At 45.8% G+C, this 72,089-nt stretch overlaps 1 protein-coding gene across 1 annotated transcript; it reads left to right on the forward strand.

Annotated features, from left to right (window-relative positions):
* Positions 1-27,516: 27,516 nt before the first annotated feature.
* On the forward strand, positions 27,517-28,734 carry LOC123065728 (peroxidase 2-like). Its single transcript, XM_044488955.1, has 2 exons — positions 27,517-27,882; positions 27,991-28,734. The coding sequence occupies exons 1-2, from the start codon at positions 27,541-27,543 to the stop codon at positions 28,732-28,734; spliced, it is 1,086 nt and encodes a 361-aa protein (XP_044344890.1). The 5' UTR covers positions 27,517-27,540.
* Positions 28,735-72,089: the final 43,355 nt, after the last annotated feature.

Here is a 72,089-nt window from a genome sequence, read left to right on the forward strand (position 1 = left end):
GGAGTTTTCATTTTATTGGCATGGAAAATTCATTTTCGATTTTTCGAGTGCCCGAAATGAGGTTTTTTTGTGAAGGACCTACCATATATTTGTTGCAAAATTGTACCAAATAAATTCTCTAAAATACTAGGACATATTTGATGCACAATTGACCAAATGGTTGGGTGTAAAAAGTTTTGATCCACCTCTCATGAAAAAGACAAATTTTCGTCGATTCAGTTGGAAGCGGGTCAAATTTGAACTATAGCTACCTCATAGTTTGCTCTTTATTTTTTTCAAAAAATCATTTCTAGGTACATAACTATCTATTTAATCAGATAAATACCAAAAAAATTCCAAGATTCAACCACTAGCTAGGAACGGTCATTCCCACCGTTTTGACCGCATTTTGAAACGGGCATAAAAAAGTCAAAAAAATTTAAAAAGTGGAAAACCTCCGCATTGTGTCATTATATGTGACCAAGTTTCCAGAAAAAATAATAAACTTGTAATACAGTAATTATTTTAAAAAGTGTTCTCAGAAATGAGCTATCATGTGTGAAGATTCATGGCTTTCAAGCCAAATGATCAATCTTATGGCCACATTAATGGCATAGTTTGTTTAAATGACCTCATATCGTGCACAAGGGTGCATCTTGGAATGACAAACAATGTTGCCAAGGAAGTTTTAATTTTCTTTGGACGAAAAATTCATTTTCCATTTTTTTTGAGTGCCCCAAATGAGTTTTTTTGTGAAGGACCTACCATATATTTGTTGGAAATTTGGACCTAATCAATTTTATAAAATACTAGGCCATATATAATGCACAATTGACAAAATGGTTGGGTGTCAAAAGTTTTGATCCACCTCTGGTGAAAAAGACAAATTCCCGCCGATTCAGTAGGAAGCGGGTCAAATTTAAACTGCAGTTGCCTCATAGTTTGCTCTTTATTTTTTTCAAAAATCATTTCTAGGTACATAAGTACCTATTTAATCAAAAATACATGGTTTGGTGGCGATACATCGAGGTTTCGACGGTGGCCAAGGGCCTCGACTGTAGAGTGCGTAAGCTCGCATGCCCGTCGTGTGTTCACCGCATGACCGTGGTGTTGCCATGCATTCTAGGTGGACTAGGAATGTCTAATGGGTTGGGAACTCCCCAGGTAGGTGCTAGGAAGAAAATTATAACATAAGATTCTCATGAGGAGACCGAACTATGCTCAAACATGAATTAGCAGCCAAGTGTTTGATTAGCGGTACGGTAAATGCACATGGCCAATGGGCGTGAGTTTTGGCCGAGGATGATCATATACTAAGAAGAATGTCTTCACAAATTTTTAGGGAAATCAAGAATATATAAATAACACTTCCTTCACAAAGTGCTGCTCTGAACAGAATAGGAAAATGAATATTGTTGAATTATTTTTGAACTAGGCAAGGAAGTTTTTTGACATATTTGATGAAGATATGATCCAAATAATTTATGAGAATTTTTTGGGAAATTTTGGAATAACAAAAATATAGGTTGCTTCACAACCTAGGGCAAAAATTGACACATGGACATGACACATAGGCAAAACTGATGAGATGGCGCCTAGTGTGACACTCCAAAATTTTGTGGTTTTTTTGTTTTCAGGAAGAGCCTTGCTTGGTTTGAAGAAGGTCATTTAAACCCTTCTTAAAAACCCTCTTCTAAGTTTTCCCTCTAAAAATCTTTTCTTGGATTTAGTTTCTTCTAAAAAGAAACCCTTTTGGTTTTGGGCTTTTATTTTGGTTTTGATCCCTCTTGATTTTACCATGCCTCCCATGGTAAAATTTCCCAAAACCCCTCCTTCCACTTTGGTTCAACCCAAACATTCTGTCCAAACTAATAAAATCCATTTTTGGATTTTATTCCAATTATTTCTCTTCCCAAAATAATTCTGTCTTTTCTTCTGAGCCTAGGTGATTTGCAAAGCAAGTACCTTAATGCATTTGATTTTTGACCTCAACTCAACTCCCTGGATAGTCCTTAGTACCCACAACCTAGAACCATCTTGATCCACTCTTCTTCTTTTCAAATATTTCAAAATTCACCCTCTGCAAGTTTGGACCAGATTTGCCAAATTTGGTGAAATTCATATCTACACTTCTCCAAAAATTCCACCAAAATTCAGGCAACCCTAGTTGCAATGAGAGACCACTCCACCAAAAATCAGCTCAAGGAAAAATCCCTACATGCCAGAATCATTCTGTCGAACACTTGGCATGCACTGTTTCTGTTCATATTCAGTAAATTCAGAGTTTCAGTGTCGTTTCTCCGTCAGTAACTTCAGTCACATGTCCACTGTGCTTTTGGCTCGTTGCTCGCAGCCCCTCCCTCTTGTCCGGAGCACCACACGCGTGCTTGGCACCTTCCTGGCGTCGGTGGCGCCCTGGCCCGCCTGCGCTGGCGTGCTTTGCGGCGGCAGAACCACCGTAACGGCCGACAGGGGGGCAGCACTGCGGCATAACGCCATTCGGCGCCGCCCAATCCTCCTGAGAGCTCTGCGTGGCCACCTCCTTGCTACCGCACGCATGCAGCACCGTCGCCGTGGCCTGGCACGCGCAGAGCGCGTTCTCTGCCGCCGACGGGCCGTGCTGCCGTTCCGTCGAGGGCAGGCCGTAATCCTCCCTCCCTTGCTGAGTTGGACACTGGGATGGCACCAGTGCTTCACCTAGATGATTCTCAAGCCCCTAAGCCGACCGTTCACCCACAGCACCGCCGTAATCGCCCGCCGGACTTATTCGTTCACGGCAACCGCCTCGGGCCGGCTATATATAGCCCCCCCCCCCGAGCTTGCTCTCACCCGCGCACCACTCCACCACCTCACCAGACCCAGCTTAGCCACTGGAAGAGCCTCGAGGGGCCCTTCTTCCTCAACTTCGGCCACCTCCGTCCGCCTCGGGCTCCGGCAACGTTCTCTTCGGTGAGAACTCCTCCGCCGTCCTACTCTCGCCCGTAGCCTCGTACCACCTCCAGAAGGCTAACCCCCACTTCAATTTGACCCCCGCAGCTCCCTCCGGTGAGATCCACGACTGCCCGAACCGCCGTCTACCGGAGCAAGGGCTGCCGTAGACACAGTGCTCACCGGCAACCTCTACCACCACCCACAGACGCGGAAAGGTGCACTGATCACGAAGGTAACCCCCGATCACCTTGCCTCGCCGTGGATCGCCGCCGGCGACCACCGCACCTCTCGGGCACCGTCACGCATTGTTTCCCTCGTTTGAAAAATTCAAACCTGATGGGTGGAGCCTGCCTGTCAGTCTCTCAGCCGTTTCTTTTAAACGAAACGTTTTCTGAACTTTTCCGCAGAACCCCCTGGAAGTTTTCTGTTTCATTACAGATGGGTCCTTGAACCAAAACTCTTATAACTTTTAGACCGAAAATGTTTTTTGATTGATTCTTTTTCTGTCATCTTTATTTTTCTGTCTAGTTTTTTGTCATATTTATTTGAAAAATATTTGGAACACTTTTATGTACACTCACGGTATTTACGTTACGTATGTATTTTTCTTATACCGTAGATACCGGAGGAGGTGATGGAGCTGCAAACTTCACACAGTTAAACTCCGACTACTCCAAACCAGGCAAGCATGTTTGAACTCTTGATATGATGAGTGGTTGTTGCATGTTTGCATTTTTGTATAGTCATGGCATGTTTATGAACATTTCTTTGAATGTTATATTTCATGCACATAAGTGGAAAGTAAGTTTCGGAAAGCATTATGTTGTTGGATACATATTTGCATGGCCATGTGATGGCATGAGGATGGGTAAGATGGCAGTGTTGTGACATGCCAGTCTTATGCCAGATTATTTGACTTCCGTGTCATCATAAAACAAATCACATTTCCATTCATTCCTTCCTGTACTATCACATGTTTACCGAAAGGAATATGGCTTAGTAAGTTGCAAATCGTTTTCCTGGTACACACCAAATAGAGAGGCCGGGATGAGGGTTCCATGGCCCTGGATTAAAGCCCGTCATCCGGTCAGGGGGCATGGGTGTTTCCAGTTGGGACCGAGACGGGGGCACCCCTTAGAGCGCGCGTATAGAAATTTGATCCCATGCTATTCGAGGTTGTGACCTCCCCGTCTCAAAGTTTTTCTTGGACGTTGTCGAGGGTGATTCCTGGCATCGTGAGGTGGAATGAGTGTGTACTAGTTAAATGTGTTTCTACTGAAATACCGTAAATGGAACTAGTCCTTCGTGACTATGGAAATCCGTTGGCTGTGGTCAATTCATACAAACTCTGCAGAGTCTCAAATTCTTTAAATCATCTTGTACTTGTCCAAGTACTGTATTCATCTTATCTTGTCAGATATCAGCCTCAGTGAAAAATCTCCAGTGGACTACATGTGTGATAAATCCGGTTAAAAGATTATTCTTGTGGATGGACTAATCTTGTTAATCACATCTGTTACAAGCCCTGTCTGTGATGTCGCTCAGACGTCCGACGGTGGCATACTTGTATTTACATTTATTGTAAGCCCTGTCTGTGATGTCGCTCAGACGTCCGACGGTGGCATACTTGTATTTACTTTTATTGCAAGCCATGTCTGCGATGTCACTCCGACGTCCGACTGTGGCATACTTGTTATTTACTTTTGTCATCAAGCCCTGTCTGTGACGTCGCTCAGATGTCCGACTGTGGCATTCTTTTTATAAGCCCTGTCTGTGATGTCGCTCAGATGTCCGACGGTGGCATTTCTTTTATAAGCCCTGTCTGTGATGTTGCTCAGATGTCCGACTATGGTATTTCTTTTAAAGCCCTTTATGTGGTGTCGCTAAGACGCCCGACTGTGGTATTTCTTTTAAATCCCTTTATGTGGTGTCGCTACGACGCCCGACTGCGGCATTTCTTTTAAGCCCTTTATGTGGTGTCGCTAAGACGCCCGACTGCGGCATGCATTTTATTTGTTTACCTTTCAAGGCGTCGCTCTAGACGCCCGATCGGTTTTCAGTTATTTATTTTATTTATCAAGTCATGCAATAATATTATTGTTGAGATGAGCATCATTATTCTTATTCATGACGCATTCACGCATTCATTGATTATATCTTTTATCCGAACTATCTTGCGAGTACTTCAAAGTACTCACCTGGCTTGTTGATTTGGCCAGATGTTGATGAAGGCGATCTCATGGATGAAGAGTTCGATAGCGAGTCCGACGCCTAGAGGAGTCCCAGTCAGTCCCGTGTGATCCTGTTTTGGTCACTGTATTATCCGCTTCCGCAACCCCAGAAATAAATTCATCGAGCCTCACCTCGATGTTCGATGAGCTGCCAGTTAGGAGTCAAGTTATCCACCACCACTTTTTACCTCGAGCTAGTAGCATGCCACCACACCCCTGTGTCATAACCGCCCTTATGTAAGATATTGGCGAGTTTGTAATAAATTTTTGAGCAGCCTCAGCACAACCCTGTAATATATTTAATGCTACTGGTCCTCTGTTCATCAAGTATTTGTCTACCAGTGAGGATGACTTTTCCTATACTGGGATCTAAAGATCGATTTTCTCAATAATTATTTTATTGAAAAACCGGTCGTGACAGACTTGGTAACCAGAGCCAGGCTGACTGTAGGAAGCCACTAGGTGCGATCGCTAATTGGTTATTAGCATGATAGAGTTTATTCATGTTTTTACAAATGTAGTCATTTTTCTGACAGTCGGCATAAAATTTATGATCTGATCACTCAGAAGTTTTGCCTACTTTTGTAGATGGCCGGCAATGACTGCAAGTCTCAAATGTTCGCCAATGTGCCTGAGGGGTTCGTCAAGCTCCTCTCCTTCATCGTTCAGGTCGCGATGGGGCCATCCGTGCGCCCAGTCTTCACACTTTATCCGCACAAGATCAACGACAGTCTGACCATGCACCAGGCCGCGGTGCAATTCAGGGGAGGGCGTGTTGAGATGCGCCGCTTCCGTTTCTTGGGGAGAGCCATGCCTACAGAGAGGCATGCTATGCAGATGGCTGCCCGCGAGGCGATAGCTCGTCTTCGGGATGTCCTTCCTGCAATGAAGACCCGTCGCTACCGCTACCTTCCATGCCACGTGCCATACACCTGTCACTACTCATTCTCTTGCCCCAGAGGAGAGCGAGACGAGGCCTTTGAGATGCTTGTCGAGTACCTCCGAGCCCTGGAGGCAGCCTTCGACAGCATGGTGGACGACCTCGTAGCTGCCCGCATGGACTCAGTTCATGGCTGTGCTGCTAACAGGAGGGAACTCCTACACACCGCTCCACCGCTGACTTTTATCTCGTCCTCAGCTTCTCATTCGCCTACCATTCTCGCCACTGCTCGTCGTTTGCCTACCACTGAGGAGTTTAACCAAGCTATTGCACCCACTCCCGTTCGCGCTGCACCACTTTTTGCACCCACTCCCATACGTGCTACTCCACCTATCCCGCCCACTCTTATTCAGGTTACTCCGCCTACGGCACCTGCTCCATCAGCTCAGCGCAGCGTTCCTCGTTTGGAACCTATTAGCGAGGAGGAAGTTGATTCCCCAGCGTCACTGCAGGCCAAGGGAGATCCTCACCATCTCCGACTGAGTACGCGTAGACGCCATGCGATGTACCGACTTGTGTAATATGTTTATATGTACATAGGTTGTGAGAAGTAGCCTGTTTGCGCATCATGTAGGATCTGGAGAAGTGCACTAGTTTAAATAACATGTCAGGATTATGTACGCATATCCTGAGTGATGTAATGTATAATTATGCTTGCGTGTAAGATATGTAATAGTCCTTCTCCGCGCGCAATCGTGTATTTTCAAAAATATCCTGGAGTTTTAAAATTTTCTTTGTGTGTGATTTTATTGACTTTTGCGACTCCCTTTCTTGTCTTACGAGTTTCACAAAATATATCCCCAGAGTGAAAGATGTCTCGTCCTTGGACGCGCTCCATGCCAAATCAGCCAGAGGAAAATTATGGCACACCGCAAAACCACAATTTCACTCAGGGACAGACAAGTCAACCGGACAGTGAAACAGCTTTCACACAAGTGTGTCGTCTGTATGAACAGAGTCAGCAACAACACCAGGAAATGATGAGCCAATTCATCAATATGGGAAGTAACCGTGGTCAGTATCAACCGCAATCCAAATTATCTGAGTTACAGAAGACGCGTCCTCCAACATTTTCTCATACTGACAAGCCTCTTGAGGCCGACGACTGGCTTCGAGACATGGAGAGAAAATTAATTATTGCACAGTGTTCAGACCGTGAAAAAGTATTGTATGCACCACATTACCTCACGGGAGCAGCCGCATCATGGTGGGAAAACTTCCTGCACATGCACCCCAACGAAAATGAAATAACCTGGGAGGATTTCAAAGAAGGTTTTCGTGGGGCACACATTCCTAAGAGTGTTATGAAAATCAAGAAGAGAGAATTTGATGACCTCAAGCAAAGGACCATGACAGTGTCAGAATACAACAGCCAATTTACTCTGCTGTCTCGCTACGCCAATGAAGAGCGCATGACCGAGACCAAGAAGATGGAAAAATTCTTGGAAGGCCTGGCACCCGCCCTTAAGTGCCAGCTGGTTGTGCATACCTTTCCAGACTTTAAAACACTGGTGGATAAGGCCATTACTCTAGAAAATGAGCGACGTAGCCTGCAAGATTTCCGCAAACGCAAAAGGGACCAGACTACTTTTGCTCGCAACCCCAGAAGCAAGACAGGAATTTCAGAAGGGTGGGAACACACAAAACCCCGACGGATAATTCACGCCCAATCAAGAATTTCCATGCAAGAGACAAGGAGTTCACCTATCGCCCAGGCGTTACTTGTTACGCTTGTGGAGAAGAAGGGCACTATGCCAAGCAGTGCCCCAAGCCAAGGAACTCAACCCCGAAGCCCAATAATGGTGGCAATAATTCAGCGCCAAAGCGAAACAATTTCAACCCCAATAACAACCACCGGAAAGGTCACCTGAACCACGTGACCCGAGAGGAAGCACAGAACGCCCCAGATATCGTACTCGGTACGTACCCCGTCAACACAATACCTGCCATGGTTTTGTTTGATTCTGGAGCTTCTCACTCATTCATTTCGAAGAGTTTTGCTTTGCAAAATAATTTTTCGATGCTTCCCTTGGAAAATCAATGATCATCAAGTCCCCTGGAATTAAGCAAGTGACCCAGAGTTACTGTCAAGGTGTGGTTATTGAATTTGAAGGATTGAAGTTTTACGCCAACCTTATTGTATTGGAAAGCAAAGGACTGGATGTCATCCTAGGGATGGATTGGTTAACCACCAACAAAGGTTTTATTGACTGCTTCAACCGGACCGTGATTCTCACACACCATCATGGGAAGAAAATAAAAGTTTCAGCCAAAGAGAGACAAATACCTCGGCAACCGAGATTAAATAAGGTGGATGTTTCTGAGCTGAACAAGGTTCCAGTAGTATGTGAATTCCCAGACGTATTTCCAGAAGAACTACCAGGCATGCCACCAGACCGAGAGATAGAATTCAGCATTGAGCTAGCACCCGGAACCGCTCCCATTTACAAGAAACCATACAGAATGGCACCATCCGAATTGGTGGAATTAAAGAAGCAAATAAAAGAATTATTGGAGAAAGGATACATTCGAGCCAGTTCCTCACCTTGGGGTTCTCCAATTATATTTGCCTAGAAAAAGGATGGAACATTGAGGTTGTGTATTGACTATCGGGCTCTTAACATGGTCACAATCAAGAACAAATACCCAATCCCCGAATAAATGATTTATTTGATCAGCTCGCACAGGCCAAAGTCTTCTCAAAAATTGACTTGAGATCAGGATACCATCAATTAAAGGTGCGAACAGAAGATATTCCCAAGACCGCCTTCACTTCCAGATATGGGCTGTATGAGTTCACAGTGATGCCATTCGGGCTAACCAACGCCCCCGCATATTTTGTTCACCTCATGAACAAAGTATTTATGAAGTATATGGACAAGTTTGTTGTGGTATTCATCGATGATATTTTGATATACTCCAAAACACCAGAAGAGCACGCCGAACATCTCAGGATTGTACTCGGAGAACTCAGGAAACATCAACTGTACGCCAAATTCAGCAAATGTGAATTTTGGCTAAGACAGGTGGGTTTCCTGGGCCACGTGCTAACCCAAGAAGGTATTGCAGTAGACCCGGAAAAAGTCAAGGCCGTACTTGGCTGGAAACCACCAGCTAACGTAACGGACGTACGGAGTTTCTTGGGAATGGCAGGCTATTATCGGAGATTTATTGAAGGATTCTCCACTATAGCAAAGCCCATGACACAATTGCTCAAGAAAGGCAAGAAGTTTGAATGGACAGAAGCATGTGAGAAAAGCTTCCAAGAGCTAAAAAGCAAATTAACAACGGCACCAGTATTAATTGTGCCAGATATACACAAGAATTTTGAGGTATATTGTGACGCATCCCGGAAAGGCCTCGGATGCGTATTGATGCAAGAAGGCAAGGTAGTTGCGTATGTCTCCAGACAACTTCGCAAGCATGAGGAGAATTATCCCACTCATGACTTGGAATTGGCAGCGGTCATCCATGCACTCAAGGAATGGAGACACTTCCTACTTGGAAATCGTTGTGAGATATACACAGACCATAAGAGTCTTAAGTTTATTTTCACACAGCCGGAACTAAATTTACGGCAATGACGCTGGTTAGAGTTGGTGAAGGATTATGATGTTGGAATCCACTATCATCCCGGAATAGCAAATGTTGTGGCACATGCCCTTAGTCGGAATCCCAGCACGGACGACGACAATATACCAAAGTTGAGGCCAGAATTTCAACAGGAATTTGCCAGACTCAATTTAATAATGGTTACCGAAGGCAGTGTGTCGAATCTGGAAATACAGCCTACCCTGATGGAAAAGATCAAGAAAGCCCAGCACGGACACCCCAGCATTGAGGGCATAAAAAGGAAATTGAGTTTGGGCAAGGCCTCAGAATTCAACATAGATGAGCAAGGAATATTGTGGTACTGAGAGAGACTATGCGTACCAAATATCAAGGACCTCAAACAGCAGATATTTGCTGAAAGTCACATAGCTCCGTATTCAATCCATCCTGGAGGGACAAAAATGTACAAAGACCTTCAGGAAAATTTTTGGTGGCACGGTATGAAGAGAGATATAGCCACGTTCATTGCATGATGTGACTCTTGTCAACGTATCAAGGCTGAGCACCAGAAACTAGCCGGGCTGTTACAGCCAAACAAGATACCCGAGTGGAAGTGGGACGAGATTGGAATGGATTTTATTGTTGGACTGCCACGGTCACGACACGGAAACGATGCCATATGGGTCATAACCGACAGATTAACCAAAGTGGCACATTTTATTCCGGTGAAGACAATTCACACCACTCAGAGGCTGGCCAGACTTTATCTTGCCTGTATCGTCTGCCTGCATGGAGTCCCAAAGACTATCATGTCTGACAGAGGCACACAGTTCGTCCCTAGATTTTGGGATCACCTGCAACAGGCACTGGGAACCCAACTAGCATTCAGTACCACATACCATCCCCAGACTGATGGGCAGACTGAACGTGTAAACCAAATCCTAGAAGACATGCTGAGAGCCTGCGTCCTCACCTACGGAACCAGTTGGGAAGAAAGTTTGCCATATGCAGAGTTCGCATACAACAACAGCTATCAAGCCAGCTTGCAAATGGCACCCTTTGAAGCTCTATATGGGAGAAGATTTCGTACCCCGCTAAATTGGTCAGAGACCGGAGACAGCCATATCTTCGGCCCAGATATGCTCAAGGAGGCCGACGAGAAAGTTAAAACAATTAGAGATCGACTCAAAACAGCTCAAAGTCGGCAAAAGAGTTATTACGATCGAAAGCATCGGGAAGTCAGTTTTGAACCCGGAGAATTGGTATACCTAAGAGTTTCTCCTATGAAGGGTCTGCAGCGATTCAGGATTGAGGGAAAGCTAGCACCAAGATTCATCGAACAATTTCACATAGTGGCCCTAAGAGGCACGGTAGCCTACCAGCTAGACCTACCCGGAGATTTATCCGGTATCCACAACGTGTTCCACATCTCGCAGTTGAGAAAGTACGTGAGCAACCCAGAGAAGCAAGTATCACATGAAAATATTGACGTGCAACCAGACCTCACCTACCGGGAGCACCCAATAAAAATATTAGAAGAGTCTGAGAGGAGGACCCGACAGAAAACCATCAAGTTTTTCAGAGTTCAGTGGAGCAATCACACCGAGAACGAAGCAACTTGGGAGAGCGAGGATTTTCTCCGAACAGAGCACCCACACCTGTTTAAGGATCAGCTCAAATCTCGGGGACGAGATTTTTCCTAAGGGGGTAGGTGCTGTGACACTCCAAAATTTTGTGGTTTTTTTGTTTTCAGGGAGAGCCTTGCTTGGTTTGAAGAAGGTCATTTAAACCCTTCTTAAAAACCCTCTTCTAAGTTTGCCCTCTAAAAATCTTTTCTTGGATTTAGTTTCTTCTAAAAAGAAACCCTTTTGGTTTTGGGCTTTTATTTTAGGTTTTGACCCCTCTTGATTTTTACCATGCCTCCCATGGTAAAATTTTCCCAAAACCCCCTCCTTCCACTTTGGTTCAGCCCAAACATTCTGTTCAAACTAATAAAATCCATTTTTTGGATTTTATTCCAATTATTTCTCTTCCCAAAATAATTCTGTCTTTTCTTCTGAGCCTAGGTGATTTGCAAAGCAAGTACCTTAATGCATTTGATTTTTGACCTCAACTCAACTCCCCTGGATAGTCCTTAGTACCCACAACCTAGAACCATCTTGATCCACTCTTCTTCTTTTCAAATATTTCAAAATTCACCCTCTGCAAGTTTGGACCAGATTTGCCAAATTTGGTGAAATTCATATCTTCACTTCTCCAAAAATTCCACCAAAATTCAGGCAACCCCTAGCTGCAATGAGTGACCACTCCACCAAAAATCAGCTCAAGGAAAAATCCCTACATGCCAGAATCATTCTGTCTAACACCTGGCATGCACTGTTACTGTTCATATTCAGTAAATTCAGAGTTTCAGTGTCGTTTCTCCGTCAGTAATTTCAGTCACATGTCCACTGTGCTTTTGGCTCGTTGCTCGCAGCCCCTCCCTCTTGTCTGGAGCACCACACGCGCGCTTGGCGCCTTCCTGGCGTCGGTGGCGCCCTGGCCCGCCTGCGCCGGCGTGCTTTGCGGCGGCAGAACCACCGTAACGGCCGACAGGGGGGCAACACTGCGGCATAACGCCGTTCGGCGCCGCCCAATCCTCCTAAGAGCTCCGCGTGGCCACCTCCTTGCCAGCACACGCATGCAGCACCGTCGTCATGGCCTGGCACGTGCAGAGCGCGTTCTCTGCCGCCGACGGGCCGTGCTGCCGTTCCATCGAGGGCAGGCCGTAATCCTCCCTCCCTTGCTGAGTTGGACACTGGGATGGCACCAGTGCTTCACCTAGATGTTGCTCAAGCCCCTAAGCCGACCGTTCACCCACAGCGCCACCGTAATCGCCCGCCGAACTTATCCGTTCACGGCAACCGCCTCAGGCCGGCTATATATAGCCCCCCCCCCGAGCTTGCTCTCGCCCGCGCACCACTCCACCACCTCACCAGACCCCGCCTAGCCACTGGAAGAGCCTCGAGGGGCCCTTCTTCCTCAACTTCGGCCACCTCCATCCGCCTCGGGCTCCGGCAACGTTCTCTTCGGTGAGAACTCCTCCGCCGCCCTACTCTCGCCCGTAGCCTCGTACCACCTCCAGAAGGCTAACGCTCACTTCAAATTGACCCCCGCAGCTCCCTCCGGCGAGATCCATGACTGCCCGAACCGCCGTCCGCCGGAGCAAGGGCCGCCGTCGACACAGTGCTCACCGACGACCTCTACCACCACCCATAGACGCGGAAAGGTGCACTGATCACGAAGGTAACCCCCGATCACCTTGCCTCGCCGTGGATCGCCGCCGGCGACCACCTCACCTCTCGGGCACTGTCGCGCCCTGTTTCCCTCATTCGAAAAATTCAAACCTGACGGGTGGAGCCCGCCTGTCAGTCTCTCAGCCGTTTCTTTTAAACAAAACGTTTTCTGAACTTTTCCGCAGAACCCCCTGGAAGTTTTCTGTTTCATTACAGATGGGTGCTTGGACCAAAACTCTTATAACTTTTAAACAGAAAATGGTTTTTGATTGATTCTTTTTCTATCATCTTTATTTTTCTGTCTAGCTTTTTTTCATGTTTATTTGAAAAATATTTGGAACATTTTTCTGTACACTCACGGTATTTACGTTACGTACGTATTTTTCTTATACCGTAGATACCAGAGGAGGTGACGGAGCTGCAAACTTCAGACAGTTAAACTCCGACTACTCCGAACCAGGCAAGCATGTTTGAACTCTTGATATGATGAGTGGTTGTTGCATGTTTGCATTTTTGTATAGTCATGGCATGTTTATGAACATTTCTTTGAATGTTATATTTCATGCACATAAGTGGAAAGTAAGTTTCGGAAAGCATTATGTTGTTGGATACATATTTGCATGGCCATGTGATGGCATGAGGATGGGTAAGATGGCAGTATTGTGACATGCCAGTCTTATACCAGATTATTTGACTTCCGTGTCATCATGAAACAAATCGCATTTCCATTCATTCCTTCCTGTACTGTCACATGTTTTCCGAAAGGAATATGGCTTAGTAAGTTGCAAATCGTTTTCCTGGTACACACCAAATAGAGAGGCCGGGATGAGGGTTCCATGGCCCTGTATTAAAGCCCGTCATCCGGTCAGGGGGCATGGGTGATTCCGGTTGGGACCGAGAGGGGGGCACCCCTTAGAGCGCGCGTATAGAAATTTGATCCCATGCTATTCGAGGTTGTGACCTCCCCATCTCAAAGTTTTTCTTGGATGTTGTCCAGGGTGATTCCTGGCACGTGAGGTGGAATGGGTGTGTACTAGTTAAATGTGTTTCTACTGAAATACCATAAACGGAACTAGTCCTTCATGACTACGGAAATCGTTGGCTGTCCTCAGTTCATACAAACTCTGCAGAGTCCCAAATTCTTTAAATCATCTTGTACTTGTCCAAGTACTGTATTCATCTTATCTTGTCAGATATCAGCCTCAGTGACAAATCTCCGGTGGACTACATGTGTGATAAATCCGATTAAAAGATTATTCTTGTGGATGGACTAATCTTGTTAATCACATCTGTTACAAGCCCTGTCTGTGATGTCGCTCAGACGTCCGGCGGTGGCATACTTGTATTTACATTTATTGTAAGCCATGTCTGTGATGTCGCTCAGACGTCCGACGGTGGCATACTTGTATTTACTTTTATTGCAAGCCCTGTCTTCGATGTCGCTCCGACGTCCGACTATGGCATACTTGTTATTTACTTTTGTTATCAAGCCCTGTCTGTGACGTCGCTCAGATGTCCGACTGTGGCATTCTTTTTATAAGCCCTGTCTGTGACGTCGCTCAGATGTCCGATGATGGCATTTCTTTTATAAGCACTGTCTGTGACGTCGCTCAGATGTCCGACTGTGGTATTTCTTTTAAAGCCCTTTATGTGGTGTCGCTAAGACGCCCGACTATGGTATTTATTTTAAAGCCCTTTATGTGGTGTCGCTACGATGCCCGACTGCGGCATTTCTTTTAAGCCCTTTATGTGGTGTCGCTAAGACGCCCGACTGCGGCATGAATTTTATTTGTTTACCTTTCGAGGCGTCGCTCCAGACACCCGATCGGTTTTCAGGTATTTATTTTATTTATCAAGTCATGCAATAATATTATTGTTGAGATGAGCATCATTATTCTTATTCATGACGCATTCATGCATTCATTGATTATATCTTTTGTCCGAACTGTCTTGCGAGTACTTCAAAGTACTCACCTGGCTTGTTGATTTGGCCAGATGTTGATGAAGGCAATCTCATGGATGAAGAGTTCGATAGTTAGTCCGACGCCTAGAGGAGTCCCAGTCAGCCCCGTGCGATCCTGTTTTGGTCATTGTATTATCCGCTTCCGCAACCCTGGAAATAAGTTCATCGAGCCTCACCTCGACGCTCGATGAGATGCCAGTTAGGAGTCAAGTTATCCACCACCACTTTTTACCTCGAGCTAGTAGCATGCCACCACACCCCTGTGTCATAACCGCCCTTATGTAAGATATTGGCGAGTTTGTAATAAATTGTTGAGCAGCCTTAGCACAACCCTGCAATATATTTAATGCTACTGGTCCTCTGTTCATCAAGTATTTGTCTACCAGTGAGGATGACTTTTCCTATACTGGGATCTAAAGATCGATTTTCTCAATAATTATTTTTATTGAAAAACCGGTCGTGACACCTAGTCATCACAACCCACCACAATTTACAAGGCGATGACCATCTATATTGGTCGTTAACAACTAGAAATAAGGCTGCGGACCAGCGTTGTTTGCTTTATGACCATTTCATGTAAGGAAATTACGACCTTTCTGACCAAAATGGTCGCAATGGTTTAGGGTTTGGATCCCCCCGAACAACTTTTGACCAATTGGTATCAAATGGTCATAGATCTATGACCAATTCTTCTAGGGTCACTGACAGAAGGTCACTAGTTGACATATTTGTTGTAGTGAATGTGAGGAGTAGGGATTGCCATGCAATGGATGCACTAAGAGCTATAAGTGTATGAAAGCTCAAACTGAAACTAAGTGGGTGTGCATCCAACTTGCTTGCTCATGAAGACCTAGGGCATTTGAGGAAGCCCATCATCGAAATATACAAGCCAAGTTCTATAATGAAAATTCCCACTAGTATATGAAAGTGATAACTCAAGAGACTCTCTATATGAAGAACATGGTGCTATTCTGAAGCACAAGTGTGGTAAAAAGGATAGTAACATTGCCCCTTCTCTCTTTTTCTCTCATTTTTTGTTCTTTTTTTTATTTTTTGGTGGGCTTCTTTGGCCTCTTTTTTTATTTGGGCTTCTTTGGCCTATTTTATTTTTCATAAAGTCCGGAGTCTCATCCCGACTTGTGGGGGAATCATAGTCTCCATCATCCTTTCCTCACTGGGGCAATGCTCTAATAATGATGATCATCACACTTTTATTTACTTACAACTCAATATTACAACTCGATACTAGAGCAAAGATATGACTCTATATGAATGCCTCCGGTGGTGTACCTGGATGTGCAATGATCTAGCGCAGCAATGACATCAAAAAACGGACAAGCCATGAAAACATCATGCTAGCTATCTTACGGTCATGCAAAGCAATATGACAATGAATGCTCAAGTCATGTATATGATGATGATGGAAGTTGCATGGCAATATATCTCGGAATGGCTATGGAAATGCCATGATACGTAGGTATGGTGGCTATTTTGAGGAAGGTATATGGTGGGTGTATGGTACCGGCGAAAGTTGTGCGGCACAAGAGTGGCTAGCAATGGTGGAAGGGTGAGAGTGCGTATAATCCATGGACTCAACATTAGACATAAAGAACTCATATACTTATTGCAAAAATCTACAAGCCATTGAAAACAAAGTACTACGCGCATGCTCCTAGGGGGATAGATTGGTAGGAAAAGACCATTGCTGATCCCCGACCGCCACTCATAAGGAAGACAATCAATAAATGAAATTGTGCTCCAACTTGATCACAAAGCGGTTCACCATACGTGCATGCTTCGGGAATCACAAACCTCAAAACAAGTATTTCTACTAATCCACAGTCGCCCACTAGCATGACTCTAGTATCACCACCTTTATATCGCAAAACTATTGTAAGGAATCAAACATATCATATTCAGCGATCTACAAGTTTATGTAGGATTTTATGAGTAACCATGTGAATGACCAATTCCTGTCATCTCTCTAAATGGATATAAGTGAAGCAAGTGAGTTTGATTATTTCTACAAAAGATATGCGCATGCTCTAACAAATATAAGTGAAGCAAAAGAGCATTCTACAAATGGCAGTTTTCTATGTGAGGAGAAACAGGCAATCCAAACTTCAAATGATATAAGTGAAGCACATGAAGCATTCTATAAAGCCACACTCAAAAGATTTAAGTGAAGTGCAATGAGAATTCTATAAATCAAACAAGGACTATCTCATACCAGAATGGTGCATAAAAGTAAAGTGAAAACTAAATGCAAAATATGCTCCAAGACTTGCACATATCGCATGAACGAAACGAATCCGAAAACATACCGATACTTGTTGAAGAAAGAGGGGATGCCTTCCGGGGCATCCCCAAGCTTAGGCGCTCGAGTCTCCCTGAATATTAACTTGGGGTTCCTTGGGCATCCCCAAGCTTGAGCTCTTGCCTCTCTTCCTTTTCCTCATATCGAGACCTCCTCGATCAAACACTTCATCCACACAAAACTTCAACAGAAAAACTCGGTAAGATCCGTTAGTATAATAAAGCAAATCACTACTCTAAGTACTGTAGAAAACCAATTAATATTTTGTTTTTGCATTGTGTCTACTGTAATATAGCTTTTTCATGGCTTAGTCTACTGATAGAAATTGATAGATTCATCGAAACAAGCAAACTACGCATCAAAAACAGAATCTGTGAATATTCAAAAAAAATCTGTCAAAAACAGAACAGTCTGTAGCAATCCGGACATTCACCATATTCTGGTACTCCAAAAATTCTACCAAAATTAGGAAAAATAAAAAAAATTGTACATCAAGACAGTGCAAAAATAATCAGAACTGTTTGACGTTCCAGTTAAAAATGTAAAATCACGCACTACAGCCAAACTTTATGTCCTGCACCGTACAAACCAACAAGCATTGTAAACATCCTAAAGGCAAACCTTAGAACATTATTTTTATAATACAATGGAATTGTACAAGGGGATAATTAATTTTGATGAAAATTTTCTGTAATCAAGATTCACAAAGTTTCCGTGAGCATGAACAAAGTTCAAGGAGCTCTCCCACTTCAACAATGCTTGTCTCTCTCACTTTCACTTTGCTTTTTGAAAAGTTTTGGGTTCCCCTCTTTATTTTTTGTTTTTAAACTATATAAAAGCACTCAACAGAAATAAATGACTCTCTAAAACTTCCGGGTTGTCTCCTTGGCAGTGCTTTCTTTAAAGCCATTAAGCTAGGCATTTAGTGCTCAAGTAATGAATCCACCCGGACCCAAGGTATATCAAAGCCAATTTTAATTAACAATGATTTGTAATTTAGTAGTGAGCACAAAGTAACATATATCATGCAACAACAAAGTCTAACTCTCTTCCTATGCATCGGCATGTCATAAAAGAACAATTCATGCACACCAAGTAAAGGCCAATGCATAGTATAAGCAGTTTCTTGCAATTTTATCATATTGGAAACATAGAGAGGTGGAGATATAGTTCCTCCCTCGTAATAATTGCAAGTAGGAGCAGCAAGCACATGCATATTACATTCATAAAAATTATCATGTGCAACGGTAAAAGGAAACCCATCAATATAATCCTTAATAAGCACAAACTTCTTCGATATAGTGTAGTTTGGAGAATTCAAACAGATAATAGGACTATCATGCGTGGGTGAAATAGCAACAATTTCATGTTTAACATAAGGAACTATAGCAAGTTCATCTCCATAAGCATCATTCATATTGGCATCTTGGTCACAAGCATAGCAAGCATCATCAAAAAGGGATATTTCAAATGAATTAAAGGGATCATAGCAATCATCATAGGAATCATCCTTCGGTAAGCATGAAGGGGAATTAAAAAATGTATGAGTTGGAAGGTTACTCTCATTAGAAGGTGATCACGGGTAGCTAATCCGCTCTTCCTCCTTTTGTTCTTCGCTTTCCTCATCATTCTTTTCATCCAATGAGGTCACAATTTCATCAATTTCTTCTTCCATAGACTCCTGCGAAATATTAGTCTCTTCTTGGACAGCGGAGAATTCCTCAATATATGGTTTAACATAGGCATTAGAAGCATAATTATCATAACAATATTCAAGTATGGCAAAATTTTCAGATTTGTAAAGAGTGGCATCATACTTTTCAATCAAAGAAGCAATTTCATAAGCACCCTTAAAAGCAACAAATTCTTCAATTTGTTGAACATCATGGTAATTATAAACACCCTTAGCATACGAAGATACGATTCCATTATCAACATATTCACATTGGTAGGGAAGGTGTTTCTTAGGGTTTTCAGAACAACAAGTAATATCATATATTTCACATAAATTCCAAGCATAGCATTGCAAACGATGAATTTGATCCAGTAAAAGTTTCCCTTTTTCAGATATACGGTGTCGCACATAACAAGCATGCTCATCTAAATATTTGCCCTCAACTAAGCTAGTTGGGGTTTCAGCACAAGCACAAAGGGATCGAAGATAATCCAAGTAAAAAGCTTCAGGAGTGTGATAGATTTTGAGTGGTTCTTCAACCATTGGTTCAGTAGGTACAACTATTTTTTTTGGTATTTTGCGTTTCCTACCCATAACTAAAGACAGAAAACAACTAAGAACAACAAATAAAAATTACTTAGTGATAAAGAAAATAAGCACACACAAGAATATTCACCCCACGCTATGACTCCTCGGCAACGGCGCCAGAAAAAGGTCTTGATAACCCACAAGTTTAGGGGATAATTGTAGCCTCTTTCGATCAGTAAGAGTGTCAAACCCAACGAGGAGCTAAAGGTAGAACAAATATTCTCTCAAGTCCTATCTGCCACTGATACGACTCTACGCATGCTTAGTGTTTGCTTTACCTAGAACAAGTATGAAACTAGAAGTACTTTGTAGGTGTTGTTGGATAAGTTTGCAAGATAATAAAGAGCAAGTAAATATAAACTAGGGGCTGTTTAGATAAATAAGCAATAAAGTAAATATAGCGAGTGTGGAAAAGTGGTGGTAGGAGTTGTCAAACTGTCCCTAAGCAATTGACTACGTTACTAGACCGATAATCACTATTGCAATTCTATTTGAGGGAGAGGCATAAGCTAACATACTTTCTCTTCTTGGATCATATGCACTTATGATTGGAACTCTAGCAAGCATTCGCAACTACTAAAGATCATTAAGGTAAAACCCAACCATAGCATTAAAGTATCAAGTCCCCTTTATCCCATACGCAAACAACCTACTTACTCGGGTCTCCGCTTCTGTCACTCACGCCACCCACCATAAGAAAATCATGACCATATTGCAAACCCTACAGTGGGGATCCCTCACGCTTGCGCGACACAGAGAGCACTATAGGACAACACCAATAATAAAACATGCAACTCAAACCAATCATAGCAATTCATCAATCACCAGTAGGACAACGAAAATCTACTCAGACATCATAGGATGGCAACACATCATTGGATAATAATATGAAGCATAAAGCACAATGTTCAAGTAGAGGGTACATCGGGTTGCGGGAGAGTGGACCACTGAATATAGAAGGGGGAAGGTGATGGAGATGTTGGTGAAGATGGCGGAGGTGTTGGTGAAGATCACGGTGATGATGATGGCCCCCTGGCGGCCTTCCAGCGCCACTGGAAGTAAGGGGGGGAGATCCCCTTTCTTCTTCTTCTTCTTCCTTGACCTTCTCCCTAGATGGGAGAAGGGTTTCCCCTCTGGTCCTTGGCTCCCATGGCGTGGGAGGGGCGAGAGCCCCTCCAAGATTGGATCTATCTCTCTGTCTCTCTCTGTTTCTGTGTTCCCAGATTCTGCCCTGGCACCGTTTCTTTTATATCCAGAGATACGTAACTCCGATTGGATTGAAATCTTCGCCCAGATATTTTTCCAAAAATTAGCTTTCTTGCGGCAAAAGAAGAGTGTCAACCGCCTTATAGGGTGCCCACGAGGGTCCAGGGCGCACCTGCCTCGCTGGGGCGCGCCCCCTGTCTCGTTGGCCCCTCGGGCACCGTCTCGCGTTGATTCTTCCTCCCAAAAATCATAAGTATTCCAAAATAATTCTCCGTCCGTTTTTATCCCGTTTGTACTCCATTTGATATTGGGTTTCTGCAAAACATAAAACATGCAACAAACAAGAACTGTCACTAGGCACTGGATCATTATGTTAGTCCCAAAAATAGTATAAAAAGTTGCCAAAAGTATATGAAAGTTGAATAATATTGGCATGGACCAATCAAAAATTATAGATACGACGGAGATGTATCAGGAGACTTAATCATAGGAGACATGTCGAACAACGAAGAAACCGGGCCTTCTGACCAAGATGCAGATGAGATGGATTATGAGGGTTAACAAGAGTACCTCAAATTTTTGTCTGCTAAGCAGAGTCAAGGTTTGCAGGTCGGCCTCGATGATGGTACTGACACCGACATCAACACCGACGGCACCGGCATTGATGGCGGCACCGAGACCGGAGGGGAAGGTACCGGCAGGGAAGATACTGGCGCTGATGCCACTACCAGTGAGAAGAAGAAGCAGAGGAAGCAGAGGATATGAAAACCTAACAAACTCGGCATCCGACGACTGGTGATCACAAAGATGGCACCTGGCAAGTTTGAGCCATTAGAGTCAGAAGAACCTCACAAGTGCTATGGGAACCAAGTAGGATGCATCCTACGGTAACGCGTGAGCATCAACGACGATGTCTTAAGGAGTAAAGAACATTTGAGGTAGTTGCTCCTGACGAAGTTGCACAAGAGATTCAAGTTCCCCGACCGGGATGATAGCATAGAGCAACCGTGGGATGATCCAAAGATGAAAAAGATTAACAATCATGCATGTGCATGTTCAGAATGATTTCGCCTCTTGGAAAGGGAGGGTGAAACGAGCTATTGAGACTGAGGAACCCCTGTCCAAGATTCTGGAGGAAAATCTGACACTTACGGAAGAGGAGTTCAAAAAGTTCAAGGACACTTGCGCTACCGAGGTAGCCAAGGTTAAGGCTGCGAATTTCAAGAGCCTTCAGCAAAGGAACACGGGGAAGCATCACCTCGAAAGCCGTGGCTACCTTGGCAAAAGGCCCATATGGGATAAGGAGGACGCGGAACGTGAAGCCGCGGGTCTCCCAGACCCCTCCGCGAAGTTCACCAACCCCTTGGAGCGTGACTTCATCAGGGCCTGCTACAAGTGGGACAAGAAAAAAAAGGTTTTTACACAGACAAAATCACAATGAGATTGATTAGATTACTGGTAATTATTCTTTTACCACCTTACATTTAGCTCCTGATCAAGTCGACTACACATTCGTAAACGGTTCACGTTCCTTCTACAGGAGAAGCAACACCAGCTTGCAGCCGAAAGCCCTACTTTGCCGATGAGGCCCAAGCGGGACACCCCTCTCAACCGGACCTTGAACGAACTTAAGGGACTCTGTTTGGGCCAGCGGCCGCAATATGGATGTGTGCACGGCGCCGAAGACGGCGCCACATGGAAGGTGTTTTACAACGAGGGCCCGGAGGCCAAGAAGAAGAAATAGAAGTTTAGTCAGGCAGACATCAACGAGAAGGTGAAGCTTGCGGTCGAGAAAAAAGCAGCCAAGGACGCGCAAAAAGCAGACGAGTGAAACATGATTTGCTATAGCAGGCAATAGATGCAGCTGTCAATGCCTGCAGAAATGATTTCGCTACTAACTTGGTCCCGGCTATCATCAACTGGATGAAGGAAAATCCAGACAAGACGATACATGATTTCCCCATGCCCAGTTTCGTCAGGAGCAACTCGATGAACAACACCACCGCACCATCACCTTCTCATGCAACCGGGCCTGCTCTCGCACCTGCACCCGCTCATAGAAGCCCGTCCTCAGTCTCTCGCACGCTAGGCGGGCCTTCGTCTTTGGCTGAGCTCGACGCCCTCACGGTAATTACATGTCGCACCAACATATATATATCTAGAATATTCCATTTTCATTGCCTTTCAGATGTTTTACGCCGCAGACATGTGTTTGCAGGCCGATGAAACCCCGTGGACCATACTCTACTTGATCAAAGGCCAGAAGGTGGACATGGGAAAGGGGGTGATTATGAAGCCATTGCAACTCACGTTCCACAACCAGCCAATGCCCGCTGGGCACTTCAGGGTTAACTTGTCGAGTGTGAGATCGGGGCACGATGATTTGCCTCCTCCATTACAGCTAGGGGAGAGGACGATGAGACCCCACTGCGAATTGGAAGCTATAAGGTTGGGTGCTGCTATGGTCGAAGAATCTTCTTCGTCTAGAGCCGGCCGAGAGCACACCAATAACCACACATCAACAAGCATGTATGGAGACCACCACCCCGCCTACGCTTACCAACTCTTGTAGTGCCGGGTGAGAGCGGCGGATGACGTGATGAAGGGGGTCCAATAGTGGCTGATGTAATCAGCCCCGTAGAACAAAGAACGGATGATGAGATGGAGGAGAAGGAGGACCCAATGGGTTTCCTCAATACAGGCGCCTATGACTATGACTTAGATATGATGAGTCAACCATATGACGAATCGGGCTATCACCATGCTGATGAGGATATGGATGATCTGCCCGGGCAGGAATGTCCTAGCAGGGATTGCAAGAAGTCTCTCTTCATGAAATTCTCATAGGACATGCCTGAAGATGCCGCCTCAACACAAGGTCAACTAGCTGGGGGTCGTACAGTGCTTAGCCCGGCAACACTGGGGCAGGGGTTAAGGAATGGTCTGGAAGGTGTGCCCAAGAAAAAGGAGAGGAAGACCCCCCCAGGAAGATAGGCTCAACTACCTGCAAATAAGCTAGAGCACATAGCAACCAGACGGTGGACTCTGAAGAGATACCCGTTAAAGGTGCGGCCATGTTCCATGTCACAGGCGAGCTGATGCTACCGCTAAAACCGCTGGAGGCACTATCAGGGGATCTCAGGAGACTGCACTACCATGTGATGTCGATTGAGAAAAGCCTACTAGCCTCAAAGGATCCAAGATATCTGACATACGCGGCTTTTGTGCCTGAGGGGAAGTGCTACATCGACACACGGCCCGCGAAGGAGTTCTTCCTGCGGTTTGACCATATCTTTGATATGTTCGGCTCGATTTTACAATCGTCCATCTTTTTGCGCTACATATGAGCTCTGTCATGAAGAGAGAAGAAGTCTCGCAAATCTGTGTGGTGGATCCATACTACATGCACGAGTCCTTCTTGAGTCTCAGCAACTTTGAGCGTGAAACTGTTAGGGAGTACGTCCAAAACTTCATGGTACAGAATAAGGACCAGGAAATTGTCCTCCTGCCTTATCATCCAAAGTAAGTCAGTTCTGGACAACCCTTTCACACATTTTAATCATTCCTTCTCGCTCATATGGAGAATAATTTGAGGTGTCTTTTTCCCCACAGCAACGGGCGCGCCGTCCTTATAGTTCTTTACATGCGAGTCTCCCACGCCGTGTATTTGGACCCTACCAGAAACTACGAGAAGAAGAACTACACCCACATAATGAATATTCTAGATGATGCTCTCTAAGGCTTCAACATTAGGGGTGGCCACCTGCAGATCAGGAAACAAAGAAACAAGAACACGGGTTTCACGCATAAAACTAACTTCTGCTGCATCCATGTCCCAAAACCAAGCAAGAAAGATGGATTCTACATCCTCCATCTCATGATTGAGTTCAACACGGATCACCAAAAGCTTCGCATGACAAACAAAAACGATGATCATATCCGCAAGTGGGTAGAATCTCATGGAGAAGCGGATTATAAACTTAGAGATGACTTCTTTCGCATCCAAAGGGACATTGCGATGATCATCATGAAAGAAGTTGTCGATGAGAAGGGGATGTTCCACCACAGCCCTATATCGCGAGCTGACGTCCGAACTCGCATAGGCATGCAACGTCATGACCTCACGCCATTCAAGAAGCTAGGGTCCATCCTCGATGATATGGAAGGATAGAACTTTTAGTGATTTACGATGTCGATGATGATGATATGTATGAGTTGAACTTGTATAGTTTCTGTAGCGATGAAACTTTGTGATGTCCATGGTCCCTGCTGAACTTGCCTAATGCTACTTTGTTAGTTTGGGTACGATGACCTGCGTACCTCTAGTTAATTAGTTTGCGTACTATATGTTGCATCTAGTTGCTAACCCTTTCTTTTTCGTGTAGCTCTAGTATAATTTGTTGCATATGATTGTACTTTCTCTTGATGAAGATGCATTTCAAACAGGTACCTAGCTTCTTGATGGCGAGGAAGCAATGCTATGTCGTGTACAAAGGGAAGGTTCTGCGCGTGTATGACAAGTGGCCTGAGTGTCAGGCGCAAGTGAATGGGGTCTCGGCGCCAGCCATAAAGGCTTCAAAAGCAGACAAGAAGCAGAAGTTAGTTACTTGAGGTTCACGCTAGCGCGAGAGAGGACTCGTAACCGCCGCCTCATGTACTACATAGTTCCGCTCTCACTCATAGTGATAGCTCTTCCCGCGTATATCATTGTTTAGATGGATGACGATGTAGTTGCAAGTATTCGAGACTTGTGTTGCTATTTTTGAAATGATGACGAGAGACCACTTTCTGTTGGATGATGATTATGATGATGACCATCTTGTATCGCTATGTATATGCTATGATTACATTTGTATGTGTATGATATACTAGAGATTGTTGTATAAAGCCCAAAACAAAATTCAGGAGCACAAAATGTGGAGCAGAAAAAAAAACTAATAACAGTAGCATGGGGTATGGCATTAGCAGCAGCGAGCTCTTAGCAGTAGCGCTCTTTGCACAAGGGCGCTGCAGCTATTATCAATAGCGCGTGTTGCAGACAAACGCTGTAGCTATCCCTAGTTAGCAGTAGCGCTGGTCAGGCCGCGCTACTGATAAGCATTAGCTATAGCGCCATATCAGTAGCGCGGCCACGTACGCTGCTGATAAGCATATAACCCATGCTACTGCTAGACTTTCCCCTAGTAGTCCTCCCTTGCCGCTAAGGATCATGTAAGAACAATCCTTAATGAAATCTATGAAGAAATAGCAGAAGTTATGCTTGATTTTTCGCAGTATCCTTAGGCTAGTAGGAGCGCTGGTATGACCTAGCCAGGTCGTACCAGGTGTCGTCTTCTCTCATACTTTTTCAGAGCATTGCATTTTTATAAATTTGTGTGTCATGCCTTTTTTTATACAAAGGATGGTAGATTCATCAAAGTATTACGGTAATTTTCCTTTTTTTAGGGCATGGCATTTTTACAATTTTGTGTGTATTTTTTGTTCATGTCATTTTCATATAGAGGATGAAATTTTTAAAGGTTACGTGAAGAAAACTAATTCTAGATCACTCAACCTTTTGTTTTTATTTTAAAGTCGCGACAATTTAAAAGGGCATTTTTAGGTCTCTGGGGTTCGCCTGGTTTGCCCTCCTGGTGAACAACCAAGAACGGTCGCCAGGAGCACAACCCCTAGCGAACAAATTGGCAGATGGGAGATCTCCCCTAGCGGTCGATCGTTGGATATTATAGCATCTCCAACAGGCGCCCAAAAACTGCTTCGCACGCTGAAATTCGTGTTTTTGGGCGCCGAACGGCTCCAGCAGAAGCTATAAAATAGTGTGCGCGCAAAAAAGGATTAGGGTCGCGCTGAAAAACGCTATCACATGCTGTAAATTTGAGGTACCAGATTGCGCGCGCTTTACAATTTACACTACGTGTTTTTTGAGGCCCGCATTTTGGGCATTTGGTAAACCAATGTTAGGTCCGGCATGCTACAAGTGCTACAGTGAAGCGTTAAAACTATTTTAGGGCGCGGAAATTTTTGTGCGCCTGGTAGAGTTGCTCTTAGTGTACTATTTGTACAGATGAAAAACTACCAAAAAATGTCAATGTGTGTAAATTATTATCGGCTGGATATTAGTGTCCTAGTGATAGCCACTCCTTGGCGCGTGGCAAACTCGTCTTGAAAAATGCATGAAACATGGACCAGGCAAGAGCAGGGCCGAGAAACTTGACTCTTTAGGTCACTAAGGTCATCGCCAATCACGCGGTATCCGAGCTTTTTATGCTTGGTTCGCCTAACTCAAGTTGCAAGAGACATGCACTCTGCAAGCGCAGGTTGGCACGTGATCCATTCCATGCGATTGTCAAAGGAAACCTGCATGCAGTTAATGCAACCGGTAAGCATGCATGCAGCTGTATACCAGAGCAGCACTTTCTCAGCGCATCATGCCTGCATGGAATGGTTGTTGTCTTGTTGACGTTTTCCACTCAATATTGAACAAGTCCGACCGGCGAGGAGAGCAAGGCGGAGGCACTGATCCCTTGCAGCATTCAACGGTCAGCCTCCCCACCCCGCGCGCACCGGCACCGCGAGATCTCGAGGCCGATCAGACGGCCGACGCGCAATCAGTGAGCAACTTGATCCCTCGACGACAGGAGGAGACATGACATCCAACGTCGCCGGTCAGCCGCTTGAGCTGACTGTACGCGCGCCCGCTCGGGTGGAAATTCGCGTCCATCTCAACGTGCGTCGCCCACGAAACGCGGCCGTGCCTATTGCATGCCTTCGTCGTCGTCGGTCCGGGACGACCCTATAAATATGTCATCCGTAACCCAGCCAGAGCAAACAACACACGACACGAAACGACCATCATCTCTCTAGTGGCTAGTGCGAAAGGAAGATGGCGACTAAGCTCGCAGCGCTCGTCGTCTTGGCCGCGTTCCTCGCCGGGCCGGCGGCGTGCGAGGGCGCCAGCATTTGCTTCAACGGCTGGCTGAGGCTACCCACCTACAACCCGTGGCTCTGTTCTCGCGGCTCCAGGACGAGAGGCCTTCCGTGGCAGCGGGGGCGTTCTCCCTCTGGGTTAGGGCTCGGCCATGGCTACTACGACAACAGGTGGTCGAGGTCGTACTGCCCCAGAGCGGAAGTGATTGTGAGGGGTGCCGTGAGGGATGCCGTGGCCGCGTACCCTGGCATTGGTGTGGGGCTCATCTGTCTCTTCTTCCACGACTGCTTTGTTCGGGTACCAACACAGCTCGTCGATTATTCTAGCTTATTTGCTAGCTGCATTGCCGTTCAAGAAGATCAACATGTTCTTTACGAGGTCTTTATGTCATAATGTTATATTCAGGGGTGCGATGCTTCCGTCCTCCTGATGACGACCAACTCCAATAACAGCGACACAGAGAGGGAAGGCCTTCCGAACAAGAACAGCCTGCGAGGGTTCGAGGTGATCGACGCGGCCAAGGCGGCGATCGAGGCCGCCTGCCCCGGCAAGGTTTCATGCGCCGACATCGTTGCCTTCGCCTCCCGCGACGCGTCCTACTTCCTCAGCAACCGCAGGATCAACATCCGGATCCCAGGCGGCCGCTACAACGGGCGTGAGTCCTTCGCCAACGAGACCGACCAGCTGCCCGGGCCCTTCTCCAATGTCACGGAGCTCCAGGCGAGTTTCGCGGCCAAGGGGCTCACCTCAGATGAGATGGTCACGCTCTCCGGCGCGCACACAATCGGCCATGCCCGCTGCATGTTCTTCTCCAGCCGCTTCTCTGAAATGGACCCGGCATTTGCCGCCAAGCTCAGGACCCAGTGCAACGGCAACGACGACACCAATGTGAACCAAGACGATGTAACCCCCTATGTCCTGGATAAGCAGTACTACCAGAACGTGATCGACAGGAAAGTGTTGTTCACCTCGGACACCATGCTCAACTCGACGGAAACGATGACACAGGTGAGAGAAAACGCAAACAGGGCAGGAGCGTGGGAGAGGAAGTTTGAAAGAGCCATGGAGAATATGGGAAAAACCGGGATCAAGAACAGAGCCGACCAAGGCGCAGAGATCAGGAAAGTATGCTCAAGAGTCAACAACTAAAGTTGGCGAGTAGTAATGCGGGGTGGCTGGCCGGCTCCATGGCGGGATCGCGTGATGGACGAGATGTAACTTCGTCTAGCTACTGTCATTGTTGGTTTTCTCACACTAAAACTCGGTGTGTGTGTGTGTGTGTGTGTTCTGCGATTCAACCTTGCTGCCTTTTATTATCTAAGTGGCCTCAGCTACGACAATTTCACAAATATAATCCGGTGGAATATCGAACCAAGTCTTCCATGACTTATTCAGGCAGCCATTTCTAGCTAGTTTATCTGCCGCAGAATTTGCGGTTCGATTAGCTCAAACCACAGTAAATTCATCATGTGAGGAGAGAAGCTCTTTGATCTCTTTGATGAGGAGGGCATACCGGGATCTAGCCAGTGCCAAACTTGACAAAGCCTGCATGACACCCCGGTTGTCTGTCTCGACCACAATCTTCCGGGCACCCACCGCGATGGCCAGCTGGACCCCTCTCCTGCATGCCAACAATCTGCATGTTCCGGGTCAGCAACCTATGAAAAAAAAACGACAAGAGCCTCCCACAGACATGCTATGATGGTCACGCACGACCGCTCCACCGCTTCCCGAACCGTCCACCTTCGACGTTGCTCCATCAACGCTTACCTTTAGCCATCCTTGGACTGGAGGTTGCCAAGGCTCCGTTGGCTTTCCTCCTTGTGTGGTTATCGGTGAGGCAGGAACACTAGCCCATTCCTCTAGCAGTCTCCAAACACGATCGACCAAGGATCTGTTGTTGCCGTCTAGCCCTAGCCCTAGCTCTTCTCTATCTCTCACTTGGCTCTCTCTCGCTCTACGATGTTGCTCGATCAACAGAGGAGGAAGAAAATCAGAGAGAAGGGAAGCACAATGACACGGCGAGGATTTTTCCCGGCGCACGAACGCCTCTTTGAGCACAAACTCAAAACCCCACACCATTACAACGATCACCGCAGCATGCTTCATACCTGGGCAACGCTGGGCCACAACCCACTCGCTCCTGCCCACTCCGCGCTCCGATCGGCCCGCTCTGGACGCCCCCGTGACGCGCTCTACACGCGCGCACCGCGCCGAGCCCGCAACGACCTCGCGCTCCCGCTGCACCCGGATCGCCTCCTGACCTAGTCTACACGCACACACGCACGGTGTCTAACCCACATGGCCACCCTGTGCAACAGACGCACGCACGCACACACACACACACACACACACACACACACACACACACACACACACACACACACACACACACACACGCCCGCGTTCCTGACGCACCCGACGTGTCCGGTGCGCACCCATAACACGCACGGGTCGCGCCCGGCTCACCGCCGCGGCTTATTGCCCAACAGGATCGAGCGTCCTCTATGAGCTTCCCTTGTTTTGTCGCATTCCTCACAAGCCACATGTGATATAAGACCATCAACATGACGCCCTTATCCGCGTCTGTGGCCTTGCCTAACCAATCTAACATCCATAACCTGAGAGTTTGTTGTGTATTAATCATCTCTGGCAAGTCGAACACACATCGTCTCCCCTGTCCGCATTAATAATAGACCACACATCATGAGCATGCGGACACCTTCAAAATCTGTGAATGGCAGTCTCCTCTCTTCCACAAACTGGGCAAAGCACACCCGACTTTATGGTTCTTCGCTGAAGTTCTGCACCAAGAGCTAAGCCGTCCCGAGCTAACCGCGAGGTGTAGATTTTGACCTTCGCGGGTACGTTCGTGTCCCAGAGCTCGATCCAGCCCTTGTGTTAATAAAGACATAAATACACATTGTACATTGTAATTAGTTGTGTATGTTCTATTTTCTGGTTGTTTCTGCCCATTAAAAACCGATACTGTTTTGACCCGCTAGCTGTCAATCGATGCCCTGAGGAAACCACCAAAGTCTCCACCGAGAACCAACTATCAGCGCATTACTGAACAGACATATCTCCAAGCCCAGCAGTCGGGAACTACTGTCAGTGATAAAAGGTTAAAAGAACAAGCAAAGGGGAAAAAATTGCCCATCTCGGCGAACAAGCACAACAATCGTGCCCCCCGCTCAATGTGTCTAATGCTCCGGGGACGGTGGCCGGTTATGGCAATCTTGCAGATTACCTGCATGACGATCAACTTCCTGATTTCTTGGAGGTGGATGAACACAGATACGAGTACGGGAAGCCTCTCGTCAAAGATAAAAAATCTCTGACAACAATGATGCGAAGATTCCATAATTGGTACATGGAAACCTGCAGAGAGTCTGAGGGGACGAATGCTTTGTATCTGAATATTAAAAAGGAGCACGACCTCGTTGCAACTGATCTGTTGACTGTTCCATTTGATGAGTTCTTCGCGTTCTTCAATCAAAAGGCCCTCGATAAACTAATGGTCTTTTGCTACTGTCTGTAAGTACTATTTCTATCATTAAGTCTCTATATATAGCTCGGCTCTTTCATTTCATGTATTTATAATTAATTATCCTCAATATATTATGCAGATTGAAGATCGTCGAGTGCAAAAAACAAGAAATTTATAATATTGGGTTCATTAACACAAATATCATAGATGAATTTCTGTTTGAAAAGGACGTCGAAGAGGCCGAGGACAACTTGCTACGATCGTTGATCAAAAATCAAAACAAAGATACCATACTCTTTCCTTACAACGGCAAGTGAGTGTTACTGTCGTGTGCATATTCCGTTTCCCTTATTACTCGAGCGAGGTTATAGTAATGTAATTGATGAGTTATGCATGCGTGCGCGGGTACCACTATATTCTTCTGGAGATTAAGCTTGAGCGGGGACTAGTAACCGTCTTAGACTCGAGACGGAAAGATCCCAAAACCTATGCGGACATGACTGAATTTCTCAACAAGTAAGTTCAATCGATCATTATCGCACCATATCGGGAAGTTTTTGTTCATTTCCTGATATCTCAAGTAATAATAATTATTTTCTTTGTCTTGCAGGGTTTGGAAACAGTTCACCGCAGAAGCTCCGGGACTGCCGAAGGAGCTGCGATATACATACCCGAAAGTAAGTACTACTGGCTAGCTAGTTGCGCGCATCTCCCGTTGATTCTATAGCTATACTTTCATCAATGCCATTTATAATGCTTCATTATCAGTTTGATTGACCTCTATTTTTTGTAAAGTGCTTGTGGCAGGAACAAGGAAATGATTTCTGTGGATACTACGTGTGCGAGTTCATCCACAACGCGACTTTGAAAAACAAGTGGGGCTACTCTCAAAGACAATATGAAGTGCGTAAGCAATAATATTCACAAATTCATTTTATTACACCATCATTTCTGTTGAGTTTCATTCATATATATGTAATAATTAACCCCCTTCTTCAAATTAGACGTGGCAGATGCGGAATGAACTCCTAGAACCAGATCGCATGAAAGCAATTCAAGAGGAATTGGCGGGATTCTTTCTTGACCACGTCATTAATAAAGCCGGAGAATACCATGTGGAAGTTGATTTCAATTGCTAGGGGATTGTAATTAAGAGATCTTACATATTGTACATGTATATAGCCAGTAGCGTCGGATACATGATACGAAAACTTGTTGTTCGACCAATCTCTCCGAGAAGGAGAGGTCGATCAATCACTTCTCTCGGTATGCATGACGAACTTCTGTACTCAATGGTTCTCTCGATCACTTATGTATATAGTACGTAGCGTCGACCAAGCACGGACATAAGAGAGAACACTTCTCTTTATTAATTATCTAGCTAACACAATATATGAAACACCTAAATTAACCCCCCAAAACCCCCAACCCCCTTCCTTTCAAAAAAAGAAATAAAAACCCCAGCCACTCGAATGCTGACGCGTGGATGCCTTTTGGTCCCGGTTGGTGCCACCAACCGTGACCAAAGGCCCCCCTGACTGGGTCGGCGCACAGGCCACGTGTAGGCACATTGGTCCCCTTCGTGTTTGAACCGGAACAAATGGGTGGAGGTGTTAGTAACGACCCATTAGTCCCGGTTCATGAATCGGGACTAAATGCCCTTACGAACCGGGACTTAGGTGTTTTTCTACTAGTGGGCAGGAACACTAGCCCATTCCTCTAGCAGTCTCCAAACACGATCGACCAAGGATCTTTTGTTGCCGTCTAGCCCTAGCCCTAGCTCTTCTCTATCTCTCACTTGGCTCTGTCTCACTCTAGATGTTGCTCGATCAACAGAGGAGGCAAAAGATCATAGAGGAGGGAAGAACAGTGACACGGCGAGGATTTTTCCCGGTGCACGAACACCTCCTTGAGCACAAACTCAAAACCCCACACCATTACAACGATTACCGCAGCATGCTTTATACCCGAGCAACGCTGGGCCACAACCCACTCGCTCCTGCCCACTCCGCGCTCCGATCGGCCCACTCTCGACGCCCCCGTGACGTGCTCTGCGCGCACGCACCGCGCCGAGCCCGCAACAACCTCGCGCTCCCGCTGCACCCGGATCGCCTCCTGACCTAGTCTACACGCACACACGCACGATGTCTAACCCACATGGCCACCCTGTGCAACAGACGCACGCACACACACACACACACGCCCACGGTCCTGACGCACCCGACGCGTCCGGTGCGCACCCATAACACGCATGGGTCACGCCCGGCTCGCCACCGCGGCTTATTGCCCAACAGGATCGAGCGTCCTCTATGAGCTTCCCTTGTTTTGTCGCATTCCTCGCAGGCCACATGTGATATAATACCATCAACATGACGCCCTTATCCGCGTCTGTGGCCTTGCCTAACCAATCTAACATCCATAACCTGAGAGTTTGTTGTGTATTAATCATCTCTGGCAAGTCGAACACACATCGTCTCCCCTGTCCGCATTAATAATAGACCACACATCATGAGCATGCGGACACCTTCAAAATCTGTGAATGGCAGTCTCCTCTCTTCCACAAACTGGGCAAAGCACACCCGACTTTATGGTTCTTCGCTGAAGTTCTGCACCAAGAGCTAAGCCGTCCCGAGCTAACCCCGAGGTGTAGATTTTGACCTTCGCGGGTACGTTCGTGTCCCAGAGCTCGATCCAGCCCTTGTGTTAATAAAGACATAAATACACATGGTAATTAGTTGTGTATGTTCTATTTTCTGGTTGTTTCTGCCGATTTAAAACTGAGACTGTTTCGACCCGCTAGCTGTCAATCGAAGATTTTTTTGAAACTATGATGATTTTTATAGCAAATTCGGAAATTATACATCATAATGCAGAAAAATCCCTCTTCGGCCCGCTAGCTCTCAGCCGACCGTTGGCCCAAAAGTACTTTTCGGCCAATAGTTGCCAAAGAGTCCCTCTTCGGCCAACACCCGCTCTACTGTTTCAGAAAATTCATATCAAATAGGATATTTAGTATTTTAATTTGATTCTTTTTGCATTAGATTAGAAATTTTATGAGGTTTTTGTAGATATCAAGTTTGACTAGATTTGAAAGTTTGAATTTGAATTTTCATGAATTTGCTCAAATCACTAGATTGCCTATAATTTGAGCTAGGAGTATTTTTTCAGATGATTCTTTTTGCTAATGGTTCTTTGTGAATTTGTTTATCAGTAGTAATTAATTGGCGAATTTTATTATTATTTAAAATTAGGTTTTTATGAAAACAGTTCTGTCTTAGTGTTTTATAGGTTTTATGCTATTTCTTTTAATTTTAATTGCTTTAAATTTTTTTCTTTAGTTTATTTGACATATTCTTTTTGTTTCTGTTTAGTTATCAGTAGCTATTTTATTTGTAGTATTTTTTTGTATTTTATTTCTTTTATCCTACTAGAAAACTTGTTTTGAGCTTCATAGGAATTTATATTTAAAAGTGCCTTGTAAATCTTGTACAACCATTGCAGTTTTATACATGAATATAAAATACTTTCCCGCAATCTTTTTCCCTCCATTTTTTCCCGCCATTTTCTTTGCCGCCATTTTCTCCCGCCATTTTCTGTCCCGCATTCTCTCCCGCCACACTAAGGAGTGTTGGATCGACGGAGCATGACGATGATGCCTTCATGTGGAGTGTGAAACACTGTGTGAGAGAAGTCATAAGTGTGAAACACTCTCCGATGATGATGACGCTGCAAACACTTATGACTTCTCTCAGGCAGTGTTTCACACCCCACCAGCAGCACCGACGCAGGAGACACAGACCGTGTCAGACGATGTTATCTACGATCGTGGACACCATGAGGCTCGTTTTATAAGTTGAGAAGTGAAGATGGGGAGAAAGAAGATGGCGGGAAAGAAAGATGGCGGGAGAGAATGGCGGGAAAGAAAATGGAGGGAGAGAATGGCGAGAAATAAAATGGAGGGAGAGAATGGCGTAAAACCCTAATTTTAAATAATCCTAAAATTCACTAATTAATTACTACTGATAAACAAAGTCAGAAAGAACCAGTAGCAAAAAGAGTCATCTAAAAAGAATACCCCTAGCTCAAATTATAGGCATAGTGATTTGAGAAAATTCATGAAAATTCAAATTCAAACTTTCAAATCTAGTCAAACTTGATATCTACAAAAACTTCATAAAATTTATAATCTAATGCAAAAAGAATCAAATTAAAATACTAAATATCCTATTTGATATGAATTTTCTAAAAAATAGAGCAGGTGTTGGCCGAAGAGGGACTCTTTGGCCAACTGTTGGCCGAAGAGTACTTTTTGGCCAACGGTTGGCCGAAAAGTCCCTCTTCGGCCAATCGGAAGCCGAAATGTCCCTCTTCGGCCAATCGGAAGCCGAAAAATCCCTTTTCGGCCAACAGGAGGCCGACGGGGTGATACTTTTGATTTTTCTCCATTAGGGTGTATACACTAGTAGAAAAGAGGGCTTTGGTCCAGGCCGGGTTAGCCCATTAGTCCCGGTTCAGTCTAGAACCGTGACTAATGGGGGCATTAGTACCGGTTCGTGAGCCCAGGCGCCACGTGGGCCATTTGTCCCGGTTCGTCTGGACCTTTTAGTCCCGGTTGGTGCCACGAACCGGGACTAGAGGGTGCGATGCCCATTAGTACCGGTTCGTGGCACCAACCGGTACTAAAGGTTAGACCTTTAGTCCAGGTTCGAACCACCAACCGGTACTAATGGGGTTTGAGGCATTAGTACCGGTTCATGGACGAACCGGTACTAAAGGTCGCATTTTCAAACTCTACCCCCCCCTAAGTGGATCGCCTTTTCAGTTTTAAAATAAATAAAAGAAAATGATGAAAATGTCAAAAAAATAAAAGAAAATAAGTTTCCCATGTGATATGTGGTCTAGTTGTTGGGAAAATTTGCAAATGTGAATTTCAACTTTATTTGCAAAATCTCTCTAGAATTTAGTAAAATGGGCATAACTTTTGCATACTAACTCGGATGAAAAAGTTTTTTATATGAAAAATCATCTACTCGGAAAGTTACATCCAAATTTAATGGGGCGAACCCCGTTAAACATTTTCAAAATCCTCAAAAATCTAACAGAAAAAAAGTTACGGGACTTTTAAGATCCCGAGGCAAAAAAATTCATCAAATTTTCAGTTTTTTTGAATTTTTGTTAAATCTGGTCAAACTTCTTATTCAAGTAGTGTTAGTGTTACTAAATAATTATTCAAGAATATTAGTGTTACTAAATAATTATTTCAGTTTTTTTGAATTTTGGTGAAATCTGGTCAAACTATTGTCAAACTGTAGTCAAACAATGGTCAAACTAATTATTCAAGAAATATTAGTGTTACTAAATAATTATTCAAGAATATTAGTGTTACTAAACAATTATTTTAGTTTTTTTGAATTTTGGTCAAATCTGGTCAAACTATGGTCAAACTGTTGTCAAACAATGGTCAAACTAATTATTCAAGAAATATTAGTGTTATGTTTTAGAACAATAGTTTCAAACCCAAACAGTGAAATGTGTGACTTCATGCTCAAGCTAAATTTCTGAGGTTAATAGGATTGACATCTTACTATTGTCAGGAAAACAACAAGCGCAGACTTGGAAACGAGGGAGAATAGAACCCGGAAGTTAAGCATGCTCAGGCTGGAGTAGTGAGAGGATGGGTGACCGTCTGGGAAGTTAGATGATTTGGAATGATGAGGGGTGATTAGAGATTAGAGGTTAAATTGAGCAGTGATGAGGGGTGATTAGAGATCAGAGGTTAAAATAATTCAGAAATTTGAAAATCAAAAAAAAAATCCAAAAAAAAATTTCAAATTTATTTTTAAAAATAAAATCATAAAAATTCCTTTAGTACCGGTTGGTGTTACCAACCGGGACTAAAGGTGGACCTCCAGGCAGCGGCCACGTGGAGAGCCTTTAGTCCTGGTTCGTGTTAGAATCGGGACTAAAGGGGGAGGCTTTAGTAACAACCCTTTAGTCCCGGTTCCAGAACCAGGACTAAAGGCCCTTATGAACCGGACTAAAAGCCCTTTTTCTACTAGTGATAGTTACCGAATTTGCTATAGAAATCATCATAGTTTCAAAAAAATCTCAATCAAGTGAGTTCTTATGGGGTCAGTCACTTTTTGGTAGCAAGGGATATACGGCACACAAATTGTGCTAGTTACTTCAATCTTATGCAGCAAATCTTCTGGATATAAAGCTCAACAAGCTTTAAACTCTATCTCCTTTCCTTTTGGAAAGTTGATCTCTGTACACTGTTTGGGTTGCAAATAAATAAAATCAAGGGCACTCTTTGAGGGCCAAAAAAAAATTGTGCTAGTTACTTCAATTAGCTAGCTAGGTAGGAGGGGAAAGTCCCCAGCTGCTCGCGAGCTCAAATGAACTTGCATGAACAATAAATAAGAAAAATAAAAAAAATCTGATTGTTTTGGTAAATTGTAACAATTCTTTTAAGAGCCTGCAAAATTTCACTTTGAAACGGCATCTGTCGAAATCGTAGCAAAAAAATCAGCACTCCGAAATTCTTTTAAAAATGGCATTTTTGGAGCATCAATTTTTTTTGCCACCACTTCAACAAATGTGATTTTATGATAAAATTTCACAAGCACTCAAACTATTTGTCAATGTATCCACAAAAAAGTAGGATTTTTTTCGTCATTTCTCTACGATTTTATTGTTCATACGGGCTCATGTGAGCTCGAGCTGAGAATAATAGCTTCGTCCGGTAGTAGGAGTAAACACGTATTTGTAGAATATTAAGAGATGGATCGTGAGGGGTAGATATAGAAGAACCTGCACATGCATGTATGCATCCACATGAACTATGCATTTTATTTCACATGCTTCGTGTCACTATGCACCGGTGCATGCGCTCATGGGTATTACCTCCGTCCCAAATTATTTGTTTTAGATTTTTTAGATATGAACGTGTCTAAAGACATTTGTACCTAGATAAATCTAAGACAAGTAATTTACGACGGAGAGAGTATGTATCTAGGGGTACCTTAACTAATAAAATTAGTGATATTGGTATTGACACTTGATAATAAAATAGAACTAAACATTAAAAAAAGCAAAATACTGATTTTTCAAAAGAAGAATGATTAGTGGTTTCGGTATTACTCTTTACGAAGAGTAAAAGAAACAAAGATAAAATAAACAATGAAAATTTTCTGCCCATAATTCTATAATATGCAAGAATAAACATATAATAGTACAATTTTCGTAAACAATGAAGTTTACTAAGAAGAAATACATTAGTGGCATTCACATTATCCTTAAATAAAAATGAAAATGAAAATGAAATAAATCAAATCAAAATAATGAAGCTTTCTAGCAAATGATGAATTAGTGGCATATGTATTACCCTTAAAGAAGAAAGCAAACGAAAAAAACACAATAATGAAGTTTTGTAAGCAATAATGAATTAGTGAAATCGATAATAACTTTAAAGAAAAAATAAAAACTAAAACGAAATCAAAATAGTGCAATTTTCTAAGAAAGAAATGATACAAAATAAAACTAAAACAAAATCGGAAGAATGAATGTTTCTAAGAAATATAGAATTAGTGGGGTTGATATTACACATTAACAAGAAAGAAAATAAAAATTCTGAAACAAACAATAACAAAATTTGCATATAATATAGACTAAAATTGAGTTTTTTAAAAATATAAAATAATAAGCATATAAATAGTGATTTTTCACAAAAAAAAGATTGGTATTACCCACAACTAAGAAAGAAATTGAAATGAAAAAAAAAGAAATAAAGTTTTATAATGAAGAATGAATTAGTGGCATTGGTATTACCTTTAAAGAAAAAAGTGAATGAAATTAAATTGAAAAAACAATCGAAGTAAGAATTTTTTTTCTAAGAAAAAATATATGAATTATTGGCATTGGTGTACCCTTCGAGAAGAAAAAAAATGAACTAAGAAATAAAAAAGAATGCACACAATTTACAAAGGGAAATTGACATTTATGCCCCTACTTACGCCCACTCTCAGATTTACCTCTATCTTTTTGATGTGTTCAAATTTGCTGCTTAAAAGTATTTTAGGTGACCAGAATTCCTTCGACCAAAACTTTGAAAATTCATATGAACTCAGAACAATGCAAATAAGGTATCAAAATGTTCATAAAAATATCACCTATACGCGCATATCATTTACGTTCATCACCTACACGTGCATTTATTTCCATTCACCCTAAATACTTTTTTAATGTTATGAACCCTAAAAAGCTTTAAAGGGTCCTTTTGTCATGATTGTAAATGACATGTGCATATAGGCGATATGTTTATGAACATTTTGATATCTTATTTTGCATTCTTCTATTTTCAAAGGTTATTTTCCTCTTTGATTTGCTGAAGGAATTCAAAAGCCTAAGTCTTATTGAATGGAATTGTAGGAACATGTTGAAAGATGAGCTCCTCACTCTGCTCAAGAACCAGAAAATATATTGGAAGCAAAGAGGGAAATAAAAGGTGTATAATTTGGTGATGAGAAAACCAAATTCTTTCATACCAAAGAAACTATTAGCCACAAACATAATCACATTGCTATGTTGCAAAATGATGATCAGGTTGAATTTACAGATCATGAAAGCAAAGCTGCACTGTTGTGGGAATCCTTTAGAAAGAGATTGGGCAGCTCAAAAGATACTTTCATGCATTTTGATCTGAATTATTTGTATGGTCTAGTTTCTGATCCACAAATGTTTACTGACCTTGAGAAATGCTACAGAATTGAGGAAATTGATGAGGTAGTTAAAAATCTGCCCTCGGACAAATCTCCTAGTCCTGATGGTTTTAACAATGAATTCTTCTAGGCATATTGTGATATTATTGGTTATGATGTTAGAAATCTCATACATGATTTCTATGAAGGAAATGTCAACTTAGAAAGCAACAACTCCTCATACATTACACTTATACCCAAAAGCTCAAGTCCTGTGAATGCCAATGATTTCAGACCTGTCTCTCTGCTGAATACTTGTTTAAAAGTCATTACCAAACTTCTGGCTAATAGGTTGCAAAAGATCATATTGAAGACTGAGCGCATCAACCAGTATACCTTCTTGAAAGACAGAGTCATCCATGATTGCCCTGTCTGGGCATATGAATATCTTCATTAGTGCCACAAAAACAAAGAGGAAGTGATAATTTTGAAATTAGACTTTGCAAAGGCCTTTGATTGTATGGAGTATAAAGCAATCATTGAAATTTTGAAAGCAAAATGATTTGGTGATAGATGGATCATGTGGATGAGACTTCTATTTAACTCTGCATCTTCTGCTGTCCTTTTAAATGGAGTACCAGGAAAAAAATTGTCGGTGTTCTGGGAACAGGGGTCCCCAGACTTGCCTGCCTGCGGCGTGGCTCAAGGGGCGGCCCAGCACGGTCCATCTTCATCAGCACGAGCCCAAGACCCTCGCGAGGGGCCAAGCCTCGTGGGGTGGACGACAGGGAGCTTCCTCAGGCACGGCCTCATCAGGCTGGCTCGCGAGGAGGCGAAGAGATCAAGGCGGGGTACCTCACGAGGTGCCTATGATGCAAGCCATGATGACCAAGGGTGCCAGGCGGGCGCCAGCCCGCGCAGTGTCCTCCTTTCCTCTTTGGTGCAAAGGGGGCAAGCGCAGGAGAGAGCATCAAGCAAAGGCATCCGTTTCGGTGCAACAAGACCAAGACCGTCGCAACGGCAGGAAGGAGGTCATTGTGGAGCCCAAGGTGGCGTCAACACCAGAGCCTTTGACAGGCGAGGACCAACTTTAGTCAGGATAAGTGTACTAGATGTTCCCCTTCAAAATGGACAATTGTTGGCGCCATTCCCGCCCAATATTTGGGAAGAGGCCCAGGGCCTTTGCCTATAAATAGGACTAGCCACCCACAAGGTAGGAGAGGTCAGAAGATCGAGACCATCATCTAGAAACCAACAGAGAGAGGGCGACTGAACTCCCCTGAGCAGTTCATCGCACCAGCCAGGAACAGACCCTCGCAAGGCTGTTCTTCCTTGTATTGTTCATCATCAGCCCAAGAGGCAATCCACCACACCACAAACTAGAGTAGGGTATTACACCACAATGGTGACCCGAACTAGTATAAACCCTGTGTCTCTTGTGTTGTTCCTTTCATAGCTTAGATCCTAGCGAGGCGGTGAGGTGCAGGTAGGTAGAGGGCGAAATCTCCGCGCGCACCCCAGTGTTCGAATCTAGAGGGTCTGCCGGAACCCGAAATCCAACATTTGGCGCGCCAGGTAGGGGTGCGCCGGAATTCGTCTCCCGCCACCCTGTTCTTCACCGACCATCACATCCATGTCGGACACTCGTCAGGCCCGCGCCGAGCACCGAGCTGCTCTCGCTTCCCGCATCGCCCAGACGGCCCCTGTCGGCGGCCGCCCACACCGTTCCCCATCGCTTGCCATCAACGCTGCCACCGGCCCGATGGGGAACGAGCAGCAAGCATCATCCCAGCATCCGTCAGTGAGGCGAGATGGCCGTACTGCTACTCCCTCACTCACCCCAGCTGATTCTTCATCCCGCGCACTCTGCGCGACCATGGAGGCTCGAGCTGCGCTCATCGCGGCAAACGAGCTCCTACGCTACCACCCAGTCGACGACGTCTACGAAAAGTGGCTCGACCGCGTCGCTGAGCTCGTCCGTGTCGCAGGGGGCTCCCCCGCATCGTCCATCTCGCTGCACCGCGCCCCGCCCTGCGCGGGCAATGAAGCTCCAGGGGCGCCTCAGCCACCTCCTCCTCAAGAAGGCGCCCTGGCCCCAAGGCGCGTGGCCCCTGAGCGGAACCCACTCCGTCTGGCGCCAGCACGGCAAGAGCAGAGTTGCCAAGAGGTCCCTCGTCCCCAAGAAGCTGCCCGAGTGCTCCCCGTTCCGGCCCGTCGCGACCACGCTCCTGTTCCAGCACGCCAAGACCCCGCGCTGCTCCTAGCTGCAGCACATGGGGACCCGCAAGACCAAGCTCTTCGTCACCCAAGGCCTTCCGTGGCCATAGCAGGCTACCGCGCCTTCACCACCGAGCTGCGCAGCGTCGCATGGCCCGACAAGTTCAAGCCAGACCTGCCTCCTCACTACGACGGCACGGCCGACCCTGCGAAGTTCCTCCAGATCTATGAGCTGGGCATTGAAGCCGCCAACGGGGACGAGAAGGTCATGGCGAACTGGTTTCCCATGGCACTGAAGGACGGGGCACACACCTGGCTCCTGAACCTGGCTCCTGGCACAATCTCCTCCTGTGACGAGATGCGCACCCGTTTCATCGCCAACTTCCAAGGTACTCGCGACCGGCCACCTGCCGGGAGCGACATGCGCCGCATCAAGCAGCAACCAGGGGAGACCCTGCAGAAGTACATCTAGCGCTTCAACAACGCACGCCTCAAGATTCCCAAGGTAACCGAGGTGGCCATCATCTTAGCCTTCTCCGATGGTGTGCGCAACGTCAAGATGAAGGAGGAGCTGGCAATGCATGAAGATCTGTGCACTTCCTTGGAGCTGTTCAACTTGGCGAACAAGTGCGCCAGGGCTGAGGAAGGGCGCCTTTCCCTCCTCGAGCTACCAGCCGCACACCCAGAAGAGAAGAAATCCAAGGCCAAGGACGTGAAGCGCAAGGGGGCTGTCGTGCTCGCGGCAGAACCAGACATCAAGCGGGGCAGAGATCAGCCCGAGTCTTTCAAGGGCAGCCGGTACTGTGTGTACCACGACCTGCATACCCACAACACCAATGAATGCCAAGAGCTCCGAGCCGTGCGAGAAGGGAGGATCGGCCGGCGCCCCAACGATCGAGGCTACGGCCGAGGAGGAGGAAGGAACAAAGGACGCTGGGAAGACCGCGGCCCTCGCCAAGGGTGGCGCGACCGACCTCGCGAGGATCGCTGGCAGGATCAGCCTCGCGAGGGAGACTGGAGGGATCAGCCTCGCGAGGATCGTCCACAAGGAAACGTAGGCCTCCCTCCTCTGCTGCTGCAGCCAAGGAGAAATGAGGACCATCATCAGGACGAGGGGGCTGGTGGCTTCCAGGAGCCGCGCGCGATCGCCTGCATCATGGGTGGAGCTCAAGCCCCAGCCTCTCAACGCATCTTCAAGTAGTTCGCCTGCGAAGTGAATGCAGTCCTCCCCAAGCTCGAAGCCACGCACCCCCCCCCCCCAGGTGGTCGGCGTGCGTCATCACGTTTAGCTCAGCGGATCAGCTCAAGTGCGCGGCCACAGCCGGAGTCCTCCCGATGCTTTGCTCCCCAGTCATCAGCAACCTGCAAGTCACCAGGACCCTCATCAACGGCGGGGCATGGCTCAATGTCCTGTCCGTAGAGACATTCAACAATCTCCAAGTGCCTTATGATCAACTTCAGCCAACCAAGACTTTCTCTGGAGTCACCGATGGCTCCACGGTTCCGATTGGGCAGGTCCGCCTCCCTGTCACCTTCAGGGGGCGCAACAACTACCGCACCGAGCTCATCGACTTCGACGTCGCCCACATTCGCCTGCCATACAATGCCATCCTCGGGTACCCAGCTCTCACCAAGTTCATGGCCGTGACTCATCACGGCTACAACGTCCTCAAGATGCCAGGAAGCGGTGGAGTCATCACGGTGCCTTGTGAAGAAAGAGACAAAGTGTGCTCTCTGGAGCGAGCTTTTCAGGCTGCCTCACTTAAAGACCCAGATCGCGGGAGCGGGAGGCTCCCTGAGACCGCTCCCAAGAAGAAGAAGACATCGCCAGGCCCGACCCCTCAGGAGGCAGCCCCCTCAGGGTCTGTGCTTGCTCAGGGGGCACCTCCTTCTATCGCATAGGAAGGCGCGCCCGGTGTCCTCCTCAAGCAAGGCTCGGGGGCTCCCTCCTGGAGGGCCTCCAACCTTGCTAAGGTCGCGAGGGAGGCACTTGGGAACCACTTGGAGGCGTGTTTCAAATCACGTTTCCCTCAGGAAGGAGCAAGGCAAGAAGGGCCAACCCCTTAGGAGTTCGTCAGTCCGATCACGCAGGAGTTGCAGGAGTCAAGAGTCATGAGTGGCAGCCGCCGCTTACCCGCCGCAGCTCCCCATCCAGGCGAGGATGGTGGGCTGTGCATCTGCATCGACATCCCAGGGCTCAACCGAGCCGCCTCTCAGGAGCGCTTCTGGCCCTCACGCGTGGGGCGCTGCGAAGGCCCACCCCACAGCTATGTTCGCATGCCCTACGGCTTGCCGAACGCGGCTGCCGCATACCAGCGCCTCATGAGGAGCATCCTAGAGGCTCAGGAGGCCAGGCGTTCCATAGTCCTGGCGGAGATGGAGATGGTCCACAAGGAGCCACCAGCGCCTCCGGAACCTCCCGAGGCTCCTGGGCCTGGGGGCTCGTGAGGGTCAGCTTCCGCAGCCCACAACGTCCGCTACTTCAACACCCCTTCGTCTTCAACGCTATCAGATGACATCCTTCAAGTTTCATTTCCAGCTGGGAGCGCCCCAGGGCTGCATTATTCCTGGGCCGTGTGGGTCCGTCCCTGTGGCATGTATCCTCTTTTACTTTATGTTCCTAGCTTACTTTGTTGGGGGCGCCCCTCGGGATGCATCATCTCCAAGTCGCTCGGGTCAGACCCAGCGGCATGTACCCCTCTTGCGTTTATTTTCGGGCCATGCGTTCGACCCGTCATGCTTGTTATTTGATGCCTGTCAACGACACCTCTTCTTCCTTCATGTCGACCGCTTGCACGTTAAAGGGGGGGGTACCTGAGCATCGCGACTCATGGGCTCCTACTGGCTCTCCAGCCCTCACCCTCTGGTTTTGTCCACGGCATCGCGACCTGGCATACCAGCGACGGCTGAGACCCGCTCGAGGGCCGGGACCTGAGGACGTAGAGCGTCGGCATCTAACCAAAACTTGCAGGAACACATCACAAGTTAAGGCCCAGTGCCAGGCGCAACCCGCCTTGAGGTAGGGCCCCGTGAGTCCCGTGCTGGCTCACGGGTGCCCATATACACCTCGTCAAGCCCTACCGTGCCAGCCACGTGTCAGGGCGGGGCTGTACACGCCCTGGGGGCTCCTCCCGGAGGGGAGCCCCCTCCCACGCACCAGCGGAAGCACCATGCTCCGCGCTGGTTGACAACACTGCCGAGGAGAGGCTATGCTTGTACACATACGGAAGCGCTATGCTCCGCGCTAGTGATAAACAACTGAGGGTGGCCCCCGGCCGCATCAACCTCAGGGAGCCCAGAGCTCAGTGTCTGGCCTCATCGCAACGCCTCCCCTTGGGAGTGCCGCGCGAGGGGGCTGGGCACGGGGGCTGCGCCTGGGTCACGCCCAGACGCACGCCACCCAGCCAGGCCCCTCGGGCCTGGTTCGTCGCGCGTCCCTCCCCGAGCGGAGCCAAGGTACGAAGGCCATTTGAGCGTCAAGGGGGACTCCTGAGCATCGTGACTCAGGAGCCTAACTGGTCACGTAGCCCCTCACTCCTTAGTTCTGAAAGGCTAACAGTGGTTGAGGTATGCGCGTGGCCGGGCTCTGCAGACGTAGAATGGTAGATTCACCCACACATCTCACCTCCCTACTTACTGTCCGTGCGCCAAGGGGGACTCCTGATCATCGCGACTCAGGAGCCTAACTTGTCACGTAGCCCCTCACTCCTTGGTCACGTCCTGGTTACCGGTCGGGGCTAACGGCGACTGAGGTATGCGTGGGGCCGGGCTCTGCTGGCGTAGAACATAAGCAAGTAGGAAGGAAAATCGCAAATCTCAAGGAATTCAAAAGCAAATATTACAGTGTGTAACTATTATCACAACACCAAACACAAGTTTAAACGCCTCCCTGAGGCATGATGCATGTTGCAGGAGCTAAAAGCAGAACATGAGCCACAACGGAGTCATTTGTTGGCGGCGGAGCTACGCGGAGCGGGTTCGCCTTGTGAAGCTGCAGGGCCAGTAGCGCCTCGCTTCGGCTTGGTGCTGAAGGCCTGGAACTTCACCAGCAGAGCCTCCGCACGACCCTTCACGGCCTCAGCAGCGGCAGCGGCAAGCTCGCCGCTCGCTGGCTCCAGCAGGCTGTCGAGGTCGACGTTGGGATCGCGAAGGTAGACGTGGGTAAGGACCCGCGTCAGCGCTGCAGAAGACAGGACACGCGCCTCGGCCTCAGCCGTAGGGCCAAGGCCAAGGGTGACATATTCAAGAGCACGTATCAGGAAGGGGAGCAAAGGCGAGAGGGAAGAGGCATGCGGGGACCTCGCCGGGCAACCCCTCGCCAGCCGATGCACGGACCTAGTGCCGCACCAGGAAGCGGCTCCTGACTCTCGAGATAAGTCACCCTCCGGAAACACTAGCTATCGCAGCACCTTTCCCGCTTCCAATGCAATCCCGTGTTAGCAACGTCGCGCTCCTTTCTCACCGAACGATGGCTGCTTGAGCGCTAAAGGGGACCTCCTGAGCATCGCGACTCAGGGGCTCTTACTGGACCCCGGGCCGCTCACCTCCTGGCCTTGACCACGGCATCGCGACCTGGCATACCAGCGACGGCTGAAGCTGCCTTGGGACCGGGACCTGTCGGCGCAGAGCACCAAGCCCTCGTGAGGTTCGAAAGGAAGAACTAAGCTAAGACGGAATAAGCATCTCACACTACTTCATGGCAAGGACTATATTAACAAACAGAACCACAGGCATCTTACAAGCCCCCACGGGGCGCGCCTTCTGATTCCTCGTAGGGAATAGGTCCTAGAAGACGCTAACTACACGTGCCTCCGCAAAAGACGCCATCATCAACAGTGGGCCGCCAGGCACCTGCGCCAACCTCATCCAGATCAGAGGCGGCGGCGGCCTAACGAGCCCTTCCTACTCCGGGATCGGCGCAGGCTCGGGGGCTCGTAGCTGTCATCGCTCGTCTCCGGAGTCGCGAAGAGCTCGGCGGAGTCGCTGGATCCTCCGGCGCCCCTGCCGCCTGAGGAGCCGCTGAGGGAGCGGACGGCAAGCCTGGCCTTCGTCGCGGCAGGGCCCCGACCGCCTCTCTCAGGGCAGCACTCCAGCCGGCGTCCGTCTGCGTCGAAGACCTTGAAGAGCATCATGGAAGCGCTGTCGTACTCCAGGTGGATTGCGAGGGCACCCCTCGTCCTGCAGACTTGGGCGATCTCGCCCCAGCCTCGAGTCATGAAGACCTTGCCTAGAGCGATGACCTCGACATCCGCTTCGGTCACAGGAGTTTGGCAGTCGGCGTGCTGCAGCCAGAGCCTGAAGGGCCCCCTTGGCGGAATCTCGAAGGCGAAGGAAGGAGGAAGGCGAATCCAAGATCGAGGAGGCATGGCGGTGTGGAGCACAAACTCTCGGGAGGAGCCCTCGGTGTGAACTCCAAGAGGGACAACGTGCACCGCCGTGACCCGCCGGCGCCGACGGCGGCGTCGTCCATGGTGCTCGACATCAACTCCTGCAGGGCACTCAAGGTGGGCGTACAAGGGCAGCAGGAACCCTGGCAGCGGCTGCTCGCACCAAGGCCTCGACACCTCCTGCCGGGCGCCCTTACCTCGACAGCATAGAGTTAGCCGTTTCTTCGGCGGAAGCGGGTGGGGACCCTCTCGGGGAGCCTTTCCCTTCTCTTCCATGGAGAACTGGCGGATCGGAGCCATATCGGCAAGGTGGAGCAAGGACAGAGAAGAAGGAGAAGCAAGAAGAGATGGACTGGAAGGGCACGCGCCGTTCCGTACTTATAGCCAGGGGAGTCCAACCGCCGGCCTCCACGATCGTGGCTAATCATGACCCGCTTTGCATGCAGGGACTTGTCAATTCGTGCAGTCACCGAGGAGTCGTGGGGGAGCAGGGCCACCCATGACCAACCAACCGCCACGCGGTGCCCGAGGCCGCAGGATGTTAGGGCCCACGACGCTTCGCACTTTCCCCTTCGCTTCTCTCCTCAGCCAAGTCCGGGCGCGCCTTGGGCCCGGGGGCTACTGTCGGTGTTCTGGGAACGGGGGTCCCCAGACTTGCCTGCCTGTGGCCTGCGGTGTGGCTCAAGGGGCGGCCCAACACGGCCCATCTTCATCAACATGAGCCCAAGACCCTTGCGAGGGGCCAAGCCTCACGGGATGGACGACAGGGAGCTTCCTTAGGCACAGCCTCGTCAGGCTGGCTCGCGAGGAGGCGGAGAGATCAAGGCGGGGTACCTCACGAGGTGCCTATGATGCAAGCCATGATGACCAAGGGCGCCAGGCGGGTGCCAGCCCACGCAGTGTCCTCCTTTCCTATTTGGTGCAAAGGGGGCAAGCGCAGGCGAGAGCATCAAGCAAAAGCATCCGTTTGGGTGCAACAAGACCAAGATCGTCGCAACGGTAGGAAGGAGGTCATTGTGGAGCCCAAGCCGGCGTCACCACCAGAGCCTTTGACAGGCGAGGACCAACTTTAGTCAGGATAAGTGTACTAGATGTTCCCCTTCAAAATGGCCAATTGTTGGCGCCCTTCCCGCTCAATATTTGGGAAGAGGCCCAGGGCCTTTGCCTATAAATAGGACTAGCCACCCACAAGGTAGGAGAGGTCGGAAGATCGAGACCATCATCTAGAAACCAGCAGAGAGAGGGCGAATGAACTCCCCTGAGTAGTTCATCGCACCAGCCAAGAACAGACCCTCGCGAGGATGTTCTTCCTTGTATTGTTCATCATCAGCCCAAGAGGCAATCCACCACACCACAAACTAGAGTAGGGTATTACACCAAATGGTGGCCCGAACTAGTATAAACCATGTGTCTCTTGTGTTGTTCCTTTCATAGCTTAGATCCTAGCGAGGCGGTGAGGTGCAGGTAGGTAGAGGGCGAAATCTCCACGCGCACCCCAGTGTTTGAATCTAGAGGGTCTGCCGGAACCCGAAATCCGACAAAAATCTATTGTAAAAAAGGTGTGAGGCAAGGAGATCCTCTGTCTCCACTGCTTTTTGTCATTGCTGCTGACCTTTTGCAGTCCATCCTGAACAAGGCTATGTGTCAAGGTCTCTTTACATCACCTCTACATTTCAACTCTTGCCCTGATTTCCCTATGGTGTAGTGTGTTGATGACACTTTGATTCTTATGAAAGCTGATGTTAGAGAACTGGTGTTTCTTAAATCTCTACTAAACACTTTTGGTGATGCTACTGGTTTATGGGTTAATTATTCGAAGTCAAGCTTGATCCCCATTAATGTGCGTGAGGACAAAATTGAAATCTTGGTCGGAACTTTTAATTGCAAAAGGGAGGCTTTTCCTTTCACTTATTTGGGGTTTCCTTTGGGCTTATATAAACCAATAGTTGAATAGTGTATGCCCCTTGTTAAGAGAATAGCAAACAAGCTTTTGGGACTGGCCACTTTCATGACACAAGCTGGAAGACTCCTTCTTGTTAAGTCTATTATAGCCTCACTGCCAATCTTTGCAATGTGTTGTCTGGATCTGCCTGAAACCATCAAAAAGCAAATCATAAAATACCTTAGACATTGCCTCTGGAGAAGACCTGATCCTAATGACCATAGACCTGCAATGGTAAAGTGGACTGTGGTTTGTAGACCAAAAAATCAAGGAGGGCTTGGGGTGAAAGATATTACCATTCAAAATAAGGCTCTGCTTCTGAAAAATCTACACAAATTTTATAACATGCATAACATCCCATGGGTTAACATGATTTGGGAATCTTAGTACTCAGAGGGGCACCTTCCTGGACAGCAAGTGATAGACTCATTTTGGTGGAAAGAAAATCTCAAGTTAGTAGAGCATTTCAAATCAATGGCAACATGCACTCCCATGAAATGATTTATGGCAGACATCATGCCTTCATCAGAGTTTCCCTCGCTTGTTCTTTTTTGCGAAAAATACTCAGATCACAATTTATGAGACTTTACAAACTGAATTTGTGGAAGGTTTGTTTCACCTGCCACTCACAGTACAAGCATATGATCAGTTCTTACAATTAGAGAGGTTGTGCGATGAACAAAGAAGTCTTAATCTTGCAGATTATAATGATACATGGTCATACATTTGGGGATCAGAGAAGTTCAATGCTAAAAAGGTTTATACAATAATGATTGGGATAAAAACTGTTCCTCCTCAGTTCCAATGGATATGGAATTGCTCTTTCCAGCCAAAGCACAAAATATTCTTTTGGATTCTCTTGCATGATAGGGTGAACACTAGAAATCTTCTGAGAAGGAAAACATTTTATCTGGAGACATACAACTGTGCACTCATGAATTGCAACCAGGAGGAAACTATTTTTCATCTGTTTTGGGGATGTCCATTTGCAGTTAGATGTGGGAAGCCCAAATAGAGACAACCCACTTTCCATCTGGGAAGCGTTGGAGGACATGAAAGATAAAATCAGAGTTCCTTTCTTCACCGAAATTATGATACTTGGTGCTTGGGCTATGTGGATATCCAGGAACAATCTAATATTCAATCAGATTCAACCATCATTTCAGGGATGGAGAAGAATATACCTAGATGAACTTCAATGGCTTAGGCACAGAATCAAGAAGAAATATACTTCTGCTTTTAAGGCCTGGTTAGACAAATTGTTGTAATATTTTAGTTTCCTTCTTTTTTTCGTTTTCTTTTCTATTTTTTGTTTAGTACCTTAGTTCCTCTTGTAGTTTTTATCTCTTTTTTCTGGCTTAGCTCAAGCCTTTTCTGTATTTTAGTACCTTGCATTAATAAAAGAAAAAGATTATAGTGGGGCATTGCCCTACTATGTACAGTCAAAATATTCTTACAAAGTTTTGGTAATGCAACTTTGACCAGAAGGAAGGGCATTCTTGTGGCCTAATATGTTTTTTAGGGGCAAATTTGAGCACATAAAAAATTTAGCGGTAAATTTGAGTAGTGGGTCGGAGTTAGGGGCATACATGTGAATGTCCCGTTTGCAAAATATATGCCTTTTATGGTATGCAAGGATAAGCTTATAGTAATGAAATATTCATGAAAATGAAGTTTTCTAAGAAGAAATGAATTAGAGGAATTAGTCTTAGCCTTCATGAAGAAGAGAAATAAAATTACAACTAGAACAAAATCAAAATAATGAAGTTTTCTAAGAAAGACTAGATTAGTGGCTTTTGTATCACCCTTTACAGATAGAAAATGAAACAAAAACTAAAACAAAATAAAAATAATTAGGTTCTCTTAGAAAAAATGAATTACTCTCATTAGTATTACACTTTAGGAAGAAAGAAACTGAAAAGAAAATCTAAAACAAACAGCGACAAAATTTGCACGCAATATACAAAAAAATTACGCCTTCTTATAATATGCAAGATAAGCATATAATAGTGGAATTTTCGCTAAAATAAGATTCGTAAGAGGGAACAAACGAGTGACATTAGTATTATCTTTAAAGAAGAAAGAAAATGAAATTAAAACTAAAATAAAAATCAAATATCAAAATAGTTCACCAGAAGAAAAGTTATAAATAATGATAAAACTTGTACATACTTTACACAGAAATTACGAATAGTGGAATTTCTCAAATATAACTTTCCAAAGAAGGAATGAATTAGTGACATTGGTATTATCCTAAACAAGAAATAAAATGAAATAAGAAATAAAAAAATCAAAACAATGAAGTATTGCAAGAAAGAATCAATTGATGTCATTTGGTATTGTCATTTAAGAAAGACTATATTAAAAAAATATAACTTGCACACAACTTTGCACTGAAATTGCAATTTTTAAATATGCAAAGAATAAGCATATAATACTACAATTTCCACATTATACTATAATTTACACACATACTGTCTATAGTATTTGGGTGTACAACTTTCCACCCATCCAATATGCAAAAAAGTATCCATGTAGAAAAAAGAAAAACCAGCTAAAAACTAATTAAAAAGCAAAATCATAAAATGTATACAAACAAAGAAACAAGCAATGTGTAAGGTTCTTCAAGGCCAATATGAAAATTGACCTAGGGCATACAGGGGCAATTCGAAAAATCAGCCTAAGAAAAAATTGACTTACCCCAAATAGGGACAAGTTAGAAATTCAGACAAAGAAAAAAGAAATGACTTACCCCAAACACGGCAAGTCAAAAATCAGCCTAAACAATACAAGGAAAAAAACATCACGAATCGTGTCAGAAGAATCAATGGTCGGAAAATGAACTTGACAAGATTTAAAATTCAGGTGACTTACATATAGCTAAAGTGAATGACAGGGAATTCGAAAATTGCATTCATTTTGTAGTTTGTTCATAACAAATGATTGAACTAGTAAATGTTGCTCTCACTTTACTTCAATGCCACAAAAGTTGATTCATTATTCTTTAAAGGAATAATCCTCTCCAAATATATGGGAAGATTCCAGAATACTTTTGAAAACTCCTGGAATATTATAGAGACCCTAGTGGGTTGTCCCCTGGGCTGGCCCAAGGTGTGACACAAAATTGGTCCTAAGTGACACAATAGTGGGGCGCCCCTTGCCTTAGGGGGCAAGCCACTTGTGGAGGCAGCGATTTTAGGGGTGCACCCCAAGGTGCGGCTGACCCTAGGAGGGGGAGCCCATCCTCTAAGGTAAGCCCCACCCCCTTAACCTATAAATAGTGGAGGGGGCAGCCCCAATTCCAATCTGGAATTGTGCCTCCCCTCCACTCTCTCTACAGTTCTTTGCCAACGACGCCATGCTGCTCCACCATCTAGTCCACGAGTAGTTCTTTGTCATGCACGAAGAAGCCCACTAGATTGGTGAATTCATATGCGTGGATACCGACAGAGAGGTCATAGTTTTTATCCTTGACCAAGAGACTCGTGGTTGGGAGGTTTAACCTTAGCTGCGAGGATCTGCATCAACATGCTGACCAAGCTCTTCTCTTTGATGCGTAGTTGGTAAATACGAGATCAAACATATTTGCATCTTCATAGTGATTCTAGGTTTTATTGATATGCCAATTTTCTTCTTCTATGCTACTATGTTTCCAAATAGTAGCATCATGAGCGACTTATGAGTCGATGCGAATTCGATCTAGAGCACATAGGATGTGCGGACATCCTATGTTATGTGTCCTGTGCATAATTTTTTGTGTCCTGGTATTACATTGGATCTTTTACTCGATTTTTTTGGATCCCTCATATTTGCAATTTTTTTATCTTGACGACATGGTGATGATTTTGTTACAAAGGGCTGGCTTCCAGTGGTCCATCCAATATTATGCTTCAGTTACTTTGGATCTCATTTACTTAATAAATATAAATTTTGCAACCAAAAGGGCCTGTAGATGTGGTCTACGCAGGGTCACTCATTTAACAAAGTTTAGTACGAGGCTCAAGATTTTTCATTAAATCTTGTGTTTCGTACACCCCAAAAGTTAAACTAACAAATTGAATAATCATGCTTGATGATAATGTAAGTATCTAACATTTTGCAACGAAACCCTAGCAACCATGATAAAATTGCCAAAAACTGTTTAGAGGTGTTTAACTTGTTTTTGCGGGATTTACATGTGAAGTGATATAGTCTTCGTCATGATAATGAGATTGTATGACATGTTATATCTTGTAACTTATTATTTGCTTGAATTGCATGTCATGGAACGGCATGATGGCATGAGCCATATGATTGTCATTTATTTAACCAGCAGGTCGAACTTCATCCAACACATTTAGTATATTAGCTATCACTAGCAGAAAAATGACCTAATGTTAACCTCATTAGTCTCGGTTTGTAAATGAACCGGCACTAATGTGACCATTAGTACCGGTTCGAACGGCTATGCGTTAGTCCGGTTCATTTGCAACCTATAGTTTCGATTTGTGTCACAAATCGGGACTAAAGGGGTGGTGGCAGGCTGGCGTCAGGTCGGGGCCCCACGAGCCCCTAGGTCGAACCTATAGTCCTGGTTTATGTCACAAATCGGGACTAAAGGTCGAACCTATAGTCCTGGTTTGTGTCACAAATCGGGACTAAAGGGGTCTAACCTTTACTCCTGGTTGGAGACACAAACTGGGACTAAAGGGCAATTTTCAAACTCTACCCCCTATTGCCTTTTTCAGTTTTGAAAAAAAAACAAAAGAAAATGATAAAAACTTCAAAAATTAAAATCCTTTGAGGTGTAGTCATGTTACTACATCTAGTAGTTAGGGAAATTTAAAAACATAATTTTCGACATGTTTTGCAAAAAAAATGTTATGGAAAAGTAAAACGACTATATCTTTTGCATACGATGTCGAAAAAAAGTATAATATATCAAAATATTCAGCACTAAAAATAGGTTCCGATTTTGACGGCCATAGGCCGTTTTGCACATTTTTAGAATCCTCAAATTCTGAAAGGAAAAAAGTATGCTCAAATTTCAGTTTTTTTGAATTTTTGTTAAACCTGGTCAAATTATGGTCAAACTACTTATTCAAGAAATATTAGTGTTACTAAATAATTATTCAAGAATACTAGTGTTACTAAATAGTTATTTTAATTTTTTGAATTTTGGTCAAATCTGGTCAAACTATGGTCAAACTACTTATTCAAAAAATATTAGTGTTACTAAATAATTATTGTTTTTTACAATAACAGTTTCAACCTCAAAGGGTGAAACGTGTGACTTCATGCTCAAGCTAAACTACTGAGGGTTAATAGGATTGACAGCTTACTATTGTTAGGAAAACAACGAGTGTAGACTTGGAAACTAGGAGGAATAGAACTCGAAAGTTAAGCGTGCTCAGGCCTGGGTCGTGTTGAACCGGGACTAAAGGGGGGATCTTTAGTACCCACCCTTTAGTGCCAGTTGCAAACTGGGACTAAAGGTCCCTACGAACCGAGACTAAAACCGCGTTTTCCACTTGTGTATAGAGATAACAATAGTTATAATTGCATGGACATGAAGATGACGATCATGCATCGGTGAACCTCGATTTTATGCCGTACACGAAGGTGTTCTCCACATAAGGTGTTTAAGGAAGGGGACATGACGTCTGGGACATTACTCGGGGCGAAAGGACTATATCATATCACATAATATTATGAATTGTCATGTTAATCGCTTTTTATGCACCTTGTTTGATGCACGGTAGACGCGTTTTTATAGGGTGATCACTCACACAAATATCAGGCAGTTAGTGTTATCCCAAGTTCAGCACTGTCTAGAATATGTGTCACTTCGAGTTGCGCCATGTCGCATGGGTACGACAGACTTGTCGCACATGAGGCGGGCATCATCGGATTAAACAACAAGATCACTTTGTTTTCTTGTTGTTTAGGCCAGATGGTCTTGAGATCGGAACACACCCATCAAAAGATGAATGATATTCACATGACGTCTTGTTATGGTGGCTACCACATGTTGATTAAACTTGACGGAAACAGTTTCATGACTTGCCATTTTTCATCATGGAAATAAACACTTGCATGATGAAATACTCCCTCCGTCCTTGAAAGAGTGTACTTCCAACTTTGTTGGAGGATCAAACTATCTCAAAGTTTGACCGAGTTTGTGCAAAAATATGTCAATGCTTGTGAAACCAAATAGGTATATGACAAAAATATATTTTATCATGAATCTAATGCTACTATATTGATGTCATAGATGTTCGTATATTATTGTATAAATACGGTCAAACATAAAAAAAGTTTGACTTTCCAACAAAGTTGGAAGTACACTTCTTCAAGGACGGAGGGAGTAGTGATTGTTATCATGAAATACATCCGTGATAGCATAGATAAGAGTATCTTGATTCTGCAGTAAAACATCATGATGTACGTGGATGACAGAAAACATGACCTACTATGACCAACGCATATCATCATGGATGTGTCCTTTTTCAATAGTAAGTGTTGTAGGAGAGCCAAATCCTCCCATGGTAACCTCCACTACTAGGGAAAACCTTATACACAGAACCTTAGCAGCAACGCGATTTAGGGGGAGGTGCTACTGCTAATTAGCAGCAGCGCGAAAAAAAACAGGCGCTATTGCTACTAACTTAGAAGTAGCACGGCTAGGCGGAACCATGCTACTACTAAAATCGACCGACAGTTCCTGCCAACCTAGGCGCGCTTTTTTTTAGCTAGGCGGAACCAAGCTCGCTGCTGATGAAGTCATAGTAATAGCGCGCTTTTTCTAGGATGCGCTGCTGCTAATTGTCGCTATTTTTGAAACTGGCCACATGGCGGGATCCACTTAGCAGTAGCGCGTGAGGCATAAGCGCGCTGCTACTACGTTAATAGCAGTAGTGCGGTTTATGACCAGCGCTACTGCTAAGCCGCAGCATATACCACCTTTCTCCCTCCCCTCCCCCTCCCCCATCCTCTATTCCTCACTTTCCCCTACCTCCCACCTCCTCTCCCCCTCACTTTGCTTCTTCCTCACTACTTCTCCCCCCATTAGTCTCCTTCTTCTACCTACCTTTCTCTCTCTTTATTACTCCTAGCTAACTTACACCACCTCCATTAATGCACCTCCTTTCTCTTTTTCCTCTCCCTCCACTAGATAAAGTCATCTCCTTCCCCAACTAGCTTGGTAGATCTATCCATTTAATGAAGTGAACTAATGTACCTCCCTAACTAGATCTAGCCGTCTCAAGAAGTAAGCTTTGTCCACTCTTGATCATTCCCTAGGTGTGTGGTGACACCGATCGACATCATCATCACCGTGCTCAATCTCGAGATAGGTGATTAAAAATTTGTGCTTTTGCAAGAATGGAAATATGTGTATGTGTGCGATATGACATAATCGTGTGATATGATGGAAATTGTGTGTGTGGCTTGAGTTGCCGCCGAATTGTGCTTGAGTTGCCTATGTTTTGCCAAAATGTCAATTTATTTCCGTTTCGGCGAATTTCGGGCAAACTCTATATGTCCTATTTTTAGGGAAGGTCATGCCGAATTTTTGTATGACTTTGATGCATGCACGCATTTTTATAATCATTTTTTTATTATTACCATGCAGGCATTCATGATGGTCAGTGGAACGATGGTGGACAGGTGGTTGCGGTCAGCGGTGCAGGACATGAAAGAAAATAACCTGACAGAGGTTTTATGTCCGTGTCGAAGATGCAAAGGAATAGTTTGGCTCCACCCCTATGACGATGGTCATGTCGAAGCGCACCTGCTCATGACTGGTTTCATGGATGGCTATACTCGGTGGATAATTGAAGATGAGGATGATGATGTTGATGACGCCGACGGGGCAGGCAATGATGACATGGGGCAATATGAAGAGATGATTGATAATGGCGGTGGGGAAGAGGCCGGACATGGCGGAGGAGAAGGGGCCGAACATGGCGGCGGACAAGGGGCCGAACATGGCAGCGGAGAGAACATGGACTCCACGTCACAAAGTTCGTCGATACTAAGTTCAATCGTGTGGGACCCTCATGTTCAAGCACTGCTTCGCAAGGAGACGAGTATTGAGAGAGCTGCTTCTAGGGAGGAGGCTAAGCTGCAACAGTTGGTGGTAGACTCGAACACTCCATTGTATGATGGTTGCAATCCTGAGGTGACCCGCTTGAGTTTCACGCTCCAACTTCTGAAGACGAAGGCTAAAACAAAATGCACCGACACTAGCCTCGATGACTAATTTGCATGAGGCAAGAAGATCGTGTGCCCTCTTGGTCCGCCACACGTTAGATACCATGCATGCATCAACGATTGCACAATTTATCAGAAGGAGCATGCAGAAAAAAAAGTTGTCCGGTGTGCAATGCTTCTCGATACAAGAAGTCCGGGAAGAAATCTCCCCAGAAAGTTGTATGGTACTTACCGATCACTCCCCGTCTCCAGCGGTATTTCATAGATCCCAAGGAAGTAGAGCTCCTGCGCTGGCACGGGAGAGGAAGAAGCCCGACGTTGGAGATGATCCGAAGCTGAGACACATCAAGGATGGAAGCAAGTGGAGAGCGTTGAATGGCTTCTATCGGTATTCGGAATGTGATGCAAGGAACATCGTGCTTGGCGCGTGTACCGATCGCATGAATCCATTTGGCAACTAGAACACCAACCATAGCACATGGCCCGTGTTTCTATGGATGTACAACCTCCCCTCTGGTTTTGAATGAAGTCGAAGTACATTCACATGAGCATGCTGATTCAAGGCTGAAACAACTGGAAAATAATATTAATGTGTAGTTGGGGCTACTTCAAGAGGAGTTAGACACGTTATGGAAAACATCGGCCAAGACATGGGATGCTAGCAAAGGCGAGTATTTCTACATGAGGGTCACGCTGATCACGACGGTGCATGACTATCTCAGTTACAGATATGTCGCAGGCCAGGTGTGCCATGGATATTGTGGATGCACGTGGTGCATGGATGATACGACGTCTCAACAGATAACATCAAGGAAAGAGGGCGGGTCTGGGGAAATCGTGTACATGGGGCATCGAAGATGGCTCGAGAAGGACAGCCCGTGGAGAAGCCATGGAGATCTATTCAATGGTCACGCTGAGCATCAAGGACCTCCACGTAAGCGGAGCGGCGCCAAAATCAATGAGCTGTTGAAAAACTAGGAACAGTGCCCCGCGCCGGGAAAGATGATGAAAAAGGCGCCGGAGCCGCTGCTGAAGGTATGGAAGGAGAGCTCTGTGTTCTGAGACTTGGAGTACTGGCACAAACTCGACACACCTAATTGCCTTGATCAAATGCATATCTGTAAGAATGTCCTTGAGAGCTTGCTCGCGACAATGATGAACATGTCGGATAAGACAAAGGATGTGCCAAAGGCAAGAAAAGACTTGCAAGATTTGGAAATCAGGGAAGATCTGCACATGTCGCCTTGTAAAAAGTCAGACGATACAGAGACTGAGACAAAGGCACGGGAGAAGAAGGGAAAAAAGTAAAGGAAGAGGATTATTGCCCCCCTTATTGCTTCACCTTAAGTCCGGCTGAGATTGATCAATTCTTTAAGTGCCTTACTGGAGTCAAAGTTAGTTCCGGTTATTGTGGCAAGACAAGCAGATATATAGAAACGAACAAGAAAAGGTTCAGCGGGATGAAGTCCCATGACTGTCATGTGATGATGACAAAAATACTACCTGTTGCCCTTAAAGGGATAATAGACAACCACGGCCGTGACACGCTTATTGGTCTCTGCAACTTTTTTGATGTCATCTCTCGAAAGTCGATCAGTGTGAAGCAGCTCCGAAGGCTACAGGAAGAGATCATTGTGATACTGAATGAGCTTGAGAGGTACTTCCCGCTCGCGTTCTTTGACGTCATTGTGCATCTGTGTGTCCATATTGTGGATGACATAATAGACCTGGGGCCGTCATTCCTGCACAACATCATGTCGTTTGAGAGGATGAATGGGATCATGAAAGGATTCGTTCATAACTTGTCTCGTCCGGATGGAAGCATCGTCCAGAGCTATCTAACACAAGAGTGCATCTCTTTCTGCGAGAATTTTCTATATGGCGCGGACCATCCGCCTGGTGTTGGTGTTGGTTTGCCCGTTAACAAGCACGATGGGAGGCTTGAAAGAGAAGGTCACTCCAACGATCACATGCAATTGCATGTGGCATACTCAGATCGATGCAACGACTTTGACAGAGCAAACTTGGTAGTGCTACAACACCTAGACGAGGTAGATCCTTTCATGGCACTGCACAAAGAAATTATTGCAAAGAAGTATCGTGATCGGGGGGTATGCAGGACGGACGCGGAAGTTACTAGAGAGCACAACTCCACTTTCCTGCATTAGTTCAAAGAGCATATTATTGCTAATCCCCCGGAAGAGGGCTCTAAGGACAGATTGCTCATATACGCCTTAGCACATGGCCCCTCGCTTAACCTTGTCACCTATCAGGCATACGATATCAACGGATACACGTTCTACACGGAGGCCAACTATATAGATAGTGATGATCAGAACTCAGGGGTGACGATGGAATGCATGACCGGTAGCGACAACAGCGCAACTGAGAGCTTTTATGGAAGGGGCGAGGCGATCTGGGAGCTTGACTACTCTGGATTGCACAACGCGACATTATTTCGTGTCAGATGGGCTAAGAATGTCGAAAGAAAAAACCAGTATTTCACTACCATGACTATACCCGACGCCAAGAGCGCTCCTATCGCAAAAATGAGCCATGGGTACATGCTAAGCACGTGACACAATGGTTGTTCATAACCGACCCATTCAATCCCAGTCGTGTTGTCGTGCGGAGAGGCAAAAGGAACATCATTGGAATGGATGGAGTCGCCAATGAGGAAGACTACGACCAGTACGGCAACCCAATGAGGGAAGATGACGATGATGATGAAGTATATGTCAAAAGAAGAATCAATACTACATTACCTAAGAAAGATCGTACTCCATGGAAAACCAAAAGTCACAATGAGGGGCTCAACTATTCTTCGATGAACAAGAAGGGAAAGAAGCTCACTCAAAAACGAAAACATCAACGCTGATGAACCATATGTTATTGTTCAAATGATGTAATATATAAGTTCCTATTTTGTGTACACACTTGGCCATTATGCATTGCTCAAATGATGTAATATATATGTTCCTATTTTGTATACATACTTAACCGTCAAATGATGCAATAATATCACCTTAGTTATATACATTGTATCACCTTCCCTTTGTTCACTGCTCTCGGAAAAAAGGAAAAGAAAATAAAAGAAAAGGGAGAGAAAATAAAGAAAAAGAAAATAGAAGAAAAAATAGGAAAACTACTACAGGTACTGGCTATAGCAGTAGCGCTTTCTGCAGGAAAACGCTATCGCTATCTGTAATACCAGTAGCGCTTCTCACAAAAACTCTATAGCTATCTGTAATAGCAGTAGTGCGGCCTGTGCAAAAGTGCTATAGCTAACTTAGCTATAGCGCATTCATCCGGAATGCGTTACTGCTACCTTGACTTAACCCCCAAAATCCTCACTCTCTCTGCTTCTTCCCGCCTATGCTTTTCCCACAAATCCCCACTCCCTCTTCCCCGTGTTGTCGCCACCGGAGCCCTCGACCATTGCGCTCGCCCCCGACCCCGGTGCTCGGCCCCGTCCCGACGCTCGGCCCTGATCCCGGCGCCCTCCCCCGTCCCCGTGCTCGCCCCCGTCTCCCCCGACCTCGGCGACCCTTGGTGTCGTGCCATCTTCCCCGACGCCGCCTCGCCTCGCTACCATGTCATCTCTGTCACAACCGATTTTTCAATAAAATCCTTATTGAGAAAATCGATCTTTAGATCCCAGTATAGGAAAAGTTATCCTCACTGGTAGACAAATACTTCATAAACAGAGGACCAGTAGCATTAAATATATTACAGGGTTGAGCTGAGGCTGCTCAACAATTTATTACAAACTCGCCAATATCTTACATAAGGGCGGTTATGACACAGGGGTGTGGTGACATGCTACTAGCTCGAGATAAAAGTGGTGGTGGATAACTTGACTCCTAACTGGCAGCTCATCGAGCGTCGAGGTGAGGCTCGATGTATTTATTTCTGGGGTGGCGGAAGCGGATATAATACAGTGACCAAATGCAGGATCGCACGGGACTGACTGGGACTCCTCTAGGTGTCGGACTCGCTATCGAACTCTTCATCCATGAGATCGTCTTCATCAACATCTGGCCAAATCAACAAGCCAGGTGAGTACTTTGAAAGTACTCACAAGACAGTTCGGACATGTATGCATGAATGCGTCATGAGCAAAAATAATGATGCTCGTTCCAATAATAATATTTTTGCATGACTTGATAAGTAAAACAAATAACTGAAAACCGATCGGGTGTCTGGAGCGACGCCTCGAAAGGTAAACAAATAAAGTTCATGCCGCAGTCGGGCGTCTAAGCGACACCACATAAAGGGCTTATAAAAGAAATACCACAGTTGGACGTCTGAGCGACATCGCAAAAAGGGCTTGAAAAAAAGAAATGCCACAGTCGGACGTCTGAGCGACATCGCAGAAAGGGTCTGTAAAAGAAATGCCACAATCGGACGTTTGAGCGACATCGCAGAAAGGGCTTGTAAAAGGAATGCCACAGTCGGACGTCTGAGCGACATTACAGAAATGGCTTGTAAAAGAAATGCCACAGTCGGACATTTGAGCAACGTCACAAAAAGGGCTTGTAAAAGAAATGCCACAGTCGGACGTCTGGGCGACATCACAGAAAGGGCTTGTAAAAGAAATGCCACAGTCGGACATCTGAGCGACGTCACAGAAAGGGCTTGTAAAAGAAATGCCACAGTCGGACGTCTGGGCGACATCACAGAAAGGGCTTATATCAAAAGTAAATAACGGGTTAGTCCATCCACAGGAATAAACTTTTAACTGGATTTAAAACCCATGTAGTCCACCGGGTCCTTGTCACTAAGGCTGATATCTGACGAGATAAGATGGGGACAGTACTTGGACATGGACAAGATGATTTAAAGGATTTGTGACTCTGCAGAGTTTGTACTAACTGACCACAGCCAACGGATTTCCGTAGCCATGAAGGACTAGTTCCATTTATGGTATTTCGGTAGAAACGCATTTAACCAGTACACACCCATTCCACCTCACGATGCCAGGAATCACCCTAGACATCGTCCAAGAAAAACTTTGAGACGGGGAGGTCACAACCTCGAATAGCATGGGATCAAATTTCTATACGCGCGCTCTAAGGGGTGCCCCCCTCTCGGTCCCAACCGGAAACACCCATGCCCCCTGACCGGATGACGGGCTTTAATCCAGGGCCATGGAACCCTCATCCCGGCCTCTCTACTTGGTGTGTACCAGGAAAATGGTTTGCAACTTACTAAGCCATATTCCTTGTGGAAAACAAGTGGCAGTACAGGAAGGAAATGAATGGGAATGTGATTGGATTCATGATGACACTAAAGTCAAATAGACTGACATAAGACTGGCATGCCACAACACTGCCATCTTACCCATCCTCATGCCATCACATGGCCATGCAAATATGTATCCATCAACATATGGCTTTCTGAAACTTACTTTCCACTTTGTGCATGAAATATATCATTCAAAGAAATGTTCATAAACATGCCATGAAAACTCCTAAATGCAAACATGCAACAAACACTCATCATATCAAGAGTTCAAACATGCTTGCCTGGTTCGGAGTAGTCGGAGTCTAACTGGGTGAAGTTCGCGGCTCCATCACCTCCTCCAGTATCTACGGTATAAGAAAAATACGCACGTAACGTAAATACCGCGAGGTGCACAAAAAGTAATCCAAATAATTTTCAAATAAATCTGATAAAAAAGTAGACAAAATTTTAAAGAGAACAGAAAAAGAATCAAACAAAAATCCTTTTCTGTTTAAAAGTTATAAGGGTTTTGATTCAGGGACCTTTTTGTAATTAAACAGAAAACTCCCCGGGGGTTCTGCAGAAAAGTCCAGAAAACGATTCGTTTAAAAGAAAAGAATGAGAGACTGACAGGCGGGTCCCACCCGTCAGGTTTGAATATTCAAACGAGGGAAACAGGGCTCGTCGGCGCCCGAGAGCTGCGGTGGTCGCCGATGGCGATCCACGGCGAGGCAAGGGGATCGGGTGGTACCTCCTTGTTCAGTACGTCCTTCTGCGTCGGTGGGTGGTGGTGGTGGTCGCCGGCGAGCACTGTGTCGACAGCGGCCCTTGCTCTGACGGACGATGGTTCGGGTAGTCGTGGACCTCACTGGAGAGAGCTGCGGGGGTCAAATTGGAGTGGGGGTTAGTCTCCTAGAGGTGCCATGAGACTACGGGCAAGTCTAGGGCAGTGGTGGAGTTCTCACCGAAGAGAACGCTGCCGGAGCCCGAGGCAGACGGAGGTGGCCGGAGTAGAGGAAGAAGGGCCCCTCGAGGCTCTTCCAGTGGCTAGGCGGGGTCTGGTGAGGTGGTGGAGGTGTGCAGGCGTGAGAGCGAGCTCGGAGGCGCTATTTATAGCCAGCCCGAGGCGGTTGCCGTGTACGGGATAAGTCCGGCGAGCGATTACGGTGGTGCTGTGGCTGGACGGATGGTTTAGAGGCTTGAGCATCATCTAGACAGAGCACAGGTTCTATTCCAGTGCCTAACTCAACATGGCAAGGGTGGTTACGGCCTGTCCCCGACGGAATGGCCGTACGGCACGTCGGCGGCAGGGAGCGCGCCCTGTGCGTGCCAGGCCATGGAGACGGTGCTGCATGCGTGCGCTGGCAAGGGAGATGGCCACGCGGAGCTCTCAGATTGTTTGGGCGGTGCCGAACGGCGTTATGCCACAGGGTGCTCCCTGTCGGCCGCCACGGGAGGTTCTGCCGCCGTGAAACACACCGTCGCAGGCGGGCCTGGGTGCCACCGACGCCAGGAACGAGCCAAGAGCGCGTGAGGTGCTCCGGACAGGGAGGTGGAGTCGTGCACAACGCGCCAGGCGCACAGTCGACGCGTGACTGAACTCTGACGAAGAAACGACACTGAACTTACTGAACTTTCTGAAGATGTACAGTAACAGTGCAGGCCAGGTGTTCGACAGAATGATTTTGGCATGTGGGGATTTTTCCTTGATCTTATTTTTGGTGGAGTGGTCTCTCATTGCAATTGGGGGTTGCCTGAATTTTGGTGGAATTTTTGGAGAAGTGGAGATATGAATTTCACCAAATTTTACAAATCTGGTCCAAACTTGCAGAGAGTGAAATTTGAAAATTTTGAAAAGGAGAAGAGTGGATCTTGATGGTTCTAGCTTGTGGGTGCTAAGGACTATCCAGAGGAGTTGATTTGAGACTAAAGTTCAAAGCATTAAGGTACTTGCTTTGCAAATTACCTAGGCTCAAAATAAAGAACAGAACTGTTTTGGGAAAAGAAATAAATGAGATAAAATCCAAAAATGGGTTTAACTAGTTGGGACAGAATGTTTGGGTTGTCCCTAAGTGGAAGGAGGGGTTTTGGGGGAAATTTTTACCATAAGAGGCATGGTAAAAACAGGAAGGGATCAAAGCCAAAGAAAAGCCCAAAACCAAAAAGGTTTTCTTTTTTTAGAAGAAACTAAATCCAAGAAAAGATTTTTAGAGGGAAAACTCAGAAGAGAGAGGTTTTTAAGAAGGATTTAAAATACCTTCTTTAAACCAAGCAAGGCTCTTTCTGAAAACAAAAACCACAAAATTTTTGGAGTGTCACAGCACCTACCCCCTTAGGAAAAATCTCGTCCCCAAGATTTCAGCTAATCCTTAAACAGGTGTGGGTGCTCTGTCCGAAGAAAATCCTCTCTCTCCCAAGTTGCTTCATTCTCGGTGTGATTGCTCCACTGAACTCTGAAAAACTTGATGGTTTTCTGTCAGGTCCTCCTCTTAGACTCTTCTAATATTTTTATTGGGTGCTCCCGGTAGGTGAGGTCTGGTTGCACGTCAATATTTTCATGTGATACTTGCTTCTCTAGGTTGCTCACATACTTTCTCAACTGCGAGATGTGGAACACGTTGTGGATATCGGATAAATCTCCGGGTAGGTCTAGTTGGTAGGCTACCGTGCCTCTTCGGGCCACTATACGGAATGGTCCGATGAATCTTGGTGCTAGGTTTCCCTTAATCCTGAATCACTGCAGACCCCTCATAGGAGAAACTCTTAGGTATACAAACTCTCCGGGTTCAAACTGATTTCCCGATGCTTTCGATCGTAATAACTCTTTTGCCGACTTTGAGTTGTCTTGAGTCGATCTCTAATCGTCTTAACTTTCTCCTCAGCCTCTTTGAGTATATCTGGGCCGAAGATGTGGCTGTCCCCGGTTTCTGACCAGTTAAGCGGGGTACGACATCTCCTCCCATACAGAGCTTCAAAGGGTGCCATTTGCAAGCTGGCTTGATAGCTATTGTTGTATGCGAACTCTGCATATGGCAAACTTTCTTCTCAACTGGTTCCATAGGTGAGGACACAGGCTCTCAGCATGTCTTCTAGAATTTGGTTCACGCGTTCAGTTTGGCCATCAGTCTGGGGGTGGTATGCAGTACTGAATGCTAGTTGGGTTCCTAGTGCCTGTTGTAGGTGATCCCAAAACCTAGAGACAAACTGTGTGCCTCTGTCGGATATGATAGTCTTTGGGACTCCATGCAGGCAGACGATACGGGCAAGATAAAGTCTGGCCAGTCTCTGAGTGGTGTGAGTTGTCTTCACTGGGATAAAATGTGCTACCTTAGTTAATCTGTCGGTGATGACCCATATGGCATTATTTCCGTGTCGTGACCGTGGAGTCCAACAATGAAATCCATTCCAATCTCGTCCCACTTCCACTCGGGTATCTCGTTTGGCTGTAACAGCCCGGCTGGTTTCTGGTGCTCGGCCTTGATACGTTGACAAGAGTCACAGCATGCAATGAACGTGGCTATATCTCTCTTCATACCGTGCCACCAAAAAAATTCCTGAAGTTCTTTGTACATTTTTGTTCCTCCAGGATGGATTGAATACGGAGCGGTGTGGCTTTCAGCCAGAATCTGCTGTTTGAGGTCCTTGATATTTGGTACGCAAAGTCTCTCTCCGTACCACAATATTCCTTGCTCATCTACGTTGAATTCTGAGGCCTTGACCAAACTCACTTTCCTTTTTATGCCATCAATGCTGGGGTGTCCATGCTGAGCCTCCTTAATCTTTTCCATCAGGGTAGGCTGTATTTCCAAGTTCGACACACTGCCTTCAGTGACCATTATTAAATTGAGTTTGGCAAATTCCTGTTGAAATTCTGGCCTCAAATTTGGTATATTGTCGTTGTCTGTGCTGGGATTCCGACTAAGGGCGTCTGCCACAACATTTGCTTTTCTGGGATGATAGTGGATCCCAACATCATAATCCTTCACCAACTCCAACCAGCGTCGTTGCCGTAAATTAAGTTCCGGCTGTGTGAAAATATACTTAAGACTCTTATGGTCTGTGTATATTTCACAACGATTTCCAAGTAGAAAGTGTCTCCATTCCTTGAGTGCATGGATGACCGCTGCCAATTCTAAGTCATGAGTGGGATAATTCTCCTCATGCTTGCGAAGTTGTCTGGAGACATACACGACTACCTTGACTTCTTGCATCAATACGCATCCGAGGCCTTTCCGGGATGCGTCACAATATACCTCAAAATTCTTGTGTATGTCTGGCACAATTAATACTGGTACCATTGTTAATTTGCTTTTTAGCTCTTGGAAGCTTTTCACACATGCTTCCGTCCATTCAAACTTCTTGCCTTTCTTGAGCAACTGCGTCATTGGCTTTGCTATGGTGGAGAGTCCTTCAATAAATCTCCAGTAATAGTCTGCCATTCCCAAGAAACTCCGTACGTCCGTTACGCTAGCTGGTGGTTTCCAGCCAACTACGGCCTTGACCTTTTCTGGGTCTACTACAATACCTTCTTGGGTGAGTATGTGGCCCAGAAAACCCACCTGTCTTAGCCAAAATTCACATTTGCTGAATTTGGCGTACAATTGATGTTTCCTGAGTTCTCCTAGTACAATCCTGAGATGCTCGGCGTGCTCTTCTGGTGTTTTGGAGTATATCAGAATATCATCGATGAATACCACAACAAACTTGTCCATATACTTCATAAATACTTTGTTCATGAGGTGAACAAAATATGTGGGGGCGTTGGTTAGCCCAAATGGCATTACTGTGAACTCATACAGTCCATATCTGGAAGTGAAGGCTGTCTTGGGAATATCTTCTGTTCGCACTTTTAATTGGTGGTATCCTGATCTCAAGTCAATTTTTGAGAAGACCTTGGCCTGTGCGAGCTGATCAAATAAATCATTTATTCGGGGCATTGGGTATTTGTTCTTGATTGTGACCATGTTAAGAGCTCGATAGTCAATACGCAATCTTAGTGTTCCATCCTTTTTCTTGGCAAATAAAATTGGAGAACCCCAAGGTGAGGAACTGGCTCGTATGTATCCTTTCTCCAATAATTCTTTTATTTGCTTCTTCAATTCTACCAATTCGGATGGTGCCATTCTGTATGGTTTCTTGTAAATGGGAGCGGTTCCGGGTGCTAGCTCAATGCTGAATTCTATCTCTCGGTCCGGTGGCATGCCTGGTAGTTCTTCTAGAAATACGTCTGGAAATTCACACACTACTGGAACCTTGTTCAGCTCAGAAACGTCCACCTTGTTTAATCTTGGTTGCCGAGGTCTTTGTCTCTCTTTGGCTAAAACTATTATTGTCTTCCCATGATGGTGTGCGAGAATCATGGTCCGGTTGAAGCAGTCAATAAAACCTTTGTTGGTGGTTAACCAATCCATCCCTAGGATGACATCCAATCCTTTGCTTTCCAATACAATAAGGTTGGCGTAAAACTTCAATCCTTCAAATTCAATAACCACACCTTGACAGTAACTCTGGGTCACTTGCTTAATCCCTGGGGACTTGATGGTCATGGATTTTTCCAAGGGTAGCATGAAAAAATTATTTTGCAAAGCAAAACTCTTCGAAATGAATGAGTGAGAAGCTCCAGAATCAAACAAAACCATGGCATGTGTTGTGTTGACGGGGTACGTACCGAGTACGATATCTGGGGCGTTCTGTGCTTCCTCTTTGGTCACGTGGTTCAGGTGACCATCCCGGTGGTTGTTATTGGGGTTGAAATTGTTTCGCTTTGGCGCTGAATTATTTCCACCATTGTTAGGCTTCGGGGTTGAGTTCCTTGGCTTGGGGCACTGCTTGGCATAGTGCACTGCTTGGCTTGGGGCACTGCTTGGCATAGTGCCCTTCTTCTTCGGGGTTGAGTTCCTTGGCTTGGGGGACTGCTTGGCATTGTTTCGCTTTGGATATGTGAACTCCTTGTCTCTTGCATGAAAATTCTTGATTGGGCGCGAATTATTCGTCGGGGTTTTGTGTGTAACACCCTTCTGAATTTCCGTCTTGCTTCTGTGGTTGCGAGCAAAAGTAGACTGGTCCCTTTTGCGTTTGCGGAAATCTTCCAAGCTGCGTCGCTCATTCTCCAGAGTAATGGCCTTATCCACCAGTGTTTTAAAATCTGGGAAGATATGCACAACCAGCTGGCATTTAAGTGCGGGTGCCAGGCCTTCCAAGAATTTTTCCATCTTCTTGCTCTCGGTCATGCGCTCTTCATTGGCATAGCGAGACAGCAGAGTGAATTGGCTGTTGTATTCTGACACTGTCATGGTCCTTAGCTTGAGGTCATCAAGTTCTCTCTTCTTGATTTTCATAACACTCTTAGGAATGTGTGCCCCACGAATACCTTCCTCGAAATCCTCCCAGGTTATTTCGTTTTTGTTGTGGTGCATGTGCAGGAAGTTTTCCCACCATGATGCAGCTGCTCCGGTGAGATAATGTGGTGCATACAAGACTTTTTCATGGTCTGAACACTGTGCAATAATTAATTTTCTCTCCATGTCTCGAAGCCAGTCTTCGGCCTCAAGAGGCTTGTCAGTATGAGAAAATGTTTGGGGACGTGTTTTCTGCTACTCAGATAACTTGGATTGCTGCTGATACTGACCACGGTTATTTCCCATATTGATGAATTGGTTCATCATTTCCTGGTGTTGTTGCTGACTCTGTTCATACAGACGACCCACTTGGGTAAATGTTGTTTCACTGTCCTGTTGACTTGTCTGTCCCTGAGTGAAATTGTGGTTTGGTGGTGTGCCATAATTTTCTTCAGGCTGATTTGGCATAGAGCGCGTCCACGGACGAGACATCTTTCACTCTGGGGATATATTTTGTGAAAGTCGTAAGACAAGAATGAAAATCGGAAAAGTCAATAAAATCACACATAAAGCTCCAGGATTTTTTTTTGAAAATACACGATTGCGCGCGGAGAAGGACTATTACATATCTTACACGTAGGCATAAGTATACATTACATCACTCAGGATATGCGTACATAATCCTGACAGGTTATTGAGACTAGTGCACTTCTCCAGATCCTACATGATGCGCAAACAGGCTACTTCTCACAACCTATGTACATATATCACACAAGTCGGTACATCGCATGGCGTCTACACGTACTCAGTCGGAGATGGTGAGGATCTCCCTTGGCCTGCCGAGGGTGAGACACAGTGACGCTAGGGACTCAACCTCCTCCTCGCTAATAGGTTCCAGACGAGAAACACTGTGCTGAGCTGATGGAGTAGGTGCCATAGGCGGAGTAACACGAATATGAGTGGGTGGAATAGGTGGAGTAGCACGTATGGGAGTGGGTGCAATAAGTGGTGCAGAGCAAACGGGAGTGGGTGCAATAGCTTGGTTAAATTCCTCAGTGGTAGGCAGACGACGAGCAGTGGCAAGAATGATAGGTGAATGAGAAGCTGAGGACGAGATAAAAGTTAGCAGTGGAGCGGTGTGTAGGAGTTTCCTCCTGTTGGCGGCACAGCCATGGACTGAGTCCATGCGGGCAGCTACGAGGTCGTCCACCATGCTGTCGAAGGCTGCCTCCAGGGCTCGGAGGTACTCGACAAGCATCTCAAAGGCCTCGTCTCGCTCTCCTCGGGGGCAAGAGAATGAGTAGTGACAGGTGTATGGCACGTGGCATGGAAGGTAGCGGTAGCGATGGGTCTTCATTGCAGGAAGGACATCCCGAAGACGAGCTATCGCCTCGCGGGCAGCCATCTTCATAGCATGCCTCTCTGTAGGCATGGCTCTCCCCAAGAATCGGAAGCGGCGTATCTCAGCACGCCCTCCCCTGAATTGCACCGCGGCCTGGTGCATGGTCAGACTGTTGTTGATCTTGTGTGGATAAAGTGTGAAGACTGGGCGCACGGATGGCCCCATCGCGACCTAAACGATGAAGGAGAGGAGCTTGACGAACCCCTCAGGCACGTTGGCGAACATTTGTGACTCACAGTCGTTGCCATCCATCTACAAAAGTAGGCAAAAATTCTGAGCGATCAGATCATAAATTTTATGCTGACTGTCAGAAAAATGACTACATTTGTAAAAACATGAATAAACTCTACCATGCTAATAACCGATTAGTGATCGCACCTAGTGGCTTCCTACAGTCAGCCTGGCTCTGGTACCAAGTCTGTCACGACCGATTTTTCAATAAAATCCTTATTGAGAAAATCGATCTTTAGATCCCAGTATAGGAAAAGTTATCCTCACTGGTAGACAAATACTTGATAAACAGAGGACCAGTAGCATTAAATATATTAGAGGGTTGAGGTGAGGCTGCTCAACAATTTATTACAAACTCGCCAATATCTTACATAAAGGCGGTTATGACACAGGGGTGTGGTGACATGCTACTAGCTCGAGATAAAAGTGGTGGTGGATAACTTGACTCCTAACTGGCAGCTCATCGAGCGTCGAGGTGAGGCTCGATGTATTTATTTCTGGGGTGGCGGAAGCGGATATAATACAGTGACCAAATGTAGGATCGCACGGGACTGACTGGGACTCCTCTAGGCGTCGGACTCGCTATCGAACTCTTCATCCATGAGATCGCCTTCATCAACATCTGGCCAAATCAACAAGCCAGGTGAGTACTTTGAAAGTACTCGCAAGACAGTTCGGACAAAAGATATAACAAATGTATGCATGAATGCGTCATGATCAAAAATAATGATGCTTGTTCCAATAATAATATTTTTGCATCACTTGATACGTAAAACAAATAACTGAAAACCGGTCGGGTGTCTGGAGCGACGCCTCGAAAGGTAAACAAATAAAGTTCATGCCGCAGTCGAGCGTCTAAGCGACACCACATAAAGGGCTTATAAAAGAAATACCACAGTCGGACGTCTGAGCGACATCACAGAAAGGGCTTGAAAAAAAGAAATGCCACAGTCGGACGTCTGAGCGACATCGCAGAAAGGGCCTGTAAAAGAAATGCCACAGTTGGACGTCTGAGCGACATCACAGAAAGGGCTTGTAAAAGGAATGCCACAGTCGGACGTCTGAGCGACATCACATAAAGGGCTTGTAAAAGAAATGCCACAGTCGGACATCTGAGCGACGTCAAAGAAAGGGCTTGTAAAAGAAATGCCACAGTCGGACGTCTGGGCGACATCACAGAAAGGGCTTGTAAAAGAAATGCCACAGTCGGACATCTGAGCAACGTCATAGAAAGGGCTTGTAAAAGAAATGCCACAGTCGGACTTCTGTGCGACATCACAGAAAGGGCTTATATCAAAAGTAAATAACGGGTTAGTCCATCCATAGGAATAAACTTTTAACTGGATTTAAAACTCATGTAGTCCACCGGGTCCTTGTCA

This window comes from Triticum aestivum, chromosome 3B, assembly GCF_018294505.1.
Source record: "Triticum aestivum cultivar Chinese Spring chromosome 3B, IWGSC CS RefSeq v2.1, whole genome shotgun sequence".
Taxonomy (NCBI): Eukaryota; Viridiplantae; Streptophyta; class Magnoliopsida; order Poales; family Poaceae; genus Triticum; species Triticum aestivum.

Excerpts from the sequence above, each read along its gene's own strand:
- LOC123065728 (XM_044488955.1), top strand. The coding sequence starts at position 27,541 with ATGGCGACTAAGCTCGCAGCGCTCGTCGTCTTGGCCGCGTTCCTCGCC. Across the intron at positions 27,883-27,990 it reads TCCACGACTGCTTTGTTCGG|GGGTGCGATGCTTCCGTCCT; the intron begins GTACCAACACAG and ends TGTTATATTCAG.